The sequence below is a fragment of the Pygocentrus nattereri genome, chromosome 25, assembly GCF_015220715.1.
Source record: "Pygocentrus nattereri isolate fPygNat1 chromosome 25, fPygNat1.pri, whole genome shotgun sequence".
Taxonomy (NCBI): Eukaryota; Metazoa; Chordata; class Actinopteri; order Characiformes; family Serrasalmidae; genus Pygocentrus; species Pygocentrus nattereri.
In genome coordinates this window covers 18715764-18786634 of record NC_051235.1, presented here as the reverse complement: position 1 = coordinate 18786634, position 70871 = coordinate 18715764, and the positions used below count along the sequence as shown (strand labels likewise).

The window sequence follows — 70871 nt, the reverse complement described above, 5'->3', positions numbered from 1 at the left end:
TGGATGTTTTTTGCCTGCTGTGCTGGGTTGTCTGAAGTTCTCCCTCAGCATCTCTTCTTTTCAAACATCTCAGTAAATACTTACAGAACTGCATAAACATCAGAGACCATCCATCATTTATTTGATTTCCAGTCAAAACATCCATTAAGTACAACTTATTCATTTACATACATATTCAAGAGATATTTCACTTTCATAAGGAAAAAATGGCAAAGGGAAGTTAGTGAAAATACAGTTCCCAAACTAGAGTTCAAAAATGATTAATAGATATAGAGAAAATTGGACTCTTGACAACTAGACCTGCTAGACCACCAAAACTGTCACCATCAGGCAAACTGTAAAGCTTTATTATCTGTGAAACAGGAATAAATGAAACTCCTTCTATTGTGAGAAGACTGAAAAGTTGTGTAGGTGTTAAGAACCCATTACTGAGAAAAAGATTACTTGGATCATGAGAAGCAGAAAATGAAACTTCTAAGATTAAAAAAAATTTGGTGATGTGATTAAAAAAAATGTCCCTGCAGATTTCTTGAAAAACTGAAATCAAGTTTTAAAAGAAATTGAAGGGAAATCCATTACATGAAGCTATAAGAAAGGCAAATGGTGGACACACTAAATACTTCAAATGTGAAATTATTTTTGGTTGGCTTCTGTGCCATTTTCTGTTAAATGTGTTTTCTGCCTTTGAATTAATAGCTAGTGGTTAATGACTGTCTGGAAATTAAATAAATGATGCTGTTCTCTCACTTTGGCCCAGTACTGTGCATTTGGAAGACAAAGATAAATGCCTACTATCAGACGTTCTGTGTCAACTGGAAATTTAGTTTGGACTTCGGACTTTGTACGAAAATATCAATTTAAGTCTTAAGTTCACACACTGCATACCTGGGGCATTTGCATAAGCTATGCTAGCTTTTCTCAAGCTTAATATCACTCACCTAAAGAAACCTTGTGGCTGGCTTTCCAGATACCGTATTAAGCCTAGTAATTTTCTGTGGCAGTAGGTCTTTCTATTGCTGTTTGTATTAGGCTTAATCTGTTTCTGCAAAATCTGCCTTATATCTAACATTTATGATAATACTAAGAGCTCATTTGATCCTTATAAGCAGTTAAACACATATACCACTAAAACTAGCCTTTAACACTGTAAAAATAAACACTCCCCATCTCCTTCCCCAACAGAAAGGCGCTCAGGTTATAGGCCCATCCACTATAGTGTGAGCCCTCGCTGTAACCACTGCCTGCCGTAAGTTCTGCTTCTGCTCTCATATGACTGCTCCAGCCACCCAGCCAAAGCATCTGCATGCATTACAGTGTCCTCATCATTAGCGAAAAGAATTTAGAGTATTCATATGTGTATACTGTGTATGTAATTCTGCCATTTCCTGTTTCACAGGTTTAAAGTACAGCTGCTCCCTTAAGAGAAGACAATGTTACCACACGCAAAAGAGGACTCAAGCCAGTATTTATTGTTCCTCTTAAACCCCAGCAAATCTCATCTGGTGGGCTGGAAAATAGCACTGTTTAAAAAAAAAAGCCACTTGTGAGCATAGCTTATATAGTTTTTGTTTTATTGTTTTTAAATTTGATTTAAATATTCTTGTATTTATCTTTTCAAAAGTCCTAGTACAGTAGTTTTCTATACTCTTATAACTGTAAATAACTCGTTTTAGTTTATAATGCAGTTATGAACTGTGTGTTTTTTCTTCTCTCTTGTTTGTCTGTTGGCTACTTACTTTGCTGTGGACTGCAAACAAGCTGGCTCAAAATTACCTTGGTACCAGAAGGTATAGCTAGAACCTGTGGCTTTGAGTAGCACTCTGCTCCTCAAAAGGTTCAAAAGCAGTCTGATTTCCTTTTCTCTTACACCAGCATTCTGTTATAATGACTGTGTACTTGTTTAGTCTTTGTTTATTATGATTGATATTCTTGAAGCTGACCTGTGGCCAGTATTTTTAGTTTGAATGCTGTTTGCTACTCTCTGTGAACACCTCCACCTTTTAAACAGTTTGAAGAACTGAGGGAAATTTCCACTGACCTCAGGTCATCATGCCCTGTTGTGCTGCTGGGCCCTGTTTGAAGAAGGCAAGGCAGGAGTTTTCATTTCAGTTGTCTTGTTTGTGTTTCAGATATAACAGCAAAACCAGACAAATAAAAAAAAATGTACATTGCCTGTAAATACTTGCACCAGTGGTGCTTTGAGTACATAGCGAGTAGGAGGGTAAGGACTGTGATAACTTTGTACATGCATTATGCATTAGTCAGCCAGCAGGGGATCACTAAAGTGCCATTCTTTTCACTATAAAAACAATTCAGAAAGAAGAAAGACTTAAAAAGAATAGATGTTGGATTTCCGCTTACAGCTGGAGCGTGAATGTGTACTCAGAAGTGTCATATTTCCTAACAAGTTCATACATATTTAATAAAAATGGATTGCTTTGTATCCATAATGGGAGTGAGTTTTATTTCAGATGTGTTTTGGCGGCTTGGGCATTTAAACCTGGAACCTAAAATGGGATTTTCTTCTTAGCTGGACAGAACTGAACGCTGACCCCAAACAAGAATTAAAGAACAGTTCAGCCACCCCAGGATTCAATGTGAGTTTGCTAACATGCAATGCAAGTTCAATAAATGCAGCATTTTTATTTGAAAGCCTCAGCTATCTTGGCCATGGGAACAGGGCTGATGTGGCATTTGTCCAAGCACTTTTTAAGGTACTGTGGCTATTCCCACCTCTTTTTCACAGTTTACACTACTTGTTTAGAGGAAACAAAAATACAGTATTTACATGACTGCATAGAAGAATAATATATAGACAGAGTAACATACCAATTTAGTGGCAGAACCAATTAAACTCTACATTTTGGCTAGGGGCTGTGAAATCTGTCTGATTTTGTATTCAATATTTCTACTACACAGTAATTATTTATGCAAGTGATCACACTTGTATAAATGAGGAGTGAATGTTATGAAACTGAAATGTTTACATACTTCAAGAAACTTTTTAATTTAAAAAAGGGAGAAAAGATCGGTTTTGCATTATATGGTCTCTTTAACAGACCATATAATGCAAACCTGATCTTTACTCCCTTTGTTAATACAAAAGTTTCTTGAAGTATGTAAACATTGCAGCTTCACAACGTTCACTCCCGAGTCCATTAAATTGCTGTCACAACAACCAATAAATTTACGCTCATCAGCCCACAGCAGTGTAGCCCCACTTAGTCACACTGAAGTTATAAGGAGTGTTTCAGCCTGGAATGCATTGTGAATGAGGCACAATACAGGATAGCCAATCAGAACAGAGGTCATTTACATGTAGATGTATGCAAAAGTTTAGTCACACCTGGTTTTCATTAAGTGAAAAAAGCTACACATTCTCTACAGCAGTGTTTCTCAACCCTGGTCTTGCAGTATCCCCTGCCTTGCACATTTGACTGTTTCCCTGCTTCTAAGACTGCAGGAAAATCAGATTTGTTTTTCAAATCAGATCTTTTAAGATGACTGTCCACACTGTTATTTGCAAGGGATGAGATGAGGCTGGTGGTGTTTAGACACACAAATCCAATCTGCATGGGTTGCTGTGGTAATGACAGGCATATTTAACTATGTACTTATGCTGGTGACTCTTATGCTGATTTCAAATGCAAATGCAGGAGAGATGGAGGTGCATCGTCTCATCCTCCAAGCTTGTCAAAATTTGATGGCAGAAGCATGAGTCTTTGCCGCTCTTCTCGAATCGAATTCAGGATTTGACCGTCGTTGTAGGTCATGTTAGGAAAAACGCAAAAGACACCCTCAAACTCGATTTGGGCGGCCATCTGTAAAAGTGACTGGAATCACATTACAAACCACTTCCAAATGTGATTTGGATTCAATTCACAAAAAAAAACAGATTTCATGTTTGGCGGTCCAGACTGTCAAATATCAATGCAGATATAATATGAATAAGCCAAAAATCAGACTTGAGCTGGAAGGCTGAACAAGCCTAACACATGGAATCCAATCTAATCAGCTCATTAACAAGCTCTTCTTGACTTGGAGGTGGGTGTGTCAGGAGCCGTGAAAACACTAAAGTGTGTAGAGCAGGGGGTTCTCCAGGACCAGGGTTGGGAACATATCCTCTGCAGAGAACACACTTCTGCACATTTAATACATTTAGCAAATACTGTTTATTTGCTAAATTTAACATAGGAAAATAATAAAACATAAAAGTTATGACAATTTATAATTTTTTTTTTCAAATATACTAAACTCAAATAAATAGAAATTATGCACTATAATTGACAGAAAATTAATATTTAAATTTGTTCCATGTAGAGGATGTGTTAACTTATTTTCACTTGGAAAATCAACAAAACATAATTTGACCAGGAGTGTAACAACCGTGTAGCAGTCTTAAAGACACTGCCTGTTTGATTTTAAGGGAGAAAGAAAGGTTGAAAAATGGTCAAGTAAAAATGAATTATGTCCATTTTTGGTATATAAAACTACACCAATGTGATGGGTGAACCTCAATGAAATAAATGAAATACAAGAAAAAGTGATTCCCTGCCCTGCATATTTTAGTCCTAACTTAATCCTACATTCTAGAACCCTGGTCCAACTAATCTGCTAATTAACAAGCCCTTCTTGGGTTGAAGTGTGTGTCTGTGTATTAACAGGAAAACAAAAAATGTGCAGGGCAGGTTTCCTCCAGTTGGGTTGGGAACCACTGATGTAGGGTACAGGCTTTTCAATGTTAACACATTATGTGAGCTGTGCAGGGTTACAACAAACACTGACACATTGCATTACATGATATATTTGATCTAGGCCAGAGGTGCACAACTTTGGTTCTGGAGGGCTGGTGTCCAGCACAGTTTGGTAGTTGTCCTACATAAACACACCCACTAAACCTGGCCATTAACAGATCAGTTGAATCAGATGTATTTGAGCAGGTAAAACACCAGCCCTCCAGGAGCAGATTTGTGCACCCCTGATCTAGGCATTACGCAGGGCTGAAAGTGAATTTAGTCACTGGATGTTATAGAGAGCATCTCAGTTGAGTGAATTAAGTCAGAGAAAAAGATAAACAGAGGAGTCAATCCAGAAGTTCTTTTTTTCTGAAGCAAACTATGGTCAAAAATGTCCTGTTAATTAGCACGGTGTAAATGTTGATTCATATACTTGCCTTTGCTGCGTCTGTATGGTGGTCCAATGGAAAAAGTATGTGTCTGGAGTAAAGTCTTCCTCAGTAAATCACTTACACACTGCATATCTTTTTGCCAACAGCTGAGTGAACCAGAGACATGAACAAAGCAGTCATGTATAACAGTCTGTGTATGATATGCACATTTCAATATACAATATTGATACAAACAATATATGCATGCTGCCCCAGCAGAGACTCTCAGAAGTAAATAAAAGATGCTCGTACACTGTTCTAAAGGTTGCAGCACCTTTAGCTCAGTTAAAGAGCTTGGTCAGTCTGCACAAAAGGTCAAGTGTGCATTTCATAAGACACGCTTGTAACACATATGGAACAGACAGTTACCTTTAACCACTGCAGTAACTTCTCTTGCTTTTCCAGCTGCTTTTCTGGTTTGACACACAGCACCGTCAGCAGTTCCTACACAAAATCCTCCACAGCAGCATGACTTATCTGCAGCACAGCCAGAGGGACACTGAGATAGTTCACAAGTGTGGCCTATATAATTACAGCCATCATGTTTAAAGTGGAAATGTATTAATGAGTAGCATAAGCATAAGTCATATTTTGTTGAATGTCATTTAAAGACAAGGTGAGCATCTACAGGGAGATGTACTTGAAAGAGGCCCTGAATACTCTGTTGTAACTCCCTTTAGGATGAAGCAATCTGAACCAAAAAATACACTACATACTGTACCTTGACATATGTGTAATCCTTTGCATTACATGCTATGCTGGAAGTGATCTCTGTTTTCTGCCACACATTTCAGCATGGTACTCCATGTTCCTGAATGTATCGGCACGCATTAGAGAGGTGAAACACAGTGACAGCTGTCTGGCGCCTACCTCATCTCTCTGATCTCTCTGGGGCAGTCTGGCTTGATCGAAGCTCCATATACTGAGGAGCACATTTCACATCATTTCGTTCAGGCTGATTTGTCCTAGTAATAGCTATTACAGAATATTTGGGGCCTCTTTCGAGTGAATCTCCCTGTATAAAGCACCCATAGTGGAGTATCGAAGTAAAGTGTTACCCAGCTTATATTTTACTACCTTTATGAAGATGCCTTAAGTGAAAGAATGAAGCTTGTGGTCTCACCCAGGAGGTAGGAGGCTATGTTTACAATTCTCTCGAGTCCTCTCTTTAGCTTGAGCCCGCTGGAGTCTAAGATGGTGATGGGTCTAAGATGGGTCTAAGGAAGGCAGGACACTCTCCAGTGTTCTATCTCTTCAAAAGACAAGCTGAAATATTCAAATGCCACATCTGGAAAACAAGATAAATCCACTCATGAACCATTGCCATAAGCATTAGAGGAAACAGCACGGAACTTTCTCCAGAGTTTAAGTTTGATCTTCCTTCTTCTGGAGAGAAGGCAGAAACCTCAAATCAAACAGGAACAAGAGCAAGACTGAGTTCTAAATGACTGGCTGAATTATCCATTGGGTGAGTGAGAATGATGGAGTACTGTTTGCTTCAGAGCCGGAGGGTAAACACACCAATATTTGCACGATTCTGCAGTTCCTGCACAGTTTTTTTTCTCTCTTAGCAGGAATGTTTTGGCGCTATCAGTCTTAATGACAATGCAGCCAAACATGTTACAATGTATGAGGGTGGAAACATACCACAGAGAATGACTGCTGACAAGAATGGCTTTATTGCCCCCTTGTGTCTGCCATGCCGGAGTGAAATTCCATTCATGACAAAGGTCAAACAGTATATTACGACTGAACTGAACTCGGGAAGATAAGAATAAAATCTGCATCCATCTGAATGAGCTCAGTAAGTAAAGCAGAATCTCACCTTGGTTTTCTCTCCTGACAGGCTGCACCATCTGAATTTGTTCAGCTTTTGCAGAAATACACTATATTTCCTGAACTATTCACTCACCCATGCAAATCAGTGAATTCAGGTGTTCCAATTACGTCCATGGCCACAGGTGTATAAAACGAAGCACTTAGGCCTGCAGACTGCTTCTACAAACATTTGTGAAAGAATGGGTCGCTCTCAGGAGCTCAGTGAATTCCAGCATGGTACTGTGATAGGATGCCACCTGTGCAACAAGTCTAGTTGTGAAATATCCTCGATACTAAATATTCCACAGTTAACTGTCAGTGGTATTATAACAAAGTGGAAGCGATTGTGAACAACAGCAGCTCAGTCAGCGGATGCTGAAGTGCATAATGCGCAGAGGTCACTAACTTTCTATAGAGTTGATCACAACAGACCTCCAAACTTCATGTGGCCTTCAGATTAGCTCAAGAACAGCGTAGAGAGCTTCATGGAATGAGTTTCCAAGGCCATACTGCTGCATCTAAGCCTTACATCACCAAGCACAATGCAAGTGTCGAATGCAGTGGTGTAAAGCTCCACTGGATTCTAGAACAGTGGAGATGTGTTCTCTGGAGTGACAAATCATGCTTCTCTGTCTGGCAATCCCATGGACGAGTCTGGGTTTGGCAGCAAGGACAAAAGTAATTGACTGCATTGTGACAAGTGTAATGTTTGGTGGAGGGGGGATTATAATGTGTTGTTTTTCAGGAGTTGGGCTCAGCCCCTTATTTCCAGTGAAAGGAACTCTTAATGCTTAAGCAGACCAAGAGATTTTGGACAATTTCATCCTCCCAAATTTGTAGGAACAGACGGCTCCTTCCTGTTCCAACATGACTGCGCACCAGTGCACAAAGCAAGGTCCATAAAGTCCTGACCTCAACCCGATAGAACACCTATGCAAATATGTTTAAGCAAATGTCTGCTGAAACTGATCTTATTCTTATCTTTGTGTATCCCTAATAATTATGCTCTCTTTTTAATGAATCATGCATGTCCATGTCTATTATAAATAGAGGCCATTTTATAAACCCCAACAATTGCCACTCGCTAATCTGACCAGTCACTAATGTGTTCTGTAGATGTTCACTTAGCTCACATAGCAGTTTGTCAACAGAAATCAACGTTCTAAACTATAGACTATAACTATAACCACTGTTCTACCAAAGCTGTTTAATGAAGAAATCCAAATGTGTGAAAATTAAAACAACTTTACAATTAATGAATGTGGTTTTCTTTGCACGTTGCAGTAATTTTATCTTAGTTCTGATTGGCCTAAAAAACAAATACCAGGCATAATAATGACCAAACTGCTGCTAAAATGAATAAATAAATACAATACAGATCACAGCATAAAGGGCTGACATCCAGTCAGCTACTTGTTACTATCCAGTTTAAGCAGTTAACAACAACCATGATACACTCAAAAAATGATCAAATTTATATATTTTAAAATGATTATCAAATCATCATCATTTTGTCCACCCCTACTGATCTTATTGTCTCCTAGGCTTCCAGAGACATGGCCTTTGCTATCTTCTCAGATGGAAGACTAAGGCTATTCTGTTTCATCAGCTTCTCACACTGGGGTTTAGACGAGTGGTGTTTGAGTGATACTAGTGAGATCTCTGTTTTCACTTATACGTCCCTGTTCCTTTATAACTGACGTCCTCAAGGAAAATGGACTGATAGAAGTACATATGCTGTCCTTCTCATAGTTTGTGCTGGATATGTCTGTAACTGCTATAAAAACACAAACTTTATGCATGTGTATGTGGTGGAAGGTAAAATATTGCATCAAAAACAGTTAAAAGTGCACACTGAATGAAGTGGCTGACCACTCAGTCTGGTGTAAGAATATCTTGCATTTACCCACTGTTCTATACAGCTGAAAGCAGACATTTGGGCTCCCTGGCCAAATAACATATTTTGCTGATTTTTTTAAATAAACACAAATGTCAGTGAAGGATTAGTTTGTACACATAGCTTTAAAAATGTAATTGTAGCATGTGCAAAATTCTGGACATCCTCACAACTGTAAAGTCTCAAAACTTAAGTCATTAGGCCTTAACTGACTCATTAGGACTTAACATCTTAACATCATTAAGTCAACTGACCACAAATGCATGGTGAGATCATCCTGTCCTACTAGTCTAGCCATATTCCGAGTTATGGATTATGTGATGCTAATGTAAGACCTAAGCCATGCAAATGCATTCACTCTCAGCACTTCCCCCTTTACCTGCATTAATGCATCCTGGGGCTTCTGAAAACAATCCCTCAACTAAAACATCCCACAACCTCCTGGTAAAGTGGGGGCTGGCAATTTAACCACAACTTTAAATTAAATTCCTGAAGCGTGTTGCTACAGTGAGCAAGCCCACAGCAGAGCTTGAAAGTGTAGATCCATCTTGAGTTGATTCTGTCAGCATTCCAACTGTATCAGATAATGCTGCTTCAGCTAGTAGTTCCCCAGTATTAATTCAGCATTAATTATTTAAATGAAATGGTGCTACATTAGATACTGTTTGCTTGTCTAGACATGCAAGTACAAACCTCACTGTGGAGACTGGAGTGTATAAAGTGATCCTCATCGTAAATGGACTGTTTAAAAATGTGAGGCACGTTGTGCAAGACAGAGAAGTGCTTTTCAGTTATGGTGCTCATTGCTCCATAGACAACAATGAAAAAAAATGCTGGAGAGAACATTGTCTGAACGCCCCCTGTATCACTTTTGCCTAAAAAAATGTTGTATAACATACAGTTATGGATAGAAATCAGCAAAAGTATGGCACATGGCTAAAATCATCATCTTGAGGTGTAAATTTTGTCCTCACTTGTCTGTGCACAGCTCCAGTGCAAAACTTAAGCAGTTACCTATAGAAACCAAACATGCCTAGGCTGACTGACTTACTCCTGCAAAAAACTATTTTATTTTGAAAGAGTGATCCGGTCTCTACTTGCTGGCTTCCTAATATATGAATGCTACTTTTGCTCACTTTTAAAAAGTTGTTGTAGAGTTAATGGCAGTTTTTCACTGAAAACGCTTCAGCTATAAACTTTCCTCTCTATCCAAAAAACCTTCCTCAAGATCCTCACCAGAAGTCCAAAGGCAGCAGATGTCCACATCTCAGGAAGCTGAGAATGTGCTGGAAAATTTGGCCATCGCCTTTAACCGATAGAGTCTCCCCAAACACAATGCATCTACTCTAGCAGAGATGGAGAGGAACTCAGAGTGCTGGGGGACAAGATTGCACATTCATTAGAAACTCCACACAGCTCCTCTGTTAAAAACCAATTTAGTTTAACAACACCTGAAAAGAGGGTGACTTATAAAAGTGTTTTTGTCCATTTTTGTTTGGGCTGATTTGGCTTACAGTGTGCATAAGAGTCAGATTTGATTTCTCTGATCAAAAAAGTGGATAAGCTGTGTTGGACAAAGCTACATTTCACATATCCTTCTGAAGGTTTTAAAGTAGAGTAACAGTGAGTTCCCGCATAAATTTTAATAACTTTACAAAGGGTAAATGTCACCTAGACAGACCAAAACATGGCACCAAAACACTGGTAAAGAAAAAATGTGGAAAACACATTCAAGCCAAATTTCTCTCTTTTCAACAATGACAACTACTTGTGACTGAGTATATTTGTTGGAATATTATGTTCTCACCCTCCATACCTTCCATTCTATGTAAAACCTCTCTCTCAGTGTCTCTTTGATAGCCAGGTAAATTCTGTCCTGCTTGTCCAGGTGAGCGCAAAGGCAGGGCAGCTCTTTTGCAGTCCTTGTCAGAGGTAGACAAGACGTTCCCAGCCTTTAACACTGCAAACAGCATTCAAAACTCCCATCATCCCACCCTAACAGTGACAAGACTCCTAAATTTGCAACACCATCCTAAACTACAGTGTCTCATGCTCCTTAATGATCCCACCTTAATGTTGACAGTCCCCTCAAAATATCCCAAATTCGCAACAGCATCCCAAATCCAATGTCTGATATGTCCTCATAACATCATAAACTCCTAACAGCATTTCTACCTCCCAGCAATATCCCACCCTCTTGATGACCTAGATTCCCAACAGCATCCCAAACTCTCAACAGCATCCTAAACTCCCAATAAAATTCTTATTTCCATAATGACCCAGACTGATGCTAGCCAGTGCAGGCATCAGTTAGCTGACGTAACAGAATTGCAAGTTAGTTCTCCTTCAAACACGTTCAACTGTTTGATGAGGTTGCGTTAGTGGCAGTTCAAAAAGATACAATGGCTGGCTTCACAAGATTTGAAGGAAGGCCTTCGCCCTCCTTGTGAATAATGGATAATGGACTAAATTGAGAAAATTTGGAAAAAACAAAAACTAAACTGCCAGCACCAGTAAAGCCCCAAGCCTCACTGTGTGTGTTGAAAGACCACATTGTTGCCTATGATGTACAATCTGCTGTCCACTCACAGCTGTCCCTATGAGGAGTCTGGGTGAGGAGTAGGCTCAAAGTCAGAACATAATGAGGCTCCACCACACGGTTCAATTGGCCTTCTGAACACAAATCACTTGCAACTAAAGGGAAACGCCATTGTAAAATAGTGAAAAGTTATTTCTGTCACATTCTGCACATAAAGTATGTTCAACTTTTTATGCAGTGCAAAATTTTACAGGAACAATCATATAATATAAATATAATAATATAAAACATATAATCAATAATTTAGTGTTATTTTTTCTCCATACTAAGAGCCTTCTAAATTTCTCCTAGGCTGTTCATGTTTTGTAAGGATCTCCATTTACCTCCATCCCCCTCTGCTCCTGCAGTGCTTCTATAAAGTCAGTCATGCTCACCATTTTGGCTTCATCACACAGCTCCTCATAATAGCTGAACAGCTCCGGCAGCAGAACTGTCCCGGACTGCAGGAAATTGGCTTTAATGAAGAAAAACAAACGCAGGTCAGCTTTCAACAGCTGCCAGAACTTGCCCTGTTGATTTAAAACTCCCAAACCACAGTTTGCTGGTGAAGCATATTTTTCATTCGCAATGCTATCCATCTGTCAAATGCATTTCAGGAAAATACTGTGAAATACTGCGGTGCAGATTTGGCTGACGGATAACTATGACAGCTGCCCAAAATGACTAACAATGCAATTATACTTTTTACAATCCCAGTTAAGGTTTGACAAATAAGACTTATACTACTGCAGGGACTGTTTTAATTGCCCTGGTCTTATCCCTTTTGCAGATTTTGAGGTGCCACTGCAAGAAATTTATATACATTGCTGTAATTTTTTTTCTCCATCAATTTATTTACTCCATCAACTTTCAAATGAAATCCATATTTACAAACCTTTGTTTTTTGCCATTTGAATGAAAAAGACAAAAGAAGGCAATCACAACACTGCCATGTTTAAAAGCACTTAATAATAGGCTGTATAAATACACTGAGTTGCCAGTATATTAAGAAAAACATTTCTTATGTCACTGCCAAAATGAGAATGTTTGACCACTCAAATAATATCTGGTCCCAAGATGGTCCCTTAACATTGATGCACAGGGAAGAAGGTTGCTGATAAAATCCACATCAAGTGATGAGCTACAGTAGTTGTGGGCAAAATGGCAAAATGTAATATCAGGATACTTAAGAAAGTTTTTACGATGCACAGTGTGTCACGGTATGCATCCTGACATTTGATAGGTTAGAACAGACAAAAGTAGTGCCACATTTAAAAATACTATCCACAACACTGAATACACTGCGCCACTAAATCCAATTAAACAAGACTATTTAAGCTCTCTTCTTTAATCTTACATGCAGTTGGGAAGTGATTTTTAAGTACTGCCAATAAACAGACAATATAATCAGAAAAGCATATTGTGGCTGTCAGCGATTCGTTGTATGGCCACCAGAGGTCTCACTCCCCGGAGTACTAGCCTTGTTCCCACCAAACCACCTGTGCCTAATTTCTGTAATCAGCCACAGCTTAAATACTCCTCTCTTTTAGCCAAACAGTGCAAAGTATTGCCAGTTCTCCTGCGTCTGCATACTGAGCGGTTTTCGGAATAGCTACCTGTATTGTGTTTATGACTCTCTGCCTGGACTTTTGGATTTTTGCCTTTGCCTTTTGCCCCTGTGTTTTGGATGTTTGGTTTTTTGGATGGACTTACTATTTTTGACCTGTTTGTTTATGCCTTTTAGTAGATGGAGATGATGATGGACAAAAAACACCAAAAGTCCAGAAAAAAACTTTCATTATAGACACAAAAAAATGTTAGTTTAGTTATGGCTTATTACTAAGAACAGAGAGAGAGAGAGAGAGAGAGAGAGAGAGAGACTGTCTCCTTCTTACAGCCCAAAACTGAGCATTTATAAACCCTATATGTTGATGTGGGTAACGTCGTAGGCTGAGAGAGACTAGCTGATTTCACAGTTCATGAATATGCAATATAAGTTAGCTGTGATTCGCTGTAGTCTCCAAATTTATTATAAGAACCAAAGGTTGGTTAGGGGGCAGTGTAACATTAAAGACGTCAGACATCATTTTTTGCACTCATCAGTGCACATGTATTAACATATTACACAGCTATTCATACAAAAATCCATATCACAACGAAGTATTTACAGCCTTTCTCTGCTGTATACATCCCCTTATGGTCTCAATAAGATGATAAGAACTAAATTCAGTAATTTAGTCATTTAGACGTGAGGAGCTGAAACAGCCCCTGTTCTTGTACAGCAGAGCTGGGCAGCAGTTTATCTACAGACATCGACTGTTTCTATCACAGATACATTCCGCCATCTACTGGCCACAAATAGGAATTACAGAGAGAAGTGAACGTGTTAAATAAGTAACGGAATCACGTTGCTAAAGTAAGGGGGCGTGGCTTTAACTATCCAAAACATTGAGACAAACGAGATGAACGGCTTCTCACTGCATCAGTCGTTTGAGCCAGTTTAGTGTATTTTTCTATGGAGTCGTGTCTTCTTTGGAATCTTCTGGCAGTTTTAAATACACATAAATCAGTTCACATGGCGTAAAACAGTGCCATGACAACACGTGTCAATCAGCGCACCCTCATTACGGTGTCATATGGATGACGCTGTAGACACGGCTTTCTGCGAGAGGAATTTCACCATTTCTAGTCAGAGGACGAGAAAAAAAGATTTCACACGTCTAGGTTGTATCATTTTTAGCTAAATCTTCGAGAAGAAAGTGAAACTGCTGGTTGTTTTCAGCTCATACAGCAGATGATGGAGCAGCGGTCTGAACCAAAGGTTGTTCTGAGTTTAATAGTGTGCATTAATGCTGTGTCAGTTTACTGTGTTTCATTAAGATGAAGGTCTTAGATTTCGTCAGATTTTATATAGATTTTGAATTTGAGATTTTAAAAGTCCCTAATCAGAGACTTTTATGATAACCAGTGGAGTATGGGTGCCTGTAGACATCACCAAATCCTTTAAAAAAAGAAAATTAGCATATAATGCAATGTATCCTCACAGTATTATCAGTACTGTAGATGTATTCAGCTTATGTTGTATGAAATTATTGTTAATATTCAAATGATGATGCTGTATTCAGTTGGGAAGAGGAAAAGGTCAGAGGAGGGCTGTAGCCAGACTGTCCTGCAGGGAAAAAACAACTGCTCTGCCAAGAAAGAACCTGTTGTAGTGCTGGAAAAACTTAACACTGAAGCCCCAGCGAGGAAGAAGAGGAAGGGGGCAGTCGGGCAGCCCATGAGGAGAACTAGGAGACAGAGGAAAGCCACCAAGCTTGGTCAGTTCATTGCCCAGATGACCTAAATTATCTACATTTCGTTTTATTCTAAGTGCATTATAATTATCCAAATGATTCATATTTACAGTGGCCTGGTGTGATATCAGAAACTAGATCTCACTGCTTCTCTCATAGCCAGTAAATGATTAGTAAACCCATGCTATATTATTTAAAGATGGCTGATGTTCATTTTTAACACTGTGTTTCATAGACACCTTTGCCTCTCGCTATACAATGGGAGAAAAACTAGGCGAAGGAAGCTTTGGATCTGTCTTTAAAGGACAACGTGTATCTGATGGCCTACAGGTTCTGATCTCTTTCACTCTCTAAATTGTATTTTACAGTCATCATCTCTTCTCTTGCATTTTCAGTGCTTGTAGTTTTATTATATTTCTTGTGTTTATGTGTAGGTGGCCATTAAATTTGTGAGAAAACTGCATGATGTTTGGACATGCTGTATGTCCAAAGTGTAAGTGCATCTAAAACCTCTGAACCCGTTTTACTTTCAAATCTTGCCTGATTGAAATGCTAGTAGTAAGTTATAATGATCCCAAACCACCATGAGTCCATGTTTATGTTCTTCTCTCACAATTCCTCACTGTCTAACTTTCTATTTTCCTTCAGGCTGATGAGATAAAGGTCATGCCTGTGGAGGTGGCTCTGCTGCAGATCAGGAGCCAGACACCCATCTGCAAGACCGTCATCCAGCTCATCGAATGGTTTGATGAGCTTGACCGCTACATCTTGGTCCTGGAGCGTCCTGATCCTTGCAAGAGCTTAGACAGTTTCCTTCAGGACTGTGGAGGTTATGTCACTGAAGACATGGTGCAAAATTTAATGTGGCAGTCAGTGATGGCAGCGTTTCAGTGCAGAAGGCAAGGTGTCCTGCACTGGGAAATCAAGCCGGAAAACTTATTGATCAACCAGGACACTTTGGAGGTCAAACTGATTGACTTTGGCTGCGGCGATTTCATCAAGAAATATGGTTATAATATTTTTGAAGGTAAAATGAGCAACTTAGCTGTTTCAGTGTTAGTGTGGAAATGAATGCTTGTGCTCAGCTCTGCTTGTTTCTCTCTCTCTTTCATTTTCTCAGGCACGGATGAATACTGCCCTTCTGAGTTTATTCTGGATGGGAGGTATCATGCTGGTCCTGCAAGTGTTTGGTCCCTTGGTGTTCTAATGTTCAGGATGGTTTGCAGGTACCTTCCCTTTACTAATGATGATGACATCACTGGTGGGGGTCTGCACTTCAGAGATGGCCTCTCAGATGGCGAGACAAATGAGAGCATCCTGGTAAACAATTGTGAAAATGACAGTTGTTCATACCTTTAACCTTGTATCTGAATCCAGAGTACAAGAGTACAATATGCAGAGTCCAAGAAGAATTTGCAGTACAGACGGGATGTGCCTAAATGTATATGTTTATAATAGTGTGTAATACTTTATATAATATAGAGTGTAAATACATTTATGATAGTTTGCGTGTTGTAGCTACATCCCATCCATCACATGGTGGTGCTTTTAAAATGTAGAGATGAAAAAAGAAGTAAAAAAGAAATTGATATAGAGGTTAAACATCTCTCTCCCGTCCAATCCCGTCACTCTGTACAGAATGTCGTAACCTAATTGGCTGGTGCCTGCAGCGTACCCCAACCAGGAGGCCTAATTTGCAGCAGATGCAGCAGCATAAATAGTTACAATCCAACATGCCAACTTAGGACCAGGTTAGCCAGGGAGAGGGGAATTATATGCCAACCAAAAGAAGCAGTAAAGCTGAAATATCTAGTGTTTTTATAAGACTGAGATAAATGAGATAATGTGATATGTATACAGGCTGTAAATGAAAATTTAGAAGGGCTTCAGAAGTGCTTCTCTACCAAACACGTCTTTTAGTTTATGTTCCAGGTTATGACGTTTTTAAAGTTCAGTCCACCACATCCTTCAGAACAGAGGAGACAATAAACACTGAAGTTTGTTCTATGGTGTTTTACTCACAAGACCTGGTTAATGTCCAGTTCTTTTTCTTCTATGTAATATTGTTAGAATTATTATATGTGCAAAATTCACAACTTTTTACAGCCCACATATGAACATGTGAAATGCTTATAAACATCCAAGTAACCACCTGGCAACGTTCAGCAACCAATTGGGATGATGTAGGAACCACCTAGCAACACCCAAGCAACTACCTGAAACACTCTAACTATGTCCTAGTAATGTCCCAGAAACCTCCTAATATACATCATAGTAAACAGCTAACGACCATCTTTCAGTGCTTTTGCAAGCAGCTGAATACCATATCGCTTGCTTGGCAACACCGTAGCAACAGCCTAACATGACAGTGTACTGCATTACAGTTTTACACACAGTACCTTGCTTACATCTAGCTCCAAATACAAAAACAGAAAAAAAGTCGCAGTTGTTCAGTTTTAAAATGAGGGAACCTAAACACGTGACAGGAGTGACATCACAAATCAACTGCCAATCAAAGACCAATCATATATACATCCTGTGATAATCAAAAAGTTCCAAAGCTGATATGTTTTGTCCTACAGACATTCTTCTCTCGAATATTGTTGGATCATCTGCATTGCAAGGTCATTAAAGAAGCAAAATATGAATGATGCTACATGTGAGCTAATTCTACTGTGCACAGAATTGACTTAGACTCATAGCCTCCTTAAAAACCGCACAAACCAGCACTCTTTCGCAGTATGGTATTTCCATGTACAGACTGATAGCAGATGAAAAGCAGTCAGAACAAAAGAAGCAGGTTCCTCTGCAGTTCTCTGTTCTTTGTCTGATACTCCCTGAAACATGAGAGATCTTTTCGTCCTGTACATAGCTCGATTTGAAAAGCTCTACAAAGGTACTTGCACTCAGGCTAATTCAGTACAGAATTCAGTAAAGACTCAGATGATCTGATTTAGGCTATCAAAACTTCTTTATTACTATTTTAATGCTGACAATATTTTCTCAGGACATTCAATGAATTGAATTTTCCCGTTCCACCTTAAATTCTGGCACCTGAGGCTGCACCATTTAAGGTAAGGAAATTCAAACAAGAAGCTGTCCAAGAACAAGCTGATTTCAGCTTTGAGTAGTAGCATTAGGATTAAACTAAATATTGATCTAATACAGCCAATACATTTAATACAACATTAAATATTTGGTAGCACAGAAAGAAATGTCTGTTTTGCATTCAAATGCTCAGATTCTGAGCCTAGGCGATTCTGCTACTCATTGGCCTCCTGACGCTGCAGGACTTAACATTGTTGCAGCTTTAAGAATTCCTCATGGTTGCATATGAATGGGAAAACTCACCTTAGATTATTTCTTTCAAAATGGATAGGCACATATGGACCTGTTCATCCTGTCAGACCTGAATCAGTCGGCTGGGGTTCCAAAACCAAGACAGTCAATTTCACTTAAAGCAATCTTTTTGCTTGCTGTGGCCAGAGCAACGCATATATGCAAGCTACACACATTATTGGTCAGCCCCTCCATGTCTCCAATGGGGTCCAGACAATGTGAATGTGACATTAATGCCAAAGCTTTCCTGCCGAAACTTATTAACTGGTATTAATTATTAATGGTGTTACCCAGTCCATCAGCCTGGTGGTTTACACTGGTCAGACCCTAGGAGACAACTCTTATGTTCTGTCAGGGTGTTGAGGTGGTACATCTCTGCTACTGCAAAAGTGTGGAAAGTAGACCAGCTGTTAATATGTTTTTCAGAAGCTAAACGGGGCTCTCTGCTCTCAAAGCAGCACCATTCACACTGGGTTGTGGAGATGATTACGCTAGCTTACATAGCTGCCAACCGTCCATTGCCCACCCTGCACATTTTCTCAATTCTGTAACATCAACATTGCAGGGTCATCGTACTTGATGCTGGTTGTCTTGTTCATCCAACAGGCATGCTTCTGATGCACTCCTTGTGACTGCATGGGCACAAGTCATCCACTTGGTAGTGTGGGTACTGTCTCTGTCAGGCAGAAAATACAAAACATAACATTAGTTATGAATGTAACTGTGATTATGTGACTAACTGGTCACTTGAAGATCCAGATTCCTGAGGAAGCATGCAGTTAGTCAAAGGATTAAATAGCAGGGGTCACATGGTGACGAATTTAGTGTCACCTTTCGCTCTGAGGCTGCCAACATACCGTCAACAACACTGCCAAGTTGGCTATTGTAGCACTGTCACCTCACAGCAAGAAGGGCCTGTGTTCGATTCCCCGGCTGGGTGACCAGGGGCCCTTTGTATAAGGAGTTTGCATGTTCTCCCTGTGTCTGCGTGGGTTTCCTGCCACAGGCCAATTGGACATGGTAAATTATATATGATTGGATGTGTATGTCTGTCTGCCTGTGATGGAGGAGATAAACAACAAGTGAACAAAATGGCTATATTCATGTTGCTGACATTGCTACGCCTGGTTCCTATCACCACCGTTTTAAAGAATTCTGAGTCTGTAAGTTTCTCTGCAATGAGTCATTTCACAGCAAACCACTCTGCATTTCTCAAAAGCATTATTGAGCAACCACCATGGTAACCATGGAGAGATGTTCAAAATGATCGAGAGACTATGGTAGTTGTACAGCAATGCTTTGGGAAAGCCAACCTTGAAGGATTTTGTTTACATCTCAGCTGTTGAAATTAAGCAGACATGTCAAACCCTTAGTGGAATTCTTCTTTAATTATCGTTTCTGAGTCATTTGCATACCTCGGGACAGTTTTTCTTATTAGTGTGAAAGCAAGGATGCCACTGTACTAAAAATGTACTTGAAATGAAAGCAAAAGCCGTCTCACATTGCATGGAGTGCATAAATGTTTTAGTAATTAGTGTATTTTACTTTAGTACTTGATGTATGTTGTTGGATTTTGGCTTTGTTTAGGGCTGGACTATACATTTTGTCAGATGCATATTGCTTCAATCTACTTCAAGTTTGACATTTTTGACTCAACATTTTAAAAAGTGTTGTTTTATCCCTGGTCTGGATGCTTTCTATCAGTTTTGTTTCTGCTGTTCTGCTGACCTTGTGATCATTTAGAGAAGTAAAGGGTGTAGGTCCTTCCTAGTATGAAACCCAGATGCAGCCAGTTTCTACACTGCTGTCATTTGTCTGAGAGTCCGATGAAAACATGAGCAGCTTCTCTACCTCTGGTAGGAACGACACAACCCTGGAGGAAGAAGGGTCCGAAGGGGGGAGTGGGATAGCAGTGGCCTGTTCTATCCTGGCTGTATGCTTTGTTGTGGGGACTCCAGGGAACCTGCTGGTTGTTTACATCATCATGAAGCATGTGAAACAGCGCTCTCACACCGTGCTGCTTATTCTACACTTGGCCATCGCTGACCTGCTGGTGCTGGTCACTCTGCCTATATGGATTTACTCCTTGGCTTGGTCCTGGGTGTTTGGCCAAGCCACCTGCAAGGCCATGGTGTATGTCGTCCATACCTGCATGTATGCCAGCGTCTTCCTCATCACCATTATGAGTATGGAGCGCTTCTTGGCTGTCAAGTTCCCTTTTAAGATGCTGCAGTGGAAAACCAGCAGCATCATATACTGGACATTGGGTTGTGCCTGGGCCATGGCACTCGTGCTGGGAATTCCAGCTTTTCTTGCCCGGCGGATAGAAGAAAATGCAGATGGTACACAGCACTGCCACTTCACCGAGTTCTCCTCCATGGCTGTGGAGGTCTTCTGCCTTTGTTTGGAGACAATGGTGGGCTTTGCCATCCCGTTCTTCATCCTGGCCATCTGCTACTGCCAGGTGGCATCTCAGCTTTGCCATATACAAAGCAGGACTAAGCAGAAGTCCGCCTTCCTCATAGGTAGCGTAGTGACTGCCTTTGCTTTGTGCTGGCTGCCCCACCACATTCTCAACATCATTTCCATAACACACCTTCTAACGGACCACTCCGATGGGTTGCCAGATGCAGTGGAATTCATCTCTGGGGCACTGGCATTCATCAGCAGTTCTGTAAACCCAATCCTCTATGCCTTTGCTGCCAGAAACCTCCAGGGTGGTCTTAAGAAATTCATGATGGTCAGGCTCTTCCAGGAAGTGACATCACACTCAACCCATGTAAAAGAGAGAGAGCCCAAGACCCCAGACGTCTCTGACAATGGGACAAGCAAAGAGGAGTCTTCAGCAGATGTTTGAGAAGTGCTGAGTTTGAACGTGAATTTTGAGAGAATTCACTGGCACTGCTTTAATTTTGATTTTGATAAGACTCATTCAGTGGAATGGCGTGCTTCTTTTTTCCCCCTTTTCTGAACCTCAGGTTGACCAGGTACAATGCAGGCTTGCCACCCTTTTAAGAGACTTTGGTTACATCCTCTTCAGTTGTAGTTACTTTAAGAAAAAAATAATAAATTTATCCTCAAAAAAAATTATATCCTGGCAAGTCCTGGAAAGCATCTTAAATCTAGTCAATATAGCTAATATTTCCCATTATGAGATTGTTGTGAATGATTCTAAGATTATAATTGTTGTGTTATTATAAAACATATTAACTAATTTTTATAAATTGGCTTATTTCATTGGCAGATATTGAGAAATAATGCTTGAAACAAGGATAATTATCTATGTACTGAATATGATAGTTGCTCTGGATGAAATTACTTAAAACGTTTTATGAATCAGTTAAATGGTCTTGTAATATTCTTGCAACAATCTTACAACATTAGCTATATTGACTAGATTTAAGGTGATTTCACTTGCCAAGATTTTTTTGTGTTTTAAGGCTTTGCAAAGAATTGCAGTCTTATTAAATAATATTTTTGATGCTCTTTCATACAAATCATGCTTGAAAGCTGGCCATCATTTAAAACTTCACTTGTTTAGTGCCATTCACATCAACTACTATTAGTTCTCAATTCTCCAAACTATTCTTAAAAAAACAAAAAAAAAAAAACAAGAAGTAGTAAAAATCATGTGGTCAGTCCAGACGCAGCTGGTGTTTTGTGAGAAAGAAAAAGAAAGCACAGCATAGAATTTTTTCCCCTTCGAAGAACCTATACCTTTTGTCTTTTTTTCCAATCATTCATAGATTTTCTGGCAGTGTGTGATAGAGATTGATTAGTAAAAACTTTGGTCTAGTTTTGTAATAACAACTGCCAGAGATTTTGCCCCAGCCTTTGTGTTTCACTGCCTCTCTCTTCTGCTCTCACTGTCACTTGCTCTGTCTTTCTTGAGAAAAAGAACTTCTTTCCTGTATTTGCTTTCTAAAGAGGAAGTGCTACTCTCTTTATGCAGTCTGCTTTCATTGCTGTCTGTTCAGTAGCGTGAGCAAGTCGCACGCAGTGGGTTGTTTTGGAGGAAGGATGAATGGCACAGGTGGTGGTTCTTGGGGGTCAAAGTGGGAACATGAGGAGGACCAGGATGGGGCTTATGCTGGTATGTTGGGGGCCTGCGTGATCCTGGCTGTGTGCTTTGTTGTGGGGGTTCCAGGGAACCTGCTGGTGATTTGGACCATCGTGAGACACGTGAAGAAGCGGTCTCACACTGTTCTGGTCATTCTGCACCTGGCTGTTGCTGACTTGCTGGTGCTGGTCACTCTGCCTCTGTGGATCTACTCACTGGCTCATTCCTGGGTGTTTAGTGAGGCTGTCTGCAAAGCCATGGTGTACATCATCAATGCTTGCATGTATGCCAGTGTCTTCCTCATTACCATCATGAGTGTGGAGCGCTTCCTGGCCATCCGGTACCCCTTTGCTTTGGCCAGCTGGAGAAGGAAGCAAGCTCTGAATAAAGTGCTGCTGATTGTGTGGGTGGCTTCATTTCTGTTGAGCATCCCTGTGATAGTCACTCAGGTTTTGGGTGGAAATCTGGGGGAAGAGCAGTGCCTGTTTCGTGCTTATGAATCCAACATACAAGAGGCTGTGATCCTCCTGTTTGAGACTCTAATGGGCTTTGTGATCCCATTCTCTATCCTGCTGGTCTGCTACGGCTGCCTCTTCAGCCGGATTGCACAGATGAGCCTCCGGTCCAAGAAGAAGTCCACGGTCCTGATTGCCAGTGTGGTGGTGCTGTTTGCTCTCTGCTGGATCCCGCACCATGTCGAAAATTTCCTGTCTCTGGTGCTCCTTACTCTCCAGGAAAATTCCCAGGTGAGTCTTGACATTAAGACATTTTTAACACATGATCTCAATTCTTAGTTTTTCTTAGGTTTCCAAACAAGTTGCAATGGACAAAATGCACCAGCAAACACATGTAGTGATACACTCAGACAAGCCATTTACAATTAAGATGTTGCAAACATTGATTGCTTGAATGGGAGTTACGCCTTTTTTCAGAATGTCTGCATTGTTAAAACATTTTGATGCAAGCAAAGACATTCAAAGTGGTTTAATGTGAAATGCACCATTTTGGAGAAACGAACAGACACAGAACTGTTGCTGGCGAGAGGAACCAGATATCCAAAGCATTTAACGCCTCTAAAGGCTACCTCACAATAAATTATTGCATGAAATGGTTATGAATAAATTGACTGATGCCCCAGAAACTGTTTCACCAAGTTTTGAGATGACTTTATCCTAAAAGGTGTTTTTAAGGTCATTTGTGGTAAAAAAAAAAAAAAAAAAGGCTAAATATCCCATATATCCCAATAACCATATTTTTGGTTTTGTCACTATTTTGCCATAATAAACATTACATATAAAAATGAAGTGGTGTTGATTCACTGGTCATTTAGGATACATAAAGAAATCTGATTTGGCAAGTTTCTCTAAAACATGCTATTTCACCCCAGAACAGCCTGTATCTCAACAATTAAATTATGCAACTAAAATAAAACACGGTTTCGTTTAAACTCTTGTTCCTTCTTAAAGGAGAATAATAGTATAATGGGTTGATTTTTTTAATCCAGTCAATTACATCTTTATCATATGCTATCATACTACTAGACTAGTTGTTGTTTACATGTTCTTTATAATTAATTGGTCTAAATGCATTTTTTATTTGATACACGCATTTTTTAGAGTTTTAGAAGTACTGATGAAATCCACACAATACACTCAGAAAAGCCTATTGTGTTGTAATTTGTCACAATAATGATATAATATTGTCATGTTTTCACCTCTAGGAAGCAAAAACCCTCCATAGTGCAGTGGAAGCCATGACCATCGTGGCAGGTGCGCTGGTCTTTGTCAGCAGCACTGTTAACCCTGTGCTGTATGTTTTTGCGGCAAGAAACTTCCGCAGCTCTCTGAGGGACACGGGTATCCAGAAGCTTTTCCGCCATCTGTCCAGCACAGCCACAGGCGAGGGCAATAAAGAGCTGTCATACGTGTCCAGGCGGCAAAGCTCTCAGACGACCACCTCTCAGTGCTGCACAGAGTCCAAAGCACAGATAGATCTGCTTGTGGACATATGCAACAATGCAGCCACGCAAGACATTGTGTGAAGGTACTGAGTTGGACTGAATAGAACATAATCTAGATTTCTAAAGTAAAAAGAAAAATGTTGATGTATGTACATAAATATATATACATAAATGCACACATGTTTTTTTTCTGGATGTATTCCTAAAGACTTTTTGCATAGAGAAGCACTGACCACTGTCCAGGACTACACTGGGGTATTATAAAATGCCCTTTTACCTTCAAAAGCATGTTAAATATGTGTATCACAGAATTGTTTTACACCATCAGCTTCCATCCTCCAATCATAAAATACTAGTGTAGTAGACTCAATCTGCATTTCATTCAGTATGTATATCATTTTATTGTCGTATGTTTACCAGGGAAGTAGTTCTAGCCTGTTGAACTGCACTGATGTTTATTCGTTCATCTAAAAAAGGTTATGCAAAGTTCAGAACTTTGTTCTATGTTCTGTTATAAGTGTTCTGTCAGTGTTAATGTACTGTAACATATTTTACTGTTTTGTTTCATTGGTTATTGATATCTTTGTTTCAGTATAGCCTACCTCTGTAAATGCAATTAAAAGAAAATCCTTACATTAATGTGTCTGTTATTTGCCTTCTTTCAAACATGCATTTGGGTTGGGGGTTGGGGGCAAAATGTTTTTTGTTATGTAGGTATCATATACAGATGGGTGAGAAATGAAAGGAAAAGCCAACACAACAAGTGAATTAATAAGGTCACCATGAGCCATTAGATCAGCTTTTGTGTGTCTCTCTCCTAGAGAGATGGAATGGCATTATTTGAAAAGATATTACCTTAATTGTCTTTTGATGAAATGTCTGTCTAACATATCAGTTTCCCATAGGTGCGTTGAGACTGTGAAGGCCATAGCATTCAATTTATATAATTTTCATACTCATCAAACCATTGACCCCTCGTGCACTGTGGATGGGAGGCTATTTACACCAGGATAGGATGTTTCATTAAGGCAACAAGGTAATCAGTCATTATAACATTATAAAGATTTGCAGTGAACTTTCACTCTAAAGAGACAAGTGGACCCAAACTATGCTAGCAAAATACCCCGATTGGATGTCCTCAATTTATTGGTCACACATTCAGTCCTGTCCATTCTCTTGGTGTATGCTGCACATGTACTCGCCCACTTGTGAAGGTTTCTCATGATATCGTCATCTGAACTTATAATTTCTTCCACATCTCTGTGGACCAGAGACTTTGGTTTTTACACCACTGAAACCTCGAATGTGCATTCCTCTTTATAACGAGGGGTTTATTCACTGCAACCTTCATATAATATACCTCTGTATAATATTGTGTCAATGAATGTGTTTCATTGTTTTTAAATATGTTTTCAACTACAGTTGGATTGGATGACATGGCACAACATCATGATAGTTCATGACATTTTCCCAAAACACAGCATGTAGCACAATATTTAATTTTTCTGAAGCTTGACAAGTAAAAAAAAAGAACCAGCAATGACACATTTAAAAATATTGTGAAAAAGTATGAGTACAATGATTTTGTTCAATATTTTGCATGTTGCACTGCAGTAAACCCAAATAAACAAGATTTATTGTGCTCTCTATGTAAAGAAACATGCATATCATAATTAAACAAGTCAACTATTTCCAACGCTATGTACACATGACTTTCCCATAGATCTAAACGCAGATGTGACTTTAGTCACAGTTCCCCTTGCTTGAGCAGTTTTTGTAACTGAAATTTCTGCCATTCCTGTCCCAATAATGAATCATCTTTCAAAGATAGCTAGATGTTTTCCTTTTGCCTGCTTGATCTAAGATCTGAAATGCTCAGCATTTTAAGCACACTACAGAGCAGAAGGTTAATTGCTTAATTGTATTATGCACTGCTCTGTGTAGGTGTTATGTTTCTCCACTTACTGATTCAGGTTTTTCATTTAATTTAAAATTAAATTTGCTTTTGATTTTTATTTAGCGTATTGACTCTTTGCCCTTTTTACAGCTTCCATTCTTTTCTAGAGACTTGCTGTCTGTTTCTTAAAGACATCTAAATGAATATTTTTCCACACCTCTAAAGTTCAGTCTTAGAAGTTGGTTGCATTGTGACTGTGGGGAGCGAGGAGGCGGATGCATACGCTGAGATAAGCGACTTTTATTAAGGGCAAATCCAGGGTTGTGGTCATGGCAGTCCAAGTTCATATATCCAGCACGGATAGATTGAGGGACAGACATGATGAAATCCAAAAAAAATCCAAACTATATAAACAGCACATGCTAACAAGGGAAAACACAGGTGGGAATAATGAGGTGCGGAGTCACAAAACAAGGGGCCGGACAGGGGATCAAAACAAAAAGCACATGAACTAGACCAAAACACAACACGAACACATGGACAGGACTGGGAGGGGCCAATCGTGACATGCATTTTCTGCTTCGCACTGCTTCCAATCCCACATTCAGTGATGTTGAAGTCTGAGGTCTGATTTTCTGTGTTTGATTTACATTTTTTTTTTTAAATCCCTTCTTTTCCCAGCAATGAGGTTCTTGATAGCTACACATCCTTTCAGACTCATAGTGTTGAGTTGTTGTCTCACAGTGGAAGGATAGACAGAAAGGCCTGTGGATTTTTTCAGATCAGAAGCAAGAGTAGAACTTGATTTTCTCCTCTCGCTCAAAGATGAAAGATTTAAGTGGTTTATCTGATGGTGACAGTTTTGGTGGTCTACAAGGCCTCCCATTTTCTCTAAATCTTTTAATACGTTTTACACCAGTTTTGGTGTAAATTAGTTTTCTTGTTCATTATGAAAGTAGTTTATCTAATATTTCACCTTTTCAGAAATATCTCCTGAAAAATGTATAACCTGTTTTGACAGGTTGGAAATTAAATAAATGAAGGGGGGTCTCTGACTTTCACACAGTACTCTAGATGTAGTGCTCCATCAGCTTATTCTGATTCTGAGAGTGCGTTCTTTGTCTGCATGTTACCACTTTCTTCAGTCGTCTGGGTGTTTCAGCTTTTCAACATCAGCTTTAGCTTTTCCTCTGTTTTGCAATGGGTATGTGTTTTGTGTCTTACGTATAAGTGAGAAAAGAGGAATTGCATACTGCTTCGTGTAACTTATTTTTGCTATAAGGGAACTGATTTTTGCTTTTGTACCAAGACAAGTGCGCTGATTTCATCAGAAAAAAAAACGATAATACCTCTGACCTAACTTAGAGTTTATACAGTGCTTCTCGAAAATTTGTGAACCCTTAAGCATTACTTGCATATGTACATTAATGTGACTTAAAATATGATCAGATCTTAACTTCAGTCATAACAATAGTTAAAGAGAACCCAATAAAACAAAGAACAAAATTTTATGTAATTATATGTTATATGTTAATAATGCTGTTTTTCATTTATTTATTGAATGGTGTAGAGTTCTGTGTTCAACTCTGTTCCTTTTTTCTGGGTATGTACAGTGACTTTTTGTTTCTAGCAGTATCTGAGCTCAGGACTGTCTTTTTCTCTAAGCTATTGGTAACTAGCAAAGATACTTTCTCTAGATAGACAAAGCATTTCTTGTAAGTTACTCTGGATAAGAGCATCTGCTAAACGCTGTAAATGTAAATGTATTGAACAAAGTGATCCTACATTAAATGTCTTTTGTTGGCAAAAGAATGTGAACCTTTGCCTTGAGTAACTGTTGTGACCCCCCTACCCCCTTGAGCAGAACTGCCTTCAGCAAAACGATTCCTGTAACTAGGCCCATTCCTCTTTACAGAACCGCTTCAACTCAATTATGTAAGTATGCTTTCTTGCATGAATGCCACCTCTTAGGTTCAGCTACAACATTTCTACTAGATTAAGGTCTGGACTTTGACTCAGCCATTCCAAAATGCAAGATTTCTTTTGCTGCTAATGGAACAAAACCTCAAACAAACTCTCCAAAAAAACCTACTTTACTTTTAATGTAAGTCAGTGGAACCAGACATTTTTTTCAAGTCATTTTGGGCTGTTTCTTTTGGTCCATTCTTCACGCAATTTGCACACAATGTAAAGAACAGGCATTTTCAAATTATTTCAAAAACTGAAAAACAACAAAAATGAAGATACAACACCAATTGACATGTAGTTCACAGATGGATGCTCTAACATCCCCCTGCAAAATTTGCTGATACAATCCAGAATTCATAGCTTCATCATTTGATAACAAGCAGTCCTCATCCAATAGCAGCTATGATGCTGCCCCACCATGTTTCACAGTTTCATGGTTGAGATTCTTGTGCTGGACTGCAGTGTTTGGTTTTTACAAAGATAACATTTCTCATTTAAGCCATAAAGATCTATTTTTGCCTTATTTGTTCATGTAACAGTATTTTAGTAGTTTCTGGCTCATCCAGGAGGTCTTTAGGATACTTTAAACAGGCAGTAATATTCCTTCTGGAGAGTAGTAGCTTTCTCCATGCTATCATTCCTCACATACTGTTCTTGTTCAGTGTTTGACTGATTGTGGAGTCTTGACATTGAAATTAGCCAATATTAGAGAGGCCTCCACATCCTTAGATATTACTCTTTGCTTTTGAGCTCTCAGAGGATTATACACCTTACTCTTGGAGTAATTTTTTGGATGACCACTTCTGGGAAGGGTAACAGTGGTATTGAATTTCCACCATTTGTCTATTTTTTGCCTTATTTGTTCATGTAACAATATTTCAGTAGTCCAAGCTCTTCAAAAATAGTTTTGGAGCCTAATGAGCCTTCCAGCCTAATGAGCATTGGATGTTTGTCTGAGGTCAGAAATCTCAATTGACTGAGACATGGCATGAACAAATGTGTATGGTAAAGACCAGATTTGATGGTAAAGATGCAGGTTGTTTTTTTTTAAATAGGGTAAGGTCAGCCACACCCACACCTGATTGTCATCCAATTAATTGAACATCCTGACCTTAATTATCCTCTATACCAAAATAATAATTCTAGAGGTTCATATACTTTTCCAACCAAAATATACATTATTGTATCACTTTGTCAATAACTGAATGATAAACTATATAATTGGTTGTACTGTTTGTTTAATGGGGTTTTCTACTGTTATGACTAGGCCTGAGTGGTTAATGAAATGAGAAACAAAAACAAAAGTAAAGCACATAGTGGTGCAAGCATGTTTCCACTCTTGTGTATTGTTGGTCTGATTAATGCATGCTTTCTCTTTTCATTCTGAGAGTGGTCATTCCTGAGGTTCCATATTTGGCCGTTTTGCTTCACATAAGTTTTAGGAGGTCACTCATTATAGAGTTGACAGAAGTATTAGTGAGACAGAAACATTAGTTGCAGTAGTAGTAGTACATTTACATAGTAGTAGTAGTGGTAGTAGTAGTAGTAGTAGTAGTGGTAGTACATTTACATAGTAGGAGTAGTAGTAGTAGTAGTAGCAGTAGTAGTAGTAGTACATTTACATAGTAGTAGTACATTTATAGTAGTAGTAATAGTAGTAGTACATTTACATAGTAGTAGTAGTGGTAGTAGTAGTACATTTACATAGTAGTAGTAGTATATTTACATAGTAGTAGTAGTACATTTACATAGTAGTAGTAGTGGTAGTGGTAGTAGTAGTAGTAGTAGTAGTAGTAGTAATACATTTACATAGTAGGAGTAGTAGGAGTATCAGTAGTAGTAGTAGTAGTACATTTACATAGTAGTAGTACATTTATAGTAGTAGTAATAGTAGTAGTACATTTACATAGTAGTAGTAGTGGTAGTAGTAGTACATTTACATAGTAGTAGTAGTAGTAGTACATTTACATTGTAGTAGTATTAGCAGTACATTTACATAGTAGTAGTGGTAGTAGTAGTAGTAGTAGTAGTACATTTACATAGTAGTAGTAGTAGTAGTAGTAGTGGTAATAATACATTTACATAGTAATAGTAGTAGTAGTAGTACATTTACATTGAAGTAGTATTAGCAGTACATTTACATAGTAGTAGTAATAGTAGTGGTAATAATACATTTACATAGTAATAGTAGTAGTAGTAGTCGTAGTAGTAGTAGTACATTTACATAGTAGTAGTAGTAGTATATGATGATATTTACAACAATGATAATAAGTATTATTTTAATAATTAATTTGTGATATATCATCTTCATCATGATGAATTATTTCTATTTTTGTCTCACATTCCTAATTTTAAACTAATTACATCTATCCCCCTGTCTAGGAATGTGGGCAAGAGTATAAAACCATTGCAAAAGCAATACATTTGGGGAAAACAATTAATGAAATCCTCTTTCTCAACCTGCCTCGTACCATCTCTCCAAACCAAGTGTCCAGACATAGAGGAGGCCTGTTAGGCAAACCTCTGTGAGGCCAGCTGTGACTGTGAGTAGAGAGGAAGTCAGCTGCTGAGGCTGCACTTGGTGTTTATGAGTCCACAATCACTATGGCAATCAACAAGAGCCTTTATGGGAGAATTACAAAGGAACAATATTTTTACCAGAGAAAGTTTCAAAACATCACCTTGGTAACACCACATTTACGTTCTGAGTTCTGGTTTTCTGAATCAGCGCCACTCTACAGTGTATCTCTCTTCCTCTCATTTTCTTGTTTGGAAGCTTTTCACACAGTCTCTGAGTAGATTTGTCAAAAACAACACCCAGTCCAGTTACCTACACACACTTATTTTAACACAATAAGCGTGGTATTTCACACAGACAGTATGTTCAAGTTTTTAAAACAAAGATAAGGTTTAATTACACAATCTATGTCACTGATTGTTCTTATGACCTGAAACAAAATTTGACAAAACTGTGACAGCAGGATTTCTAGGCTCCTTCATGTGCCTATGTTATATGCTCCTATTAAGAATGGTATAGGAACAATTAAGTGTAAACATCAGTCAGTTAAACACATTTTTTCATGATCTTGGTTAGGTTAGCTAAGGTAGTGTATTGACTAATGTTACATAAATTTTGAATGACTCTGGTGCATTAAATCAAAAATGAGTGTCCTATTTCACATATACATATTAAAATAAATGTAGTATTAAAACAAACAAATGCATTTATCAGGGTTCTGATAATTAAATTGGAATTACAGATCTTATCTATCCCATCTTAGTATTCTTTATCCATATTATTTCAATAACATTATGCCACAAAAAAACATTTCTATGAAGCTACTCAATTTTTGTCTTTTCCATTTTTAGGCACTAGGCACATCTGTTCTTTTTAAGACTTGATGAACTATTGTTTTTTTCTCCTCACTCATGCTTCTTAGACAATATAATGGTGCTTTTATAACTCGAACATTTGCTTATGCACCTGCTTATGTTGCTTATTAGGTAGAGCTGGCAGAGTGATAGCACAAACATTTTTCATGCTTGTTAAAAAGGTTTGGAAATTGATGTATTATGGGTTTTAAGTATAAACTACAGCATGATCTAATTGTTAAATGATCTTTTCTCTGGGAAGCCTATCCGAAAAATGTCAGAGTGTGTATGTGGGAATTTTGGCATAGTGCGTTTGGATGGATATTTCACAAACTGACTAGTGACAAAGGTGGCATCTATGACAGTACCATGTTTAAAGTTACTGAGCTCATCAGTCCAACACATTCTACTGACAGTGTTTGTCTATATGCTTAATTTTATCTATCTGTTAGCGATAGGTGTGACTGAAACAACTGACCTCAATAATTAGGAGGTGTGTCCCAATACTTTTGTCTATATAGTGTATATACACTATATACATATACATTAACAAAAATATAAGGAAAATTGTGGAATTGTAGATTTTATATATTTATATATATATATATATATATATATATATATATATATATATATATATATATATATATATATATACACACTGCTCAAAAAATAAAGGGAACAATTAAACAACACAATCTAACTCCAAGTAAATCAAACTTCTGTGAAATCAAACTGTCCACTTAGGAAGCAACACTGATTGACAATCAATTTCACAGCTGTTGTGCAAATGGAACAGACAACTGGTGGAAATTATTGGCAATTAGCAAGACACACTCAACAAAAAGGAGTGGTTCTGCAGGTGGGGACCACAGACCACTTCTCAGTACCTTTCTGCTTTCTGGCTGATGTTTTGGTCACTTTTGAATGTTCGTGGTGCTTTCACACTCGTGGTAGCACGAGACGGACTCTACAACCCACACAAGTGGCTCAGGTAGTGCAGCTCATCCAGGATGGCACATCAATGCGAGCTGTGGCAAGAAGGCTTGCTGTGTCTGTCAGCGTAGTGTCCAAAGGCTGGAGGCGCTACCAGGAGACAGGCCAGTACACCAGGAGACGTGGAGGAGGCCGCAGGAGGGCAACAACCCAGCAGCAGCCTCCACCTTGTGCAAGGAGGAACAGGAGGAGCACTGCCAGAGCCCTGCAAAATGACCTCCAGCAGGCCACAAATGTGCATGTGTCTGCACAAACGGTTAGAAACCGACTCCATGAGGATGGTATGAGGGCCCGACGCCCACAGATAGGGGTTGTGCTCACAGCCCAACACCGTGCAGGACGCTTGGCATTTGCCAGAGAACACCAGGATTGGCAAATTCGCCATTAGCGCCCTGTGCTCTTCACAGATGATAGCAGGTTCACACTGAGCACATGTGACAGACGTGACAGAGTCTGGAGACGCCGTGGAGAGTGATCTGCTGCCTGCAACATCCTTCAGCATGACCGGTTTGGCAGTGAGTCAGTAATGGTGTGGGGTGGCATTTCTTTGGAGGGCCGCACAGCCCTCCATGTGCTCGCCAGAGGTAGCCTGACTGCCATTAGGTCCCGAGATGAGATCCTCAGATCCCTTGTGAGACCATATGCTGGTGCGGTTGGCCCTGGGTTCCTCCTAATGCAGGACAATACTAGTCCTCATGTGGCTGGAGTGTGTCAGCAGTTCCTGCAAGATGAAGGCATTGAAGCTATGGACTGGCCTGCCCGTTCCCCAGACCTGAATCCGATGGAGCACATCTGGGACATCATGTCTCGCTCCATCCACCAACGCCATGTTGCACCACAGACTGTCCAGGAGTTGACGGATGCTTTAGTCCAGGTCTGGGAGGAGATCCCTCAGGAGACCATCTGCCACTTCATCAGGAGCATGCCCAGGCCTCGTAGTGAGGTCTTACAGGCATGTGGAGGCCACACACAATACTGAGCCTCATTTTGACTTGTTTTAAGGACATCACATCAAAGTTGGATCAGCCTGTAGTGTGTTTTTCCACTTTAATTTTGTGTCTGACTCCAAATCCAGGCCTCCATTGGTTAATAAATTTGATTCCCATTGATGATTTTTGTGTGATTTTGTTGTCAGCACATTCAACTTTGTACAGAACAAAGTATTCAATGAGAATATTTCATTCATTCAGATCTAGGATGTGTTGTTTGAGTGTTCCCTTTATTTTTTTGAGCAGTGTACATATACATATATATATATATATATATATATATATATATATATATATATATATGTATGTATGTATCCCATGACCCTGAGGGAGAAGTGGCTTAGAAAATGGATGGATGAATATATATATATATATATATATATATATATATATATATATACATATAAAATTACAACCATTCTAGTTATATTTTGTTTATAAAATACTATTATTCATTGAAATTATTTATTACCTTATTACTAAACCATCTATGTAAAGTTGTTAAATACTATATATTCACAAACATGTGGTCATTTTCAGCAGTGACTGTCTTTGATTGGGCTGTTTTACGCCTGCAGTGTATTATCCAAGAATGAGGAAGTGAGTTTGGGAATAGGGGAATACTCTTTTCATGAAATTCTGTTCATGGAAAAAACAGAGTTCTGTTCTTCTTTATTGCTGTAATAAATAAATAAACATAGTTGTGATTATTCGCTGTTCTCACAATGCTTTTTAAGATTTCACTATTAGTCTCCAGACTAGAGAGCCTGGAGGACGCGCGCTGCTGTAAAGGTGAGCAAACTCGAGAAAATGGATTCTTCTCCACAGCTACTTCCTCGCCTCATAACAGGCCAATCATATAAGGTTTCATAGGTGTTGTGCCACTTTGCCCCGCCCTCACCTTTTGCATTCAGCCAATCCCCGGTCTCCCCTGGGAGATCGACTTCAAGCAAGGAGGCCGAGCCAGAGCCAGGTAACCGAGAAAAAAAGAGAAGAGGTAGAGAGAAAAGGCTCGAGGGCTTGTTATGGGGTTAGCGTGAGAGAAACCAGGCTGTTTTCCACCCTTCCTTACCAGTCCAACCAGTAACTCTGGATAGAAAACCCTCAGCAGGTAGAGTCTCCGGCCGCACTCTCTGCCGTGTCCTTCTGAAATAATCCTCTTTTCCCCCCACTTCGCCTACCATTATTGAATTTCCAGACCTTTTGTTTGCTTCTCTTATCACTTTGGAGAAAAGGTGAACCCTCGTGTTACTGTGTGTGTTCTTTTTTTCCTTTTTTTTTTGATCTTTGCTCTTAATTGTAGTTTTTACCCTTGTGGTCCCTGATGGCTTCGCACAGTGATACTCTGGTGGTGTTCTTTGGGGCAACAGCTGGTGCAAATGGGGGTAAACTGGGTTCGGATGAGAGGGAAATAATTCTGTTGGTGTGGCAAATTGTGGACCTACATGAGAAGAAGGTACGGACCTTTTAACTCGTTGTAAGGTTGTAAGGTCGAAACTCTCTATCTGTCTCTCTCTCTCTCACGTACGAAGGGATACTGTTGTAGTTAAAGCAGTTCGCGAAGCTGAAGTCAGCTTCCTAGATGAATTTTTACCGTTCCACCTTAAATGCCAGCTACAGCAGGTACATCATGAATGCCAGTATGTAACTGCTGCTCCGTTTAAGGTGGAACGGCAAAAATCGACTAGGAAGCAGACTTCAGTCTCATAAGCCGTCCTGCCTTGACAGCTGGCATTCATCAACAAGACACGCTTTCAGGTGTTTATACAGGCCTCTTAGCTTGTTAGCGTGGATGTACGCATATACATCGAGCTGGAACTGTACAAGGCGGTTCTGGTGTTAGGTTTTAAAAATTTAAACAGACTTTTTCAGTGGAGAAGGCGTGTTTTTTGTGGTAAAATGTCAGCGCCATGAGGCCAGGAGGCTAAAGCCTGAATGTGTAGCGCTAACTGCTTTGCAGCTGTACATCTTATTAAGAAATGAATGTTTTTATTCGAGCTGAATGTGGCCTGGTGTGTTCAGAGGGTTGGGTTAAAGCTAGTGTTGGGCGATATTGATTCCCTTCAGCACAACAAAGTTAATGAATACTAAAGAATACTTCTGGAGCACTGCTACTCTGTGCTAATAGAATGTCTTACAAGCCTAAAAGCTTGCTTTGGACTGTTGTGGTCTATTCTCTACTCATAAAATGATACTAAAACGAGTCTTAAACGGTTCTGTACATGTTAACCAGACAGAAACTACATTTCCAGAAAAGAAACCTACTGTTATGCCATTTTTAATGGATTTTGACCTGTCAAGACAGTCTGAAGCAGCTATCTCATAACATACATTGCATTTAACTGTCAGGACCTGGGTATCATGAGTACAGTTCACAGAATAGAATTAAAACCTAAAAACATTATTTAAGATGTATTGCTAAATCTCAAATGCAGTATCGTGGTATACTACACATCGCCCAGCGCTCTACCTAATTCAGACCCCAGTGTTTTGACATGAGCTGAATATGGCTGGGAGTGTTCAGAGGGTTTACGGCCACAGGTAGACTATGCTGCTTCTCATCACGCCAGAAACCGAGCTGTTGACTGTTACAAAAAAAGCTGCTTTTCTTGACAGGTGGGGAAAATTCAGCAACGGCTCATTAAACCAGACACAATAGAACTGACGGACCAATGTAAAGAAGAGACTGGACTGAGCGTGGAAGAGCTTTGCAAAGCAGAACCTCTGGACACAGTTCTGCAACAGGTGAGGAGCATTTGGACTCATGGTGTAAGGACTATAAATCAGCCAAGCTTACTGTGGCTCAGCCGTGAGAGAGAAGGGGAGAAACCTACAGAGGCTGTTCTGCTCAGAACATTGTGCTGCCTCTATAATAGCAGTGGCCCTAATAACCCAGTGACGGAGAGGAAAACCCTCATTCACTTTGTTTTCAAGCTGAGCCTTGGCACTTGGCACTGTTGTCATTTTTAAAATGTCGCAAGATCTGATACTTTCAGGCTGTGGATATTTGCGTGATAAAATATGCTGTACTGTTGGGCACACCTGAGCAACAGTCATCAGAAAGTCATAGCATGACCATTGACACTTGACCTCAGAAGAGAGGTTTGACAGTTCTACTTTTTTTTGGGATTTGCACAGTTTTATTTATTTTTTCTTTATTTACAACAAATTAGTCTGTTATCTAAAGGTGTTTTATTCATGAAAGATGAAATATATGCCAGTTGGTTTGCCTGTCCTGTTTGAAAAGCTCTTGAGGTTTCAGGTGTTCAGGGCTGTTCTGTTTGATCTGTCTTGCCAACAGACAGGTGCCAGATTTGGTGACGCCTTCAAACACATTGCTATGTAAGCATAGTGTCTTCCAGTCTCAAGTGACCTTTATTGTGTTCTTCATATGTCAAATGTACATAAACACCTTACTATTAGGAAGCACTTGTGTCTAAATTGTTCGTCCTTGTTTAATGTTTCTGCGCTGGGGTAGAGGAAAGCAGGTAGGCTCTTGGCTAAGGTAGAAACTTGCAGGCCCGGTCATGTTTTAGTCTGGTGTGCTCTGCCGACACCTGCAAGACGGAATGTTTACCTTGGGAACGCACCTCCCTAGCTGCTGTAAATGTCACTGGCTTGAGGGGAGAAAGAGAGAGCAATTGGGGGATGGACGAATAGACCAAGTAAGTGAGGGAAAGGGAGAGGCATTAACCTGCCAGTGGAGTTATTGTGCTGAACTGTATCCAGATCAGGCGTGCTCGAACAACCAGGATGTGTATGGTCTCTAGTTCCTTGTGAAGTGCACAGGTATGTTTTGACAAAAGGCATATGTTGCCAAACTTGTTTCTCAACCTCTCAGTTGAGAGCATTTGTTTGCACTCACTAGCCCTGTCCCCACCCCCCCACCTATTTCATAATTGAAACCCTGTCATTATCAGCTAGACCAGCAGAGAGAGATTTAAGATTGAGATTAGGCTTTCTACTCAACTCTACAGCCCTGGCGTTCAGGTTAGAGCAGGCTTGAAGATGCGGTAGGCTTTTGTCGTGGACTTCAGTGATAGTTTTATGTCAAGAGCAGACATGGAAGTCCGTGTTTGCTCAGCCAAGAAATCTGCTCAATATGGATAATGATATGTATAGCTTCACCTCCATGAATTATGCCAAGCTGGGTTTAGGGCTAATCAAAGACTTGTCAGTCCACAATTTGCCAATTTTTTCACAAAATTCAATTAGTAAAATGAAAGACAAACCTAGATTAAATTTTTTTTTTTATGTGAAACAGGTTTTACTGATTTAAAACTTGTTCATTCAACCTAGTCATTGTCTTTTTAACAAATTCAGGTATTTGCTGGTCAACTTATTTATAAGTCGATTTTAAGTAGGGTTGGCACTATTCTAATAACAGGTATCAGGCCAATATTAGCAGAAAATGCTGGATTTTGGATATTGGAGGGGTAAAAAGGAATTAATCTGGTCCAGTTCTTGTGGTAAGTATAGTGTTTGAGTAGTTTGAATGTGATGAATTGAGTCTCGCAATGATTGATATAGTAAGAGCATGAGAAACAACCATGAGAAAATTTGAGCTGAATGTGAGGGGGAATGTAGGCTTGCTAGGGTGGGAACAAACTGAGAGTGAAATTTCTAAACCAATCCAGTGCCTTGTGATGACAGAGCTCAACGTTGGAGGCAATGGTGCCTTTGTCAGTGTGTTCTCATACAAATAATACCTGTTGTTTGCCTCCAATTAAGCATGTTAGATGTTAGACGTTGCCACTTGGTAGGGAAGAAGAGTTCCCTTTGCTAACTATCTCTCTTTGCTTGTGTTATTGATAGTACTGATACAGATGTGAAAAGAGCATGGAGTAGAGGACTTTGGAGGCAAGTTTTACACAAAGTCCAGGACTACAAATTTAACAAGTTGTTCCCAGATGTGTATTCTCACTACAAGATCCTGTGGTGCCACAAGCCTACCCTACTTTTTATGCTCTTCTTAGGTGAAGGACCTCAATTAGAAACAGCTAATTTTAAAGCTCATCATGCCATTCTTAATTTCAAATGTGTATTTTGTGACATAATTCCCATTTAGTTCTATTTTCATGCATTGTGTATATATTTTTCCTCCAAGGCCTTTTTAGACAGGGCGCAGAATACACCACACACACTCTCTCCAGGGTGTTTAGGGTCTTCTTTCACTATCTGAGAAAAACACTACAAACTTTTCTGACCGTTTTGTGGCACATTAATGGCAGTTCACCCAGACTCTTGCGTCTGGTTTGAAATGCAGTTTAGCACCATGGAGCCCAGTAAAGATTAACCACTAAAATCAATTTCTCCCTGCATGCTTCACCAAGGGGAAATACTTTCTCTTGCCTTTGGGCTGCCATAGCTTTGTCTGTGTTCCAATTGATTTAGCCTGGTCTCAGAATTTAAAACAGTTTAACTTCTGAATAAAGCTTGATCATGTGCTGTGAGGCTCCAGGGACCTTGCTCCACTGAGTTTGGTGAACTATTGATCTGACATGAGGGTTGTCAGTAGCGGTGTTCTACTCCCCCCCCAAAAACACGTTATCCAGTGGTAGAAAGTGGTAGAAAGGCTACTGTGTTCTACATGATTAGTGTTAATAATAGTACAATGTATAACAAAAAGCTTAATAAAAGAGATTTTGCCTTAAATCTTCTTCTTACAGCCAATCATATGGCTCTTTTTATGCCTTGAGAAAGTATGCACACCCAAATTCTAATCATATAATAACATGTAGAACATTGTAGTGTCAGAACAAGGCCTGTCATCAACATGAGATTTTAACTTGCATTTAATTGCACTATAAACAACTGTAATTAAGTGTCTTTTTTGTTCATTGTTTGCAAGCATTACAGTACAAATCTAAAGTGGCCATGTTGTCTGATTTAGCTATGTATCTTGCTTCCTAGATGTTGATACTTGTAGCTGCCTGCTGACAATAGAAATGGATTGAGCTCAAATAGACTTTACTCACTGCTCCCCTCTAAATGTTATAACAAAAATAAGAAGTTCAAAGACCCATGTTTCCCAGTGAATGCATTTTCTGCTTTTCTTTGTTTGCCTGCGTTTTCTTCAACATAACAGATGAAAATGCATCCAATTTACATTCTGTTTATGATTGTGAAGACTAACAACTGTGAAAAATAATTGCAATTTAAATAAGCATGATTGTCATCATTGTGACAGGCCTAATGACTGGTAACTTGACTGCAGAAATTCTTGCCCTGTAGATATGGAAGAGATTTGTAACAACCATTACAAAGCATAGGAAAAGTTACTAACTGTACATTGAAACAGTTCGTAGAAATGGGGAGAAGCACAGGATTACATCGCTTTTGATGCATAATCTGTAACTGCCCTAAAATGCAGATAATTTAAACTTTTAAATTATCTGCATTTTAGGGCAGTTACAGATTATGTGTGCTTGGTGTGTAACCGTTCTGAAGTTTCGATAGTATAGTGTATATTTCTGTACCTCTTTGGCAGTTGTTGTGCTGTGAGTTTTGCTCCTGAATATGCAAAAAATCCTACCACCCATTTTACTGTCTCTAAAGTCAATAATTAAACGGTGTATAGTACTGAACCAGTTGTACGTCCTTCAGTACTAGCTGCTGTTTAGATTGCATGACCGTGACACGACAGACAGACCATTAAAAATCTTCCAAAATTGCTTCCATTAACAGATGTAAAGTTTTTTTTTTTTTTTTTTGCCTTTGCCCATAAAGTTACAGTTTTGGAGATTTAAAATTTTCTTATGACAGCAGTGACTTATAACCTTCAGTGAAGACTGTCTTGAAACTGCGCTCTCCAAGCTCCCATGTTTGCGTTGTTTATGGAGAGGGTGAATTATGCCTATGGGCACTTTGTGCCTGACTCACTGGGCTTGCACCTGCTTATGGACGCTGCCTCTGTGGGCTTGGGCTGGCGCCATGAATGTAAGTGCGTGTTGGTGCGTGAGTCTAAGAAAGAGGGGCTGGTATTTCTGGGTGAGAGGAGAGTGTTGGGCCTTGCTTTAGGCTGGTAGTAGCATGTCTGCTCCTGTGTAACAGGGCAGATGGGTGTCACTCCCAGTGAGAGGCTGGGAACAAGAGGCCTCACTGACATGCTTATATACAGTGCTACTCAAAGTACTTGGTGTTCTAACAGCTTTTTGCACATCTTTTATTATAAACATATGTATAAAACAATGTATTTTAAGAATAATAGAATTGATTTGAAGTTTAGTATTATTTAGAGCCAGTGCAGAATAAATGACCCAATTGAAGCAGCTGAAGGTGTAACAAGCTTGAATGTGGGTTCAGATATCTTTTTGGCATCACATTTATGCACAATATTGCATATTTTCCTACATCCACCTGTTCAGCTTGCAGTAGTTTAGCTTCACACATACATGCTGAAGTTTGAACGGAGTGTTTTTGATTAATACACAACACAGGATGGCCAATCAGAACAGAGGTGATTTGAATATGTCTTAATGGCATCGTAAGAAAAACAGCCTGTTTAATTGTAAGAGGGGAAAAAGGGGTTGAAAAATTGTCATGTAAAGTTGTGTTGACTGTGTTTGGTACATACAATTTTGTAAACATTATAACTTGACTTCAAATACAAGAAAAATGTAGGATATGGGCACCTAAATTTAATTTAATGACCTAAATACATTGCATTTTACGGTGGCCATCATCATCGTCTCTTCTTTGATTCACTTTGAGATCAGCAGATTTGGTTTCCCTACATCAAAATGAGGAACTATGACTGTGGATTAACCACCAGCCTGCAATGATGTTTGAACAGGTTCCAGTTTTTTGGATGGATGTGCGTTGGATGTAGTGATAAGGTTGTTTTGTGTGTTACTGTTGCTTTAAAAAGTGCAGTTGTGCCAGCCCTTCCCAGTGCCTTATCTTGGGACCGTCCCTCTCTGAGACACACACTTAACCTTAGAAAAAATGGCTGGCTGATGACTCTGTAAAGATCAATTCCCTCATTCTCATGCTTTCATTAATGGTATGGTGAGACGCAGGTGATGTGAAAATGACATCCTAGCAATCTGGACTGTCGGGTTCTTAAGTCTAACCAAGACTGGTATTTTTCACCATGTTCTTAAGAGTTTGTTTGTTTGCTTGTTTGTTTGGGTTCTTTGGAGTAATGCCATTGAACCTCTTGTGGTTCCCTAAATGTAGATCTATGTAGTGGAAAATCAACTTTTTACCTCACTATTTTAAATAAAATTATTGTTAAAATGTCAACTTCTAATTCCCTCTTCTGTCCGTGCAGTCCACACATGGAAACTATGTAAGCTGCGAAAACTGCCTGCTTTCGGACAGTTTTTGTGATGTCATGAGATCCCGCACATTTGCATATGTCCACCTATTCAGCCCACAACAGGTTAGCACCACCCACTCACCCTGAAATTATAAGGAGTATTTTAGGGCAGCCAGTCTGAACAGCGGTTGTTTACGTTTATCAATCTTTACATTTATTCTGTGGAATAAAGACAGGTTGGAAAATGGTCATAAACATAAATTTTAAAACTACATCGATGTTATAAATGGACCTCAGGAGGGAAATAAAATTTATGATGTGGTAGCTGTAGGTGGTGTGGCTAAAATTACATCATATGTTGACATTTTCAAGATGCAAGCTATGAGTCATGTTGTTTTGTTTTTTTTGAGGTTTAAGTTTGAGCAGACAGACAAGCCCTAGTAGTGCCAGATTAAAAAAAAAAAAAAAAACTATTATTGTGTGTGCAATGATTTTTACTCAGTGTTTCACATACCACACTGCACTACATCCAGTTAAATGTAACAAATTAATGAAACATCTATTTGATCAGTGCTCTTTATGTACAAATGGTATCAATTATATATTCAGAAAAGCATATTGCGATATAATTTCACAATAATGGTAAATATCGTCAAATTGCCCTCACCTAGGATATTGATCCAAGCCAGAACCATATATGGACCTTTATGTTTAATAATGCACCTTCAAGGGGTCCGGGATGTGATGACTTGATTATAAATGCGACTCCACCTTCTTTAAAGATGTTGTTTTCAACAATAATTTACTTGATATGATTCGTGTTTTGAGTTGTAGTTTTGACAGTGTATAACCCCAGGCACACCCTCAGGTTTGTTCTCTCTCACTGTCTATCTCTGTTGTTGCCTCTGAGGAACGAGCCAAAAGAGTCAGGGTGTGTCACTCATTTCTCCAGAACCCTTTGTGAGGCAGAAGCTAATCCGGTTGCTGATTTGTGCAAGGTGTGGCTGCATAGCTGCGACCATGGCTGTGAGCAAACACACAGACGCGGCGTCAGGTCGAGCAGTTGTTTTCTGTCATTATGATGGAAGTTCTGTACTAGAAGACCCTTACTTAAGAGCTTACTGACTTAAGGCTGAAACCTTAAGGCTCTGAGTTAATGTATGTCTCTGTAGTTGCCTATTGCAATGCTGTCAGACTCATTAAGGTCAATATATGGACAGTTTTAAGTGCTTTTAGGCGATGGTTGGACAGGTAATCAGACATTTCAGTTCACATATCCAATAATTATCAAATCTTTGACTTATTCCTCCATCCTGTTCAGGATTTATGTCTTTTAGTTCAGATTTGCACCATGCTAATGTGCCTTTAAGCTTATTTCTTGTTTGAACCTGCCAGTTTAATTGGTTTGAAGATGAAGAGAAGAAATCAGATTTGATTATTTCAGCTGAAGGAGATGAGAAATGCCGCTCTGTAAGATATCCCCATGACATTCCAGTCCATTAGGCCTGCCACAGTTGTTTAAACTCCATTTCTCAATACTCAAAAAATGAACGTGGGCCCCCTTCATTAATTAGAAGTGATTAATTGGATATTTGCATGGTGAATGCATGTTTTAAATTCTCCTATTTTTAATGTCTGGCCTTTTCCTAAAGTAACTGGGAAAGTACTCTTTTACTCAAATTCAGTCATAAAAATGAATAGATTGCTCATTTACTCAGTAAGCAACAGCTTTACAGTTCAAGTTGTCATATTGTTTGGCTCCCGGTAAGCCGTGAACATGTGAAATGCTGCAGAGTCATTGAAATTATCCATTATTTAGATTGTGAAAAGTGGCTTGTCAGTGCTAAAATTGCTTATGGGCTCATGAGCCTTTAGAGTCAGTCATGGTGATATTTTTAGCAAATTATGGCTGCTAAATGTGTGACGTTGTGGTAAACCTAACCCATCCACAGTGCTCTGTAATCTTCAGAGAAATGACATCTGCTTTGCATACTATGAGTTGTCCTGTTTTGTCATCATCTGTGGAGTCATGTGTTTGGTGAGCTTTCTTTCAGGCATGTTGTGAATATGCTTGATTTCTTGCTCAAGTGTAATTGTTTTTTGCGGCTATCAAGAATGCACTATTATTACTGGGTTTTAAAATGATAATGTATTTAAATTTACCTTCTTAAAGAATTGGCAGTGAGAGGTTGCCAGTTTGAGTATTGGTAATGCGTATTTTAGCTCTCCTACTGTTCTCTGGGTTAATATATACAGTTATATTTATACTTTTCTTCTTCTTGCTTTTAATTTTTTCCCAGTAAAGTATTTTGGAGCCTGTGAAAAGCTATTTGTAGTTTATTTTAACATTTACATCAGTATATATTATTTGGCTTTTAAAAAAAAAAAAACACTAATACAATCTAATGTTTAGCTACAGGTTGCTGTATTTTGAGCCCCAAGCTGGCTTATATTATACCTCATTACATTGTGTTTATTAATTTGGGCCAGCAGAGTGTGAGCTGACCTCTTTTGATTCTCATTAGTGTTTTTACTTGCATTACGTAGGCTAGGTGACCTGCCTGGTCAACCCTACACCTAGTTTGGAGAAAAGATACAGATATAAGGATATAACTGGCAGCCTATTATTATTATTATTATTATTTTATATATATATATATATATATATATATATATATATATATATATATATATATATATATATATATATATATATATATATATATATATATATATATATATATATATATTTTTTTTTTTTTTTTTTTTTTTTTTTTTTTTTTTTTTTCCCCCTCTGCATAGTGCAGTAATGGCCAGTGTACTGGTTCATTCTGTTGTCACAGCCTCAAATAAGCATAATGCAGCTTGCAAACCAGTGCTAATGTCATCCTGTTTGGCTGAATGAATGAGTCATGGATGTTTGTCATGTTTCAAATGAAAATGCGACAGACACTTGATCATCTTCAGATGTCTGGTGTGTGCATCTAAAATAGTCCACTTTATTTTCAAGGCACAGATGTTTGCTGTCCTTTCGTTTCCTCTATTGTTCCAGCTGGTACTAAAGCATGAATGACTGTAATTTTCCAAAGTCAAGCAGTGTCTGATGGTCAGAGGTGTACAGGGTGCACAAATGAGACAAATTACTTGAGAAATTCAACAAAGCTGAAGTTGGCTTCATATTCATATTTCTCATTCTGCCTGAAATGGCACAATAGTTGCAGTAGGGCACCTGTTCAGGCTACAAAGTGGAATGGAAAATTTGAGCAAAATTTTAGTGCAGACATGAAACAACATTTAGCACTATTTTTGCTGGGCCTAGAAAGCATAATAGTTTTTTGTTTTTACTACTTTGCAACATAATCTACTAATGTTGTAGGCAGTTTTTGATCCAAAATAAAATTCTCAGTCCCTTCAAATGTTAAGGTGTGCTAAGTTCAGGTTTCAAGTCCGACATGGATCCAGTCATTGGTATAGCAGTGTGATTTAGCTGTGATATAGTGGTGGAAGAGAAGTTTAATTGTGCCAGAGGAGCATCTAGCTAGCCCTGTTAAAGTTTTTGTGTTTTTGTTCTTTGAGTGTTTAGTTAAATTAGTCCATGTAGGCTATAATTACAGATTTTCTTGGCTTTTAAAGGGAAGAAATGTTGCCGCAAATGAAATGTTGCTTTGGGATGGCCTTACCTGTTATTGGTGTAAAATGGTGTTTTATGCTCAGGCTGAGATTCAGACCCTAATCTGTGTGGAAGGCAGGAGTATAACCCCCTACACTCCACTGACTGGCCTAAAATAAGGGGAAATGTTGCTTATATGCTACAATAAAATTGAAGCTCATTTTAAAGCTAAGTAGCTTTAACAAAGAGTTTGAATCAGAGAAGAAAAAAAATATGCCATTAAAATTGTGCCAGTAGCTAATGCCTGCTTATTGTTGTGGAATATGAAGTTGGCTGAAAAAATTACTTCCCCCACCACAGAATCATGGCAATCAATAACTAATGTTTTTAGTGACTGGGGCAATTTAAAGCCAGAGTCAGGTTGTCTGTTACAGATGATATTTGTTGCTGTTTTTAATGTTAGCTTTTTAAAGATGAATTGTAAGAACTGATGATGAACTTCATTGCTGTGGATCAGTTCCAGGTCTGTGCCTCATTTGTTTAGTCATGACATACTGTCAGAAGCCCTGACATGCTTCAACATGTGTGACTGCATGCATATTTTCCTGCACAAATCCTTCACTCTCTCCTTGTTGAATATGGCCACTGGCCAGGCAGAAATTGCTTCAATTATATACACTGTTGCTGCACTACTAGGATGAAAGAATGGAGCTGTTGGATTGGTTGTATCATTTGAAGTTAATCTGTGCACACGTTTGGAGGTGTTGATATAAGTCTTTTAGTCCTGTTTAGTGTGTGTGTGTGTGTGTGTGTGTGTGTGTGTGTGTGTGTGTGTGTGGGTATACTTGCTTTCGGATATTTGCAGTTGTGGAAATGTGGAGGTTTAGTAAACAACCCATTAAAAGTATTGTTTCCCATCAAACACAGGTGCGTAAGATGAGGGAGGCCCTATTAAAGAGATGGAGGCATGCTACTGGCAAGCTGGATTGGCCTGTTTGTTTTGTTTGGACTTCCTTAGTAGTCTTTTTTTTTTTTTTTTTTTTTTTTTTTTTTGTCAAATTGAGTGTTTTGGTTGGGAGCAGGTGCTATAATGGACTAAGAAGCATCTTTACTGATCTCCTGTTGGTGGTGTTATTACTCTAAAGCTGTATTTAACCTGTTCCTGGGAAGTCAGCTCTTTGAGTAAAATGAACAGCAAGAAAGGTTTCCAAGGTTTTGCCAGTTGACATTGAATCTACCTGATCAGGTAATATCAAAGCTGTGGTTTAGCTGCTGGGCTTCATATCTTTTTGAAGTTTGCTAACAGCAACTATTTAGATTTTTTTTTTATCTGCATGTAATTGAACGCATAGATAAAACATATCATCTAATGTTCCATGCACACATCTTGGTGATATTTTTTATTTTTTATTATTATTATATTACCAACAAAATTCTTTCCCTTTTATATTGTATATGTCTGACTGCTAAATGTGCTGAAGAAGCCCCGGAATGAATCACGCCTAATTTAAAAGGCTTGATTTATCTCTCTTCTGCTGCTTTGTTCCTTAATTGGCTCCCTCTTTGATGTGCAGTTCCAGCAGGCTGTGTCAGCGGAGGTTAAAGCTCTGGGCAGGAGCTCCTACACGCTGTGTGTTGACGGACCCCTTCTCATCCGACAGGCCATTCACCCTGAGGCCTCCAAGAAGGTTAGCAAATGTCCAGGATATTATATTTGTGATGTGAAATGAAGCAATTTGTGGCAGTGTACAGTACTGTGCAAATATCAGAGCCTACCCTGCATTAATTCTTTTTCCTGTCAAAACAGCCACTAAGTACAAATTATTTATTTTTCAGCATCAGGAAAAAAGCACAAAATGTATTTAACAGAATTACACAGAAGTCTCTGCAACTAAATGGAATAAAATATTTCAGTATTTAGTGTGTCTGAATTTTGCTGAATTACAGCTTCTTTGTTGGGAGGCTTGCTTTAAGTTTTTCAGGAAATCTCCAGGAATTTTCACACCTCCAAAGTTCAGTCTTAGCAGGATTTTTGACGATTCAGTGATGGTCTGGACTCTGGGGTGGCCAGTCCTTTATTCTGAAAACACTGAAGCTTTGTTGTTTAGTTCGCAAATGTTCTTTTTTTTTTTTTGTCTCTTTTTCTGAATAATAGCTTCTTGACCCCTACGTATCCTTTCAGACCCATAGTGTTGTTGTGCTCTTACAGTGGAAGGATGGACAGGAACATCATTGGATTAAAGATTAAACCTTATGGTCTACCAAGTCTTGCAGTTTTTTGTTCCCAATTTTGGAACTATTGGAAACTTCTGTTCTTTCACTTTTACATTCTTCTTACTTACGCAAATGGGATGTCATATCTAATCTCTTCAGAAAAATCTCCTGAAGAATGAATAACTTGCATTTAATGACTTTTGACTGAAAAGGAAATAAGTGAAGTGGTCTCTGGCTTTCACAGTACTGTAGGTATGGGAAAATCTGTATAAACAAAATGCTAATTTTGCACACACTTTACCCACTTTTTTCAATGTATTGCTCATTATTTGGCATGGTTCTTAAGGTGTCTGACTAAAGAGTCTTTTTCTGTGTCTGTTAGAATTTGGTCCTTCCAGAATGTTTCTACTCTTTTGTGGATTTGAAAAGAGAGTTCCACAAATGCTGTCCCAATGCTGGCCCTGTGAAAGACCTCACCCTGCCCTCCATGCTCGAATGTATCCTTGCCTTGAGTTTTCCCCATCAACTTCCATTAGCTTGGTTTTGTAAGACCAGTCAGGGGTGATATGATATGGCAGAAATGTAACTTATTTTCCAGTGGACCTGAGCACCTTGTGTACTTTGTTTTTGATGTAGCAGCTATTTGGCTGTCCTTACATGTCACACAAAAACAGCAGTTTTTGGGGTCACTTTGCATGTCAGTTGAGTGGCTCCTTCCTGTCAACGTAGGTGGTTCTTGGCCACATTGTGGTACAACCTGACAAACACTCTGGTCATAGAAACGGTACCGTAGCAACACGTCCATGGATTCAGTTATAACTAACTAGATTAGGGTTTTACTTATCAACTAGGTATTTCTGTAAAGAGTACTTGATTAGTCAACTACTTGTTCCCATCCAAAAAATTTTTGGAAACAAGTGGGGCTGGACAGAATGTAGCAACCAGCGAAACAGAAAATAAGATTTTGACAGTAATGGCAATGTATTAGCCATCAGTAGTTTCATGTGTTCCTTGCTACACCCACTATAACTTATCTAGTCTTTGTAAGTTGGATTAGGTCTGTTGAGGCAGTCACTGTAAAGAATAGACTGTGCAGAAGACTGGGAGTTGAAAACCACTGACCTAAAGGTGTTATTGTATTTTACATATGCAGTGTCTTGACACCTGGATGTATTATAATTGCATATGATACGAGTAGTGTGACGACACATTGACCCTATGTAAAGCTGGGTGTGCAAACAAAATACATTCAGGAATTGTGTTAAATCGCAACACTTTGTGATGACACTACTTTTAACACATTGGTTTTAAAACATACAGTGACCTTTGGGCTATTTGTTTGTCTGAAAATAGGCTGGTTTTCCTTACATACATGTCCACAGATGTGTGTCTCCCTGCAGTAAACGAGCAGATGGCTGGAGTAAGGGAAGTGAAGAGCATGATGATGATCATTCAACACATCCTGGCTGAGCCATACAGTCAGTGAAATCATTTCTGCTTTATTATATTCTTCACTGCTCTTCTACAATGCACTTAGTCTTATTGTAGATGTCTAGTGTTTCAGATAACGATGATCTCTTCTATTATTATATAAGGTGCTGGATGTCATTCTTTGGTTATGTAAGGCTGTTTCAATTTAATTTTTGGGCTCAACCTGTTAAAATTACACACAAAGCAACAACACTCTGTTGCAACAGTCATGTTTTACATCTATGGATGTTAATGCTGCTGTGGTGAAGACAAAAAATGTGTAGCTAACTAAGCCATGGGTCATTTTGTAGAACAGCAAAACCGCATCCACAGACCAACCACACTGCTAATAGACTGGAAAAAATGGCAGACATTTCTTGTTTGTCCCAGTTAATGGGTAATGACATCTGTATCTGTTTTTCCTATCTGTGCCATCTCTGTGCCATAGTGCTGCCAATAGCTTACGCATGTAAGTTAACATTTATGTATTGTATTAAGTCTGCATTGTTGTATTTGCCATAAACTTATTTATTTAATTATTTAGGAGGACATGATGCACAGTTGTTACCATAACACAAAGATGTGCAAATGATATAAAGATCAATCAATAAAAAAGCACAAAGATGATGTACTAGAACCCAGCAAAGAAAGTGTATTTCTTTAAGTATAGGTTATGCCGCTGATGTTCTTTGTGAGAATCTTTATTTACGCTCCATGTCTTATGCAAAGGTTCTGTGACCCGTGGTCAGTTTACACATTTATAGTTTTCTAAGTATCTCTGAAAATGACATCATCTAAAGAAAATGCATTTTAATACAGAATTTTGTTTGCTGCATTTAACATATTTGGGGGGTGGGGGATCTGAAATGTGGCCTGTGGAAAACTTGTGGCATGGTTTACTTTTTTGGTTAACTTTTTTAATGTTAAACTCAGTACTTGAATGAAATTTTTGCACTAAAATTTGTTTATATTTGTTTCCTGTGTATAATGTTATTTTCACTTGTATTCAATTTGTTTTAACAAAGCACATCATTTGACCAAGGGTGTTCAAACTTTTGCTAATTTAGTGCTGTACTATCAGCTGTAGTTCCCCTAATATCTAACATGCATGTATTTCCTGTGTAGTTTAATTATGTATTAATAAAAAAAAAAGAAAAGCATGAAATTAGCATTTACACTTTTCTGCAGATGATTTCTGCAGGTTTGTGTCTGAAATGCCCATGTATACCTTTAGTTCATTGACCAATCATTGACCTCACTGACTGACTTCAACATTGTGGGGGAAAAAAACACCTCTGACTTATTGTGCTAGAAGTGTGACAATTTATGAAGTAACCTAAAGAACATTATCAATAATAAAGGTGTGCAAGCGTGTCCAAATAAGAAGAAGCCAAAATGTCATTTTTAAGCATTATTAAACAACCCCTCTGTCTTTTTCCAGATCATAAATTTTCCTTGTTTGAGACGGTGAAGTACAAGTTTGAATCTGGGGCCTGGTGAGCGTTTCCTAAAACATCATAACGGTCACATTTCTGAGTCAATCTGAAACACAAGGGGATGATCGTTCTCCGCTTTCTTGTCTTTATCCTACAGCAGTAAGACCGAAGCTGTGGACAGTGAGACTGTCATCAGGGCCAGAGGGTTACCATGGCAATCGTCTGACCAGGACATTGCTCGCTTCTTCAAAGGCCTCAACATTGCCAAGTAAGAACAGAGCTCACAGTGCTTGCGTGCACAACATTCTGTGCAGTGTTCACTTTAGCTGGTTAATTTTGTTGAGCCACGCTTGGGATCATGTTTCATTGGTGGCAGTGATGTTTGTTTAGAGATTTGGCAAGCTTAGGTCAAACTAGGCTGCATTAATTGAGATGTTTGTTATGAGGAGGTTGCAAATACAGCTGCAGCGCCTGGGCAAATGGGTACCTATGTTTGTAGAAGTACATCTATAAAGAGACATACCGGTGAAGTAGTTCTGTCTTTATGTTCTTTTCATAAAGGCTACATGTTTAATTTTTATAAAGGGATTATAAAGAGTCATGCTTAGAAAATTCTTATTACATTGTATTAAAAAACATGTCCCACTGTCTGTGTCTCAGAGGTGGCGTGGCGCTGTGTCTGAACACTCAGGGCCGCAGGAATGGAGAAGCTTTGGTGCGTTTCATTAACTCAGAACACAGAGACATGGCACTGGAACGGCACAAACACCACATGGGCAGCAGATACATTGAGGTGAGCTGCTCACCTCCAGACACTTACTCACTTCATATATACACACTTGTACATTTGTGTCCAAAAGTATCCAGATACCTCTTAAATCAGTGAATTTGGCTCTTTTAAGGTGCACCTGTTGCTGACACGGGTGTCCGTTTGTGCATACATGGCATGTATAATCTCTGTAGGAAAGAAATGCCAATAGAATGGGACACTATGGAGCGGTCACAGCATGCACAATACAAAGTGTCTTCAAGAGAGGTTTAAAGCTCCCCAGCATTAGGCTGTAGTGCAGGGGGAACTCGGGGGGGGAACGTTTTCTCAACTGCTGGAGCTCCATCCAATACCTTTTGGGCTGAGTTGGAATGGAGTTTGTGATTGACATGATCCAACATCAGTCCCTGACCTCACTAATGCTCTTGTGGCTGAATGCAATCAAATCCTCGCAGCAATGTTTCAACATCTGGAGTAAAGCCTTCACAGAAGTGTTGGCTGTCACTGCACCAAAAGTTGAACAAATTCTGTATTAATACTCTTGATTTTAGTGTCTACAGACTTTTGGACATCCCACAATCTAGTTTTTTTTTAGTTTGCACTTCAGATCATAAGGGACTCCAGTCCTAGAAAGTTCTGAGTTTAGCATTCTGCCTCATTTAACACACCTGATTAAACTCATCAGACTATTACAGAGGCTTTCATGAGTTGAGTTTAGCATTTGAAGGAGGAGAACACTAATCTCTGAAAGGCTGGGTTCCTCTAAGACCTGAATTTGACACCGCTGGTTTATATCTAAAAGCTTAGTTGAGCTGGATTAGTTCTTGGATTAGTTTTAGAGGTACTGTAATATGAGATTGCCGGACAAATTTGTAATGTCCGTTGTCTGATCGTAATTTTCTAACTGACATCAGCAAAACTTGCTAATATAAACTGTTTTACATTGTTGTTATTATTATTGAGTGTGGCCCTGAGGTGTAACTCTGACATTAACAGCTGTAGTTATGGTTTTCAATCAAGGCCATCTGTGGTAATTTGTGTTAAATGAACATAAGTACTTTATCCCATTTAAGTAAGTCAAGTCTCTTTCGAATTAAAGTGGAATTCCTCCTTTTTTTTATTTTTTGTTTTTGCATAATTCAATCATAAAGATTGTGGACGAAACCAGTCCTGCATGTTCGTTGATGCAAAAAAAAATGAGACAAGTATATCAGACTGAAGTGAAACAAACGAAGTTTTATTACAGAATTCTGGAGAGGTTACAAACAGAGAACCTGCATCATGTATCTCCCAAGTAAGCTCTCCAGAATTCTGTAATAAAACTTCGTTTGTTTCACTTCAGTCTGATATACTTGTCTCATTTTTTTTTGCATCAACGAACATGCAGGACTGGTTTCGTCCACAAGATGCAAACAAAACTACCCAGAAAGTTTGGTCTGAAATGGTGTATGACGAAACTTGCCGTTACCGAAACGTACTCCTTTTTTTTTTTTTTTTTTTTTTTTTTTTTTTTTGTGTTGATTAGAAATCTGGGCTTACAGTGTCTACAACAGAAATATAACTTTATTTACCATCCAGACTGACAAGTGAACCCATGTATGCCTTAAATTGGCGATGATGGTACGAGTGTTTAATCTGAAAACAGAAATTCTTTGGGCACTGTTTTGCCGTAATACCCTACATGTACCTCTCCACAATGGAAGGATTTAAAAAAAAAGATTTATCTCAGAACCATCATGGATTGCTATCTTGGACATTAGACAGTATATTAGGAACCATTTAGCTTTTAGTGCCATTACATTTTTTCAAATGTCTGCTTCATATCACCGCAACTGTGAACAGTTCTGATACAGTAAGCTTCTTTGTGTTTGAACATTGTAGTAAGGCTACATATTGTTAGAAATTAGGTGCTACTTTGTTTTTTTTTTTTAACCCTTTTCTTGTTTGTGAAAGCTTTCTTTCTCTCTTTCAGGTGTATAAAGCAACTGGAGAAGAGTTCCTGAAGATTGCAGGAGGTGAGCTACTGTTATAGGGTTGGTGGTAATGTGTTTTGGAAGTCTTCAATTACAGATAAATTTAGACGCACACTCAAGCATTGAGAGAATGTCCCTCTATCATGAGGTCTGTGTATGCAAGTGCTCGTTCTCTCTCTCGGACTGAATCAAAGGCTCTTTTGTGTGTCATGTCCCTGTGCTGACTCATGTTGAGCAGGTTTAGGGGGAAATTCTACTCTCCACCCCCCCTCGCAACCCGTGCCTGCACCCGAGAGACAGCAGTTTCCCCCGAGACGCAGCAAGGCAGCGGCTGCTGAAAAGGCCTACGTTGCCCTCTCACACTCTGGGTGTAAAGAGATGGTGGCAGGCTGAGATATTGTTGTGCTTCTATTGAAAGAGGGGTGAAAGTAGATCCACAGCAGATGCACTGACACACTTTCCTTTCTCTACTGAAGTTTGAATCCTATGGATCAATATACTTTGTCACACATGCACATGTTACTCCCAGTGCTCAACCAATTATGTGAACTGTTGGAGGAGAAGGTTTTGTAGCTCTTGTGATTTCTGTAGTGGTCAGCCCTACTAGTGCATAGTTTGTTTATTCAAGAGAGAAGTTAACTTGTGTAATTGTGTGAAGATATAGAAAACGCATTTAATTTACACTGATGCTGAACATGGAATGCAGTCACAAATGGAAGTGTTTATTAAATTTTTTTACAGAGCTGAAAGCAAATGTAAATATAGTTCATTACATAACTCATTGGTAATTACATTAATTGCTAACACGCCAAACAGACCAACCCAGTGGTCTGTCTGGGGTGTTAGAGGATCAGTATTGTTGATCAGTGTCTAAGCTCATCTCCACTTCTTGACGTCTTTTAAAAAAAAAATTGCACTTGAACAAACTGCAAAGATTATGGCTGATTTCTGCCCTGCACGTATTTGCTGTGTCTTGGTGAAAGAGAATAATTTGTAATAGTATTAGCTGGCTGTAGTCTGTAAAACCAGAAAACTGCAAGATAAAAAGTTTAAAAACGTGTTGTTTGAATGTCTTACAAATGTGAAAGTAGAGGCAGGCATTATAGCGAAAATGTAATATCCTGTGTCATGAAAACCCCTTAAAGTATGTCACAATATATATTTTGAAAAAACAACAGTGCCACTTTTAGAACATTACATACTTTAAGTACCGGCCATATTCACTATGTACTCAGAAAAGCATAGTGTGACAACAATCATGGTAACCATAAATATTGTCATATTGCCCATCCCTATGTCAAAGTGAAAGTAAACCTCCTATAACATGGCACTGTGTGGGTAAAAAGCCTGCTTAAAAGTAGGAATGTGCAATGGTCCTGGAATCGTGTTGGTTTTGCCAGATATTTGCATTAAAAAAATATCATTGGGCAAATGTTTAGATGTTGCCAATATCTCAAACTCTTATTTAAAGAATTACGTGAATTTAGTCCCAGTTCCAAAGTTTACATATCGGCATCAGCAGATATGTACCTTATCAGTGGGAATTACACTGTTTATACACTGTGTGTAGAGTAAGTGAATGTTTGTACATTTAAACAGGGAAATAAAATGCATGACTGGTACATGTTTGTGATGGAATTAAAATAAAAAAATAAAAAAATCCTAAAATGATGAATATTCAATGCTTCATTTTGTTAACATCAGCTTTAGAGCTTTCATGACTGTTTCATAATATATTAAATATTTTCTTAGATGAATCGCACTATGCATATACTCTTGCTCATTTAAACGTTCACACTCAACTAGCAAAAACTCTTAAAATGCCCATGCTAGGGCTAAACCTTTGGTGCCTCTCTGTGTGATGTCTGATACTGCTGGTGTATGGTGTATGGTGCTGGTTATGTGTTCGACCGCTACAGGTGCTGGACACACTGCACACACTACAGGCTGATAGTTGGCTTGGTTTGCCAGGGCCCTCAGGGTGAATTATGCTCTGTTTATTTGATCATGTTGCATTTCTCCTCAATGCCAATGTGTTTTCACCTGAACTTTCTGTTAATATTCCATGTCTCATGAAGCTGGCAGCTAGAATATTCCAGCGATGACCCAGTCTCCATTTTCTTCCCCTTCCTTAGGGACATCCAACGAGGTGGCACAGTTTCTGTCTAAGGAGAACCAGGTGATAATCCGCATGCGTGGCCTGCCCTTCACGGCCACACAGCAGGATGTGCTGGGCTTCCTGGGCCCTGAGAGCCCAGTGACAGATGGCACTGAAGGCCTACTGTTCGTAAAATACCCAGATGGGAGGCCCACGGGTGATGCCTTCGTACTGTTTGCCTGTGAGGAGTACGCCCAGAACGCCTTGAAGAAGCACAAACAGATTCTGGGAAAGCGATACATTGAACTGTTCCGTAGTACAGCAGCTGAGGTTCAGCAGGTCAGTACAGCAACAGGCCTTTTTTTTCCATTAAGGTATTCATATATTTAGATTACAACACATTATTTATATAGTGTCCTTGGAGAACAGTGTAGTGACAACAAGAATAAAACAAAGCAGTGAAACACAATAACAACAAAATGAAAACCAACAATAAATTAAATTGAAATAAACAGAAAAAAGTAAAAGTAACAAGTTGAACAGTACAGAAAATCACACTGCAACATTCAGCAAACGAGACAACAATATTTAACAAATAGTGTGAGGTAGAGGCAGAAAGAAAGTACTAGATGATGTTTGAGTCTATTTTAAAGGGGAAGGTCTTACAAGAAATGTTGATTCAGTATAATAATTCCAAAACTGCAACTGTCAAAACTGACAGTCAGGCTCCTACCAAATACCAGTCTCTTTTGTGTTTGTTTTTCAGGTGCTAAACCGTTACATGTCCACTCCACTGATTTCCACGCTCCCTCCACCTCCTATGGTTCCAGTGCCGGTGCTGGCCACCCCTTCCTTCATCACCACGAGTAGCACCAGAGACTGTGTGCGTCTGCGAGGGCTCCCCTACACAGCCGCCATTGAAGACATTTTGGAGTTCATGGGAGAACACACCATAGATATCAAACCACACGGTGTTCATATGGTGCTTAACCAGCAGGTGAGAAGAGGACATTTTCAATGTGAAAAGAATTCTGTTTTAATTGGATCTTACTGTGAATTTTTGATACTAGAATAAAGGCTGTTGAGTGTCTTAGCAAACATCACAGGGTATATAGTATAGTTTAATTATATTGAAGTTGTTACTACTTTTTCATAATCATCATTACATTAGTTATCTATTGTTCACTTCCTCCAAAAGCAAACTTTTCACATCCTCTGGAAGACTGATACGTAACCACATGCAAACAACATATGACACACGGCCCCATACAAACCTCAGCATGTTAAACTTCCTTTAGTCCAGACATAACATCTGACCTGTGGGTTAAATGTTTCCTGTGCAGCTGACCATCGTAGACTATGAGAGAGTTTTCTTCTTTGTGCAGAACCTGTGTGAAGAAACATTGAGACACTAATTTAAAGCTGCAAAGTATGTGTGATGGTTTGAATTATCTGGTATACTTTGTACTCAGTCAGCCACAACTATTAGGATTTTGTCAGTAGTGTTGTCAGTTCTGTTCTTCAGAACGAGATATTTTCACAGAAATGAGAAAGTTGCGAGTGTTACGAGTGTTACAAATAAATAAATAAATATAAAATAAAAATAAATAATCTAAGAATATTCATTGAAGCAGTTTTTTTGAAGCAGCTACTAAAGGAGCTTATGATAACACATTCAGCTTTGATTGTGGGACTGTTTCCTGTTGTAGCACTGTTTTTAAGAATTACCCACCCCTACACAGTAAATATAAGCAGTGCTTTATTGTTGGTTGGTTTACATGTCAGTCACAGTAGGCGGTTCTTGTCCACAACTCTGATCTGGAGCTGGTCTGAGTACAGGGATACATTGGAGTATTACAAATTTTATTGATTTATTTTTTTTATTTTTAAAAACCTTTGCATTAATCATTGATCAGTCCCATGTAGGTGAGAATTGTATTGTCACTCTACAAGAGCAAAGGAAGGTAATGACCTTATAGTCCCACACCAACCCCCTCTCTCTGATCAACTATCAGGGTCGTCCTTCTGGTGATGCCTTCATCCAGATGAAGTCGGCAGACCGTGCATTCATGGTGACCCAGAAGTGCCATAAGAAGATGATGAAGGACCGTTACGTGGAGGTGTTCCAGTGTTCTGCCGAAGAGATGAGCTTTGTGCTGATGGGGGGAACTCTGAACCGCAGTGGTCTTTCCCCTCCACCCTGCAAACTGCCCTGTATGTACCCTACTCACCTTTTACATTTGATTTACATGCAATTAATTAACCACAAGATGTGTTTCCAAGTTAGTTTTCCACACACTGATTAAGATGATTGTAGTGGGTCTTCAGCCTAATCGTGTTTTAGTACTGGATGTGCTGCTGGGATGCAGCTGATTTTGGTTCAGTTAAGAAGAAAGGACAGCAGAATCTCTCTTGACCGTTTTTGTGACCTAGGCATAGGTCAGATGTGGGACAAGGGAACTGCTTAGGGAAATGGCTACTACTAAACTGTGAGGGGAAAAAAGGTAGATTTTCTTTTTTTTTTTTTTTTTTTTAGGTGGCACTTCTGGTTTGAATGCACTTAATGCACTGTAAATGACAGGAGGGAGGAGAAGAAGGATTTGAATTATTTGTTTAGTTCATCAAACTTTAAGGATTGTTCTCTCCTTTTATGAAGCCAGTATAGCAAAGTCTAATTTCTTGGCTGGTCTACTTCTAAAGGAATACTTCAGTATTTCTTAGTCTATTATAGATGTATCTGTCACATCTGTTGCATACAGTCAGGCATAAACATGTATATGCAGTCCAAAACTTTATTAAACATAGAGCTGGGCAATATGTTAATACATTTATCATCATTGTAATTGTCAGAATACTATAAGCTTTTCTGAACATATCATGAATATAGTCAGTACTTGTAGAGCACTGACCAACTGCATTTTTCATTAAAGAGAGCAAAACTGTCCTGTTTAACTGCATTTGGTGTAACACAAAATGCCAAATATTGAATATTTTTATGCCAAATATCGGTATTTTTAAAACGTAGCACTGCTGGTTCTTTTTTCTGTGCCAACTGATCAGAAGTCTGAAAAAATAAATTGTGTATCGTAAAAAAAAAATCTTTAAGTATCTCAGTAGATTTTGTCATCACTTACCTCTAATTAAACATAACTTACATGCATTGTTTTAAACAGAGGGGCTGACAATTACATCTTCATGACAAATGAATGCAATATGCAGGGATGGCCTGCAGGAAGCTCTATATTCTGAAGTTATATTTATATGCATCACTCATTATCAGCCCAAATTAACATGAACCTAAATAACGTGCTAGCTTTGGCTCAGTGTACCTCAGTATCCTCTGCTTTCTCCTCTATAATTTTATAAGTCTATAAAAATGATCTGTGGTAATTGAAGGTGTATGGATGCAGCAGTTAAGCCAGGGTATTCTTTTAAGTTTCAAACTGAATGACTTTCATACTTTCAGAATATTCAGGGTACCACAAATGAATAGCATTGTGTGTCCCAGTAGAGGGGACATGAGCTCTGTCAGAGCAGTGGGTGCAGCCTGTTCAGCAGGGCTGATAGTGTAGATTGTGCGCAGGCCTGTGCTGTTCTTCACTCCTATCGGCACAGAGTTTCAAGATTAGATTTCAGCTTATCATAGACGGAGCAACGTGAGCGCCTCTGTCCCTGCCGGAGAGGTGCAAGGTTTTGGCATTTATAAAGTCGGGACTTAAATCGGAACCAAAAGCACCCTGTTTGCATGGAGATTTGATCTGTCTGTCTGACCTTGGCTTCAGAATAGGCCCTTACGTATTCAGACTGCAGCAGAGCAGGAGCTGCTGGCTGTTACTGGCCCAGTGTCGCTATTGCACAGTACATGACATTCACACACTCTGTAAAGGTCATGAATATGGCTATGAGGTCGTTACATGCAGAGCAGGTCCTTACAGCAGGCTGCCATTACTTGTTTGTGTGTAAATATCCATATAGGGGTGTATGTGTAGTTAGTACTTGTTGACCTGCTGAAGGACAGACTGTTCTAGGAAATGCGGCTGTTAGCCACGTACTTGCTCCAAACTGAAGTCTGCCACACTGTCCAGGTTTTTCTTTTCCTGACCCAGCAACAACCAGAAGTCCCTTTCTTTTGCACTTGCTCCCCCACACCCACCATGCCCTTTTTGTCACAGAGCTTGCAGTACTATGCAGAAGTCAAGAGACTGAACTTTCATTGATATAATTTTTAGTCAAAACAACCAGTACACATTATGCAATTTTCAGTGTCATAAAAAAGCAGGAAGTATATATATTTCACAGAAAATTACACAGAAGCCTCAACAACATAATATATTTTTTTCAGCTTTGTCTATCCACCTTTCCCTTTATTACAGCTTCTGTTCTTTTTGGGAGCCGTAGTTTCCATTTTTCAAAGTCTGCAGGGTTATTTTTCCACACCTTTAAAGTTCAGTCTTGGAAGCTGTTTTTTATGGTATTTTGTGCTTCTCATGAACACGTTCAGCGTTATCGGGTCCAATGTTCTGAGAACATCAGCTGCTGCTTTGTTTCCTTTCAGGCACACAGCCTAGATGTTTATCTGGTGGTATCTTGTTTATCATATCTTTGCATTTTGGTCGTCTTACTTTTTTTTTTTTTTTTTTTTTTTCTTTGAGTCCCCCATGCAAGGGGATTGTCTTGTATCCAATCGCCTCAGCGGTATCTCCTTCAAAATGAATAACTCCTACTTTATAACTGTTTTGACTAGAAATTAAATGAATGGGTTTAATTTACTTTTTCACATAGGGCCACTTGGGGCTGAACATCGTTTTTCCTTCAGTAAATTAAATCATCATTTAGATGTGTGATTTGTGATAAATGTGCAAAATAGAAGAAATTGGGGCAAATAGTTTTCACAGCACTGTGTATGGCTGTGATTTATTAAACACAATTAATTTGTTTTTATTTATTTATTTACCCTTTCATGGATTGCTCTCATTTGCGGCATTTCTTAATTTCTCTGTCCCTTAGGCCTTTCACCACCGACGTATGCTGCATTTCCTGCCCAAACAGCCATGCTATCCACTGAGGCAGCTGCTCTCTATCAGCCCCCTCTGCTGGCCACTCCCAGAACTCCACAGCCCCCCACTCACAGTCCTGCACCCACCTTGACCTACTACTCCCCTCAGCCTCAGCTCTATATGAACATGAACATGAATTACACAGCCTATTACCCCAGGTACTATTCCATAATGACTGTAATTCATATAACACAATATGATTTCCTATATGCTTTATGTAGTAATATAATTGATCTCTTAACAAATTTACTTAGCATTAACTGTATTTTTGGATGACGCTGGCATTGGCTTGAGTGAATGTCTGAATGCGGATTCAGTCAAAGTTTTGTATAAATCCTATAGGAAGTCTTGATTATCTAAGGGAAAAAATTTTGCTCTCTCTTTCTCAGCCCTCCAGTGTCCCCCTCCACGGTGAGCTATTTTGCGGCCCCTCCAGGTTCCATGGCAGCTGCAGTGGCTCAGCCAGCAGCTCCTGTTCTGCCCCAGCCTGGGGCTCTGGTGCGCATGCAAGGGCTGCCGTACAGCGCTGGCGTGAAAGACATACTCAGCTTCTTCCAAGGCTACCAGGTAACCATAGTGAACATCACTACACATTGAGAACAAATGTTCTGCCAGGCTTTAAAATCTATGGCAGGGTTTTTGTTTTTCACCTGTGTTTCTGAATGTCCTCTCTGACAAAGGCTGTTCAGAGCAGGTTGAGACCCAAATCACAAGTAGACACATCAAAACCCCACTAAATCCAAATTAGTTTCCAGTTTAACAGGTACACCTACCATGTATTTATACTCAATAGCTATTTTATCAGAAATTCCTACCATTTAGGTGCACATAGTAGGTTTACAATTACTGAATGTAATTACTAACCCATCTGTTGCTGTACAATTTGTTAGCCATCCAGCAATGGAAATTGACCACTACAGGACCAATCCTGAACAGATATAATTTATATGTGCACCATAATTGTATAGTGCTTTTTTGTAATCTTATGTCTAGTAGCGGAAAGGAAAAAGAAGACCATTACAGGGGTAGACAGGTAAAATATAAACATCATCATATATACATCTTATTTACAATTAACGAGCATGCTTCCATACCAAAAAACCAAGTGCTGCTTTTGAAAATGGAAATATTAATGTAAAGTTTATAATAAATAAGAATGGTAGTCCCCTCTGCTTATGTGATTCACCCTGATGTCCTCTGTTTTAGGATATTTTATTAGGCTGTATATTGGCAAAACCTGGCGATACGATAATCATGGGTTATGATTCAATATATTGTGATGTATATGACAGAGTGCTGTGCTGAGTGATGGCACCACAATGTATTTATTGCACTATTTAAGGTAAAATTCAAAAATCCAAACAAGAAACTGGCAAATAATTAGCCTACTTCAGCCTGCCCTTACCTTGCTATAGTAATAAGGGAATGCCTGACAGGTGGGATAAATTGAACACTGGTCTTTTGGATTCAGTCATCAGTGGTAGCCTTACTAGTCAGCTAGGTATGCTAATTGTAACGTTAGCAGTGCATCCTTATGCTACTTGCTTACGTTAGACTGGAAGAGTCTAATGGCTGAAGATAGATTACAACACTGCTGTCTAGCAGTTTGGGGGTTTAAACACAAAATCAACCAAAAGAAAATCTGTTTTGAGAGAATCTTTACATGTAAACTTTCAATTAAGAATCAATACTGTTTTTAAGAATTGATGCAGTATCACAAAACATAATATCTCAGTACTCAAATATATTGATATTTTCTTAGGCCCATATTGGGTACAGTTTGGCTACTGCGGTGATAGCCTCTTTACGAAACAGTTTATTTACCAACTTATTTTCTTAAAGATCTTGTTTCATAGTGGCATTGGCAAACTTCAGCCAATGGAACAGCATCTATGACATGAGGTGGACCAGCTCAGCAGGGGGAGATCGCAACAGGTGCCGCTTCATTATCTTAGCTATCACATTAGTTGCAGTTAATGAAGTCTGACAAAGTCGGATGCAGTTAGTTTTATGACTGACTAGGGTTCTTTAAAAGGGAAAGAGAATCCAAAAAATCTCCAAGGCAAGTGGCCACTTGGGCCACAGGATCTGCATGCTAGTGGCCAAATGTGAAATGTTATGGCCATGGGCACCAGGCATTAGGCAATGCCTACCCCTGCCAGTAGACTTCCCATTGTTATCCATTTTTTATATATACACACATTTACTGTTTGCTGTGCAGTGTAAATTTGTGTGGATAAATGTTTTTGACTGTTGGTCAAAATATCATTAATGTCATCACATTTGTTTTCTGCGTTTTTGCCTTTTTCCTTCTCCTTATTGGCTGACGTCTGAGTAGGCGGAGACTTCATTGCATGGTATGAACTTCAGCAGCTAGGTTTTGGCTGGAGTGTGGAAAGGGGGAGGATGGATGAATGGATGGGTGGAAGAATGGAAGGATAGCTGAACATGATGAATGAATGGATGGTGCTTTGTATTGGGCATGGGACTTTGTGTGCTTTCAACTCCGGGTTGAGCAGCAGGGTGTTGATATTGATGGAGCAGCTCAATTCCACAAGCCTAAGGTAAGGGGCTTGTGTGGGTGGGGGTAACCGTAGCTCCTCACTCGACTGCCTGCTCGCTCCATTGCCTGTGTGTGTGTGTGTGTGTGTGTGTGTGTGTGTGTGTGTGTGTGTGTGTGTGTGTGTGTGTGTGTGTGTGTGTGTGTGTGTGTGTGTGTGTGTGTGTGTGTGTGTGTGTGTGTGTGTGTGTGTGTGTGTGTGTGTGTGTGTGTGTGTGTGAAAAGCTGAATTCAGCTTTGACTTCTGGCTGAACCACTGAAATGGAACTCTAGCCACTGTCCAAGTGTGCTTTTAGTTGCTCAGGGTGCACACTTCATATGTGTGTCTTGGGAAAAGTGTTTCCGAATAGTGTGATTTTGTACTTTTATGTGTGGGGGGAAAGGTGGGGGGATCCAGCAAAATGCGCAGCAGATTTTGAAGGTTTGGGTGTGCATTTGTGTTTCTGCATGGTTCTAGATTTAGTTGGGTTTATTTGCATCTTGCTGTGCTGCTGTGAAATGGGTTTGAAAGATGTTTGAATAAAGTTGTGAGCTATTTTGCAGGACCTTAACTTTTTTTTTTCCTTTCTTACCTAAAGCCGTTCACCCCCTCTTCACCACAATTGCAAAGCATTAACAGATTGTAGCTACTTAACTAGATATTTAACAGCTTAAAGAGCCCATATCACATTGCTGAAACTTTTCACTCCTTATCCCAGTCAAAACAGGCTAATGCCTTTTTTTTTTTTTTTTAAATCAGTCATGTCTGTGATGTCACAACCACGTGTGCATGTGTGACCACGTAACACAGTTTAGCCAGGTGTTATTACAGTTTGTGGGTGAGTTATTGGAGTGGTAGATGTAGGGAAAGCAGTTAAACATTATGCTATTCTGGGCTATCTGCAGGCAAATATAACAGTGTAGCTTTCCAAAGAATACAGGTATCTGGAAAAAGCAGCTGATTTAAAAAAAAAAAAAAATTCTCTCTGAACTTTCCTTACATTTTTGTATAGACTGCTCTTTAAACAGGAGACAAAGCAGGACAGCCAACCAAAACAAAGGGCATTTTGCTGTCAGCACAGTAATAAAAAGTGATAGAGAAATTAATTATTTTTTGTACATAAAACCACAATATAAAAAGAGAGATTTTCAGCAGGGCTGTACATTAACCTTTTGAGGAGGTACTATTAGTAACTTTTGAGCAGGTACAATTGGAAGTGCCATGAGTTTCTTCTAGCACATGCAACAATATTGTCACATTGTACAGTACTGACTGGGGAAGTTCATAAAAATTAAAAGAGTGAAATATGGGCCCTTTCATTCTAGTAGGTAGCTGCATGTGTTCATCCCAATTAAATCCTGGTGCTGTCTCTTAACCTCATTCTCTTTTAACAATAAATGTACTTTTCTCATGCTCAAAAAGACTCTAAAGCAGTACTGAGCTTCACAGTACGCTTTATTTGACTGCAGGTGCCGTTTGGACATTAAGCCATTAAAGCATTACAGTGTAAATGGTGTTGTATGTGATCGGTGATCGGTGAAGAATGTGGCTCTGACTGTAGGCTGTTGTGCTGTAGTACACTCCTGAGGATTACAGCAGTGTGATGGGAGTGAACGATCAGGCCCGTGCTCTAATCCAGCCTAAAGAGTGGCTCTGCCTGTAGGGGGCACTCCTTCAGGTAAGCCCCCATGGAGCTCTACTGTCGTCGGCCTGCATGGACTAAACCGTAGCGCTTTTTTTTCTCTTCTTACCCTGCGATTCCTGATTTACAGGTGTTCCCAGAGGTCCTCTTCTGCTAATTTTTCTTCCTTTTCTCTCTCTTTGATGATGGAGATGGTTTCTGTGTTTGAATAACTCTGCACTGTCAGATTTGACTGACATTTCTGCTGGTGGTTTTGAATGCTTTTTAAGTTTAAATCATCAGACCTCATCGTCTTACTCTCAATGCGAGAGTTGCGTATTTCCTTTCTGTTCTGGGAATCTAATAAAGCTCTGTAGCTCTGCAGTCCTCACTAACACAACCTGATTTTATTCTCTGCAGGGTAGCTCATTAACCATCAATTTTGTAGTTGATCTTGTCTCTCCAAGTCTGTAATTTAAAAAAAAAAAAGTGTTTTTTTACAGATAACTGACCACCATAAACTGTTAACCAGCAAGCCTAAAATCAAAGACCTGACCCATTAATTATTTATGAAACAGATAGTTCTGGTTCTGAAGTTTTACTTGCTGAAGAGTTCATAAAATCCCTGATATACATTTATGTAGGACTGATAGGTGGAGCCTGGAATAAGCTTCGATATGATGTAAATGGCCAGAACCATGTTTGACGTACCCCATGGGAAAAAAAGTTTGTTTAAACTGAGGGGACTGACAGCTATATGTTGACCATTATATGGTCAAAATCTAAAATGTTGACAAAATCACTGGGACATATAAGGAGCCTCTAAAGTTCTAATATTTACTCATTACAGTAACACCTTTATTTGGATAGTCCACTTTAGATGCTTTGTAGATACTTCATTTACTTTCAAGTTACATGCAGTTAAATATCTACTAAATTGACCATAATTTTCTTAAACTCTAAGCCTGGCTCCAATCCTAACTTCAACCCAAAACTCCAACGCTCACCCTGGTCCTAGCTCTATCCCTGGTCAGAATCCTAACCCCAACCCCACCACTGTTTACAATCAATTTGAGTTTCAACTGATAGTTTAACAAACTAAACATCTGTAGATAAACTATAAAGGACTATAGTGAACTATCCAAATAAAGTGAGACCCTCATTACTAGTTGAAGTTAAAAGGCCTATAAATGCCAATGCTGGGGCCAGCATCTGTAACTATTTCATTTCAGTACGGAACATCGTTTTAGATGTGTACTGTCTAGCAAAGCCAACTGCCTATAGCCCTCTCAAGCAAACAACTTAAAAACTTTCCCCAGCTCGAACAAGAAAAGCGCCATTCAAATAGGAACTGTTGTTTAACATTTTTGAACTAATAGCATTAGTCATATGTGAATTACTGTCCTATGAAAGTCAGTAGAAAAAAGAAAAAACATAAAATAGGGTGTGTGCGCTGCCCAACTGTATACCCAATGGTAAACAAATGGAGTTAATGATGTTTGTATATTTGAAAACCACCTCTAGTCCAGTCCAATTAATCTTTTGTGTATGTGTCTGTATGTGTGTGCATTTTTTTTCTGTTACAGCTCCAGGCGGACTCTGTCCTTGTCTTGTATAACCTGAGTGGCCAGCGGAGCGGGGAGGCACTGGTTACTTTCCCCAGCGAGGAGGCGGCGAGGCGGGCTGTGGCCGAGCGCTCCAATCTCCCCCTCTTCGGTCACCCTGTCCGCCTGATGTGCTGCGAATGACCAAAACCCTGACCTACTGGAAAGTAACCGCTGGAATAGGCAAGCTCCGTACTTCACCCAATTAACCTCCCCCCGATCCATATCCCCCCTGACCACGTTCTATCTTAAACTGGCACACACAGTCTTTCCTCCATTTCTATTCTGCTACTACTGCTGGAGGGGAGCTGGCATGGAGAAGTAAGAATTCTGTGTATATATGTTTGTCAAAGTGCCTGCTGTTTGTATATCAGTGTATTTGAGATACAGGGAGAAACGGCATGCTTTGTGCCTCTGTGCAGATGTTGGTAGATCTAAAGCATTATTGAGGCCTCACTCTGCCATGTGCTTATGGAGCAAAATAATCTCATTCATCTCAAGCTCTTCCTGTGAGTGAAATGTCATGATAAGTATCCACTGTTTTTAATGTGTATGCTACTCCCTGTAAGCCAATGGAAGGCAGTGCAATATACAAGGGCTAAGCCATATGGCCTGCCAGTGCCTCATGCTGGATGAAAGAAGAATTGGAACACTACTGACCGCCAAGAGGCCGATTCTAAACCACTACTGAATGTACAGTGAGGTTTTACAAAGCCAAACTATGCTCAAAACCTAGTGACTAGAACACTCGCTGCATGTAGGATTTAAAAAAGATTTTTTGTTTTGGTGGAGAGTGTCTCCGCACTGCAGACCACACAATGCCTGAACACTTAATTGTATAATCGAAAGTGAACTGAGTGTGCCCTTCTTAGTTTAATCAAATCCAGGAGAGAACAGTTTTATTTAATACAAGAAACAAATGCTGTTTCGTCTGATCTGCATGCTTTCCTTCTTGGCCTTTAGTGATGTTGGAGAGGCATTCGGTGCCATAGGTCTCCTCCTTTTTGGCAGCATAGAATATATAGATTTTTTTTTTTTTTTTTTTGTCCTCCACCCTTTTAGAAAAAAAAAACTGTGAGCGAACTGGTAGGATTAGGGCTGCAGTCTTTTGCTGCCTTTACTTCATTACCCAGAGTGCAATACCAGCTGAACAAAGATTGGAGGCCTCTCTGGCAACCGAGTAGGCATTTAGGTTTTTCTTTTTTTTCTTTTTTTTTTTTTTAACAAGTTTGAAACTTGTATGAATCTACAGATGCCATTCATGTGACTCTTATATGCAAACAATAAAATATTACTGAAAATCTGACCTAATTTCTTATGACAACATTGACACAAACACATGCTGCTATTTTTTTGTTTTTTGTTGGTGATGGAGTGCTGCATTCTTAGAAAGACCAAAATGAGAAGTGCTGTGGTTGCTGTGGAAGTTCATGATGGCTTCAGGTCAACAGGGGTGAAATGTTATTGTGGTCTGAAGCGATCATGTCTGAAATAGAAGGGTCAGTTTATTAGACTACATGGTATATGTAATTGATGCCAATGTGCAGTGCAAGAACGGGCATAATGTCAAAGAAACCGGTCCTATAACATCTGATTTAATCCACATGATTTAGTTAGTCTCATAGAGCCATTCAGTGCGTATCTGCATCCATAACTGCGCACTACCATACCCCATACTAGGTTGCTGAATGCAATGCAATTTATATGATGTTGATGCACTGTGCTTATTCCTCTGGGACTCACCATTACATTTACTCAGTGTCACAATATCACAACTATGTGCACAAGCAGGCAGAGAGGTTGCAGTCTATTATTTGTCTATGGGTTTTTTATTTCAATTATTTTTTAATTTATTTTTTGTCATGGCATAAATTACATTTATCGTGTAAACGGGTGTCTCAACATATTTGTGCACAGCTCTATTCAGTCGCTTATTTGGGAAGTGAATTTATGTGAAGTGCCTCTTGTCAAGTTGCAATAGTGTTCATGTCTTTTACAGAGAAGATATGAGGGAATGGACGCTGCTGACTGACAGCCCCAAGAGATCATTGGGAAGTTCAATATAATTTCTGCTCGCTAAATATTGGCTGAACTGACCAAACCGTGTAGGACCTTGAATGACCATCACACAGCTTAGACTAGATTTTGCCTGGAAGTAGCTGACAGGGGAGCAATCAGTTTATACATAAAGGGAAAGACGCTTCCAGTTTTAAGCTTATGCTTTACTGCAATCTCCTAGCCAGACCCATGTAACCGCACTACTGATGTGACACTCAGCAGCCTGATTAGGCCAAGCGCAGATTGGGCCAGTGAAGTCAAACGTGTCCTAGCTATATTAACAGAGAGAAGACAAAAAGTGGAAGGAAGTAAAATTTGTTTTTTTTTCAATAAATTATAAGTAATGGCCTTTAAACATTAAATATATTGAAGTTCGTATTTAATGAGTTAAAGAGAACTTTTGAGTTGTGTACAGCATGTAAAAGATTAACAAAGGCAAAAATGCATGACTAGTGGTACAATTTCTAACGGTTGTATTTGCAAAATTGTTTTCAAAGTTTAACCCTTTGATATGCCATAATGAAGCCCAATGCACTCGTAAGGGCGACTTTGTGGTGAAAATGAGTCAAAAATTGCGCTGTAGTGCCCCGTTGAGGCACTAGATTAGACCCAGTGTTTCCAACTTGGTGGCTTTGTCGCCATATTTAGCGGCGTTTCAGACCCCTCTAGCGACTTTTTCTGGTGTTATTGGAGACTTTTGGAGGCTCTGAGATGGACACAGATGTTCTCCAGTTACTGTCCTCAGCGAGCAGCGGGTGCTGCCGTGAGCTCGGTCTCACAGTCCGAGCAGAGCCACGCCGCTCCACAGCCGCACCGCAAATCAACTGCGCATGCCCAAAGCCGATGCTGACCCCGCCCCCTATTTACAGAACGGGATGGAAATATAAATAAAATGTAAAAAACAAAACTATGTAACTCTGCAAAGTGTCTCTTTTAAGGTCACTTTGCCGGTCCCAACCCCGGATAAAGGAGGAGGGGCAGCCGTTACAGCAGCTCGTTCTTTTTACGCATGTGCGCAGGACCCTGTTGATTTTGCTCTGATTCTTCTTCTTATTATTATTATTAGTATCCCATTTCTCCTAAAAACGTGTTGTGGAGAAGAGACCGTAAGTAGTAGAGACACCAAACCTGTTGGATAGGTGTACTTTGTGTGCATCTCGACCAGGGACAAAAATGACCCCGATTAGCCAAAGGAGGGCGCTATAGAGCAGCAAAACACGCTTTGCTTCATAACTCCTGCACCATGAAGTCTGTAGTCAGAATTCCTCTTTGTCTGATTCCTTGAGTCAAGCCAAACAACTTCGCCATTTGGACCACTTAGCTCCGCCCACTTAGATTTTTTGCTAATTTGCATAAACTTGCAAACTAGTTCAAGTTTTTTCAAGCAATCCTCATGTGTCTGATATCAAAACGTTCAGAAGAGTCTGCTCATCAACAGTTATTAACAATATGATTAATGGACACGATGGCTGCCATATGCTAATTAACCCTTCTGACATGGATCATAATTCATTCAAAACTATACGTGGAGAATGCTTCTGCCTTTTACATTGATACTTTTGTGAACTAGTCCTACAATTTTCACTCAATCCTCAATTTTTTGGTATCAGAAAACTCAGAAGAGTCTGCTTGTCAGTAATTATCAAAAAAAAATCTTGACATTTGCAAACATTATGGCTGTCATATGCTAATTAGCCCTTCTGACAAAACTCAAAATTCACTTAAGACTCTATAACTCAAGGATGCTTTAGCCAAAAACAATGAAACTTTATATGCTTATTCGAGACAAGATTCTGTGGATGCCATTCAATTTTGGTGGACATATGTCATTAGGAGGAGGGGTAATTGCCAATTAACTGTTTCTCAGCATCTGGGCATCCGATCAAACTGAAACTTGGCAGGCATCATCTGCTACACATACTATAAGTGAATCTTGAAGGCCAATTTGATACATTGAAATTTATGGACACCATCAGCCAATCAGCATTCAGCAGGCCTTTGACAGGCTTATCATTGATCAATCATCATGAAACTTGACTGGTGTCTACATGTATCCACTTTCTAACAAACAGTCTAGTTTCAAAAGATTTGACCACAGGGGGGCGTTATACATACAAATAAACCTATTATTACATGTCATTACTATATTATTACAACTCTTCTAAATAATTATCAAAAAAATCTTGACTTTTCTACTCAGGGTCATGTGGATCAGTCAACTAATTACTGCGGTCATGGCATTGCTAACTTGATTTGCTATAACTCAAAGACCATTGGCCAGATCACCTCCAAACTTCAAGCATCATTACATACAGAGACTTTAAGGGTGTATGCCACTTTTTGTCCGGATTGGCCTTTACGGGACACTTCAGCACTCAAAAACACTTAAAAATCATTTAAATTGCTATTACAATGTTATTACATGGTAGATCAATAAACAATTGGTGCCATTTGACTCAGTTCACTCACCTGAACAACTTTTTAATTGCATGTCATGTCAAAAATTTTACTGCTTGTCTGGTATTTTGCCTTATTTGTTCAAAGATTTCACTATACAAAGGCTTATTATACAAAGGTCAAAAGGTCATTCTGACCAAAACCTGGTGAACGTCTATGGTTTTAGTCCTTGATCAATACTGATATCATATTGAGGCCTTTTGACTGATTCTGACCCAGTTTCACTGAGCTTCTCTACACCTATAGAGCCCCTTATCCGTGCATTAGGCCTCACTATGGCCTGCATCAAGTCAATGGGTTAAATACTGAACCAGTCCACTGTGCAAGTGGCACTATGTGAGAAATGCTGCCATTAGTCCTGTTG

General features: G+C 39.2%; 5 protein-coding genes and 1 long non-coding RNA gene across 10 annotated transcripts in view; 5 read left to right on the top strand and 1 right to left on the bottom strand.

The window, feature by feature from the left end:
• The window catches only part of plekhg4 (pleckstrin homology domain containing, family G (with RhoGef domain) member 4), an 86592-nt gene extending 84142 nt beyond the window's left edge, over positions 1–2450 (top strand). Inside the window, exons 23-24 of one of the 2 annotated variants that reach the window (XM_017706167.2) lie at positions 1183–1246; positions 1397–2450. In XM_017706167.2, the coding sequence (XP_017561656.1) occupies positions 1183–1221 (39 nt within the window). In that variant the 3' untranslated portion in view covers positions 1222–1246; positions 1397–2450. The remainder of the gene's footprint in view (positions 1–1182; positions 1247–1396) is intronic. The other variant, XM_017706168.2, reaches the window with a different exon arrangement.
• Positions 2451–5178: 2728 nt separating this feature from the next.
• Positions 5179–7054, bottom strand: LOC108432386. Its single transcript, XR_001858222.1, has 4 exons — positions 6993–7054; positions 6291–6455; positions 5537–5644; positions 5179–5274 (listed from the first exon to the last, which is right to left on the bottom strand). It is a non-coding gene; the product is annotated as an uncharacterized LOC108432386 (long non-coding RNA).
• A 6983-nt stretch (positions 7055–14037) lies between these two features.
• Positions 14038–16115, top strand: LOC108432358 (serine/threonine-protein kinase pim-1-like). Its single transcript, XM_037534299.1, has 6 exons — positions 14038–14281; positions 14586–14780; positions 14992–15086; positions 15191–15221; positions 15388–15783; positions 15877–16115. Exons 2-6 carry the CDS (start codon positions 14741–14743, stop codon positions 16113–16115), a joined length of 801 nt encoding a protein of 266 aa, XP_037390196.1. The 5' UTR covers positions 14038–14281; positions 14586–14740.
• A 3795-nt stretch (positions 16116–19910) lies between these two features.
• Positions 19911–21738, top strand: si:dkey-148a17.5 (uncharacterized protein LOC100535037 homolog). Its single transcript, XM_017706171.2, has one exon. The coding sequence runs from the start codon at positions 19930–19932 to the stop codon at positions 20950–20952; it is 1023 nt and encodes a 340-aa protein (XP_017561660.1). The 5' UTR covers positions 19911–19929; the 3' UTR covers positions 20953–21738.
• A 116-nt stretch (positions 21739–21854) lies between these two features.
• si:dkey-148a17.6 (uncharacterized protein LOC108190685 homolog) lies at positions 21855–24754 on the top strand. The gene is made up of 2 exons (XM_017706170.2): positions 21855–22901; positions 23876–24754. The coding sequence occupies exons 1-2, from the start codon at positions 22116–22118 to the stop codon at positions 24194–24196; spliced, it is 1107 nt and encodes a 368-aa protein (XP_017561659.1). The 5' UTR covers positions 21855–22115; the 3' UTR covers positions 24197–24754.
• A 9574-nt stretch (positions 24755–34328) lies between these two features.
• On the top strand, positions 34329–67298 carry esrp2 (epithelial splicing regulatory protein 2). Of its 4 annotated transcripts, none has more exons than XR_001858223.2 (17): positions 34329–34448; positions 34641–34793; positions 35954–36082; positions 46785–46898; positions 47807–47921; positions 48807–48902; positions 50336–50390; positions 50488–50598; positions 50991–51123; positions 53072–53114; positions 55208–55509; positions 55937–56167; positions 57186–57384; positions 60178–60385; positions 60617–60794; positions 62070–62584; positions 64344–64404. XR_001858223.2 is itself a non-coding variant. In XM_017706172.2 (17 exons), exons 2-16 carry the CDS (start codon positions 34662–34664, stop codon positions 64428–64430), a joined length of 2133 nt encoding a protein of 710 aa, XP_017561661.1. In that variant the 5' UTR covers positions 34329–34448; positions 34641–34661; the 3' UTR covers positions 64431–64445; positions 65975–67298. The 4 variants fall into 4 exon arrangements, 3 of the variants coding, with proteins under 3 accessions (XP_017561661.1, XP_017561663.1, XP_017561662.1); XM_017706172.2 differs by lacking the exon at positions 62070–62584 and adding an exon at positions 65975–67298 and having other exon boundaries at positions 64344–64445; XM_017706174.2 differs by having other exon boundaries at positions 62566–62584; positions 64344–64436.
• The last annotated feature ends 3573 nt before the right edge of the window (positions 67299–70871 follow it).

Coding starts and splice junctions, on each gene's coding strand:
- LOC108432358 (XM_037534299.1), top strand. CDS start 14,741: ATGAGGAGAACTAGGAGACAGAGGAAAGCCACCAAGCTTG. Junction 15,222..15,387: donor ATTTGTGAGAAAACTGCATG/ATGTTTGGACAT, acceptor TCACTGTCTAAC/TTTCTATTTTCCTTCAGGCT. Junction 15,784..15,876: donor TGGTTATAATATTTTTGAAG/GTAAAATGAGCA, acceptor TCATTTTCTCAG/GCACGGATGAATACTGCCCT.
- si:dkey-148a17.5 (XM_017706171.2), top strand. CDS start 19,930: ATGAGCAGCTTCTCTACCTCTGGTAGGAACGACACAACCCTGGAGGAA.
- si:dkey-148a17.6 (XM_017706170.2), top strand. CDS start 22,116: ATGAATGGCACAGGTGGTGGTTCTTGGGGGTCAAAGTGGGAACATGAG. Junction 22,902..23,875: donor CTCTCCAGGAAAATTCCCAG/GTGAGTCTTGAC, acceptor TTTCACCTCTAG/GAAGCAAAAACCCTCCATAG.
- esrp2 (XM_017706172.2), top strand. CDS start 34,662: ATGGCTTCGCACAGTGATACTCTGGTGGTGTTCTTTGGGGCAACAGCT. Junction 46,899..47,806: donor ACCCTGAGGCCTCCAAGAAG/GTTAGCAAATGT, acceptor TGTGTCTGTTAG/AATTTGGTCCTTCCAGAATG. Junction 60,386..60,616: donor TACACAGCCTATTACCCCAG/GTACTATTCCAT, acceptor TCTCTTTCTCAG/CCCTCCAGTGTCCCCCTCCA.